Source organism: Pseudophryne corroboree, chromosome 6 (assembly GCF_028390025.1).
Source record: "Pseudophryne corroboree isolate aPseCor3 chromosome 6, aPseCor3.hap2, whole genome shotgun sequence".
Taxonomy (NCBI): domain Eukaryota; kingdom Metazoa; phylum Chordata; class Amphibia; order Anura; family Myobatrachidae; genus Pseudophryne; species Pseudophryne corroboree.
Window position 1 is genome coordinate 565,713,833 of NC_086449.1, and position 72,089 is coordinate 565,785,921.

A 72,089-nucleotide genomic window follows, 5' to 3' on the forward strand; every position below is an offset into this window, starting at 1 on the left:
CACGCTACTCATGCAGGAGCTGCCAGGTTTAAGGAAGTCCTGCTGCTGGGAGCCGGGGTTGAGTGTGTGTGTGTGTGTGTGTGTGTAGCGTTCAATTTGTGTATATATATATATATATATATATATATATATATATATAAAAATAGCAAAAAGACAGCACTCAGTATAAGAAATAAAAATGATTGAGTGGTGCAGGGTCATGGCAATTGATATGAACACTCACCTTTCCCAAAAGTAAAAGAAAATAGACAGGGGCTCTGACGAAAACCATCAAGCGTTGAAACAGCTGTCAGGCTGTAGTACCAGGACTATACTCAGAAGGATGGTCTGTAAGGAATAAACCTTTTTTTTTTTTTTTCTTTCATCAAAAACGTGAGTGCTGGTCAATTTTCTTTTTCTTTTGGGAAAAGTGAGTGTTCATATATATATATATATATATATATATATATACACATTATATCTGTAATGGGCAGGCTATAATGATGCTGCACTATATACATCAGTACTGACACGTGTAAGCTCACCAGTCCCTGCATAGCTCCCGGCCAGTCCTGGGGGGTAGAGGACACCAGCAGCTGGCCGGAGGGGTCTATGCATGGCCTGTCCAGGGTGTGGAAGGGGCGAGTACAGGACCCTGCCTCTCTGTTGGCGCACAGTAAATATAAAGCAGCTGAGCCGGTTATCTGCCTCCTCCTCACCTGCATCATCTGCAGCCCCAGCACCGACCTCCTCCTCCTCCCGGGCACCGCACTACTCACCCAACACAGGATCTCACCTCTTGCTGCCAGACTAAGTCACCTTTTCCCTCCGCCGGTAAGTGGCCACCGCCTCAGGTCTGAGCATTGGGGGACCTTCTGGTGGTTCCTGCATCTGTTTCCTGGTTACTGCTGCTACTTGTTGCTGAGTCTCGGGATGGCAAGTAACCTGGGGTTGCAGTATAGTATATGGAGAAGGGGGTGCAGAGTATGGTGTATATCGCGGGAGCAATATATGGAGGAGTTGCCATGTATATACCAGCACGATCCCCATCCATCAACAGCCTCCCTAGTCTCACCACAGCACATTTCAGAGTGTACTGGCCTGGGAAGAGAGGCAGCTGCCACTTACAGGTAAGAAGAGGGGAGCTGCGGAACCAGGCAAACCAGGACCCGGGAATTAGTAGCTACCCCACTTTCCTCTCAGCGCCAATTATTCTATTCCTACATCTGATTGCTATTTCCTTATGAGCAGTTTGTCTCTATTCTTAACCATCTTCGACATAGAACTCATCTACTGTAACCTGCAATTAATTCATTAATTAGACAGTCATGTGTCAAGCTATCAGTGCACTATAAATTTCCACCTTAAACCAACTTCTCTTTGCTGAGTGGACTGTTGAAATTGAAATACTGTAGCTTATGGGCACCCCTCCACAACCAGCAACAATAGGGCAACATCCAACAAGGTCCAAAGGGCCTTGCTGCCATTGCAAGAACAGCACATACTGCTCAGCACCAGCAAAGTTACCTTATAAGACACCTCCTTGTCCTGGGCTCCCTCTCACCTTTCGTTGCTCCCAGCCCCCTTCCTAGGACGGCCCTTTCAGGCTCTGCCATTCCTGGGAATGTCACAAAGAAGAGTTCTGCAAGTGTTGGGAATTGTAGTTTAAAACAGATATACATTTCATGCTTTTTACAGAGTGCAAATCACAGATCTAGACCGCAACTCCTGGCAGCTCCCGCTGTAATAAGCAACGCAGATCCAAACTGTAACAGCAGCTATAACCATACAGTCAGGGGCGGATTGGGATGGTAAACCAGCCCAGGAAATTTATGGAAGCAGCCTTAATGGGGACGGGGTCTGTTGTGGATGTGGGGTCTGTTGAGGGGAAGGATCTGATTCTGAGTTTTGCTGAGTTGCTCCTGTGACTTTATGCTAATAGCGCTACTTTGCCCTTCCCTGGTGTACATGAGTGCCCCCACCTTACTGATTGTAGCAGCCTAGTAGGTCCCCCACCCCTTATAATGCCCATTATTACACCCCTCAGTCAGTGTGACTGTATTGATTACAGTTCCCCACTGATTGTAACAGGCATACACGGTATTATTTAAAATAGAGTATTATAGCAGGAGGATGTTAGACACTGTACTTAAAATAACACTGTCCACCCCCCATCCCCCACTCTTGCCTCATTGGAATTTGAAGTAGGTGGATGTTATATAACATTTTAAAAATACTGTAATAAAGTACACTGGGTTTTTTTGTGTGCACATCCCGGCTCCTCTCTGTAAGCATCTGACGTCATACAAACGTGTGTTATGACTGGTCACACGTACAGTGCTGCAGGACTGGAGACATAGGCATGCACTGGTGCCAGCACCCAACAGCTGTCTAATTACTGACAGCCTGCTGGGAGTATTCAGCCAGTCCAGCTCTCGGACAATTTCAGTGAAGCTTGTGGTCTATCAGAAATGCCCTTTATACAGCCTTGTCGGTGGGCCCCCTGGGACCAGTAGGGCCCTAAGCAGCTGCTTTGGTTGCTTTGTGGTTAATCCTCCTCTGATATCTGGATGTATACAGTTTTGTTACATATATGCATGGTTTGTACAGTACAGTTTGCTTTTTTGTAATTGTCTGTTTTTGCACCTGCAGGTCTAATCCTGGGAACATTTTAGTGCACTCACTGGCTTATGTTCTGTACCGCCCAAGCCTTGAAGTTACCTTACAGTACATATTAGAAAAAAGAGAAGAAATCTTTTGCTGCGCCTGTGTCTAACAATTATTCAATGAATCAATCTTAATAACACGAACCTGGAATTAATGGTGTAAAAAGCACGTTCGCCACTATAAGGAGTTGTGTGATACTCCTACCAACATAACCAGAGAGAGAAATTAATAGAGGCGCTCATGGCATTTAAACACCATAACTTCCCAGGTACTATTACAACCAAAGAGTCAAATGAATTTATAAAATATATATTTAATATTCACAATGATTCAATAAAAATACCACTTAATTGAAACAAATTCATAGGTAATATTAATCGTATCTTACTGATTTACCACATGTATACATATAAAAACACATGAATTGTATAAGCTGTTACGATGATTGCTGTATCAATAGAACTCACTGAAATGGCTGATAAAAAGTTCAAATGTAACAATGTGTTACAATCCTTAGGAAACACTGTTGCCACAGCTGCTGAATGAGATTCATAAATAAGACACAGTTACTGCACGTATAGCCACAGTCGGCTCTGTATTATGGAAACAGTTGAAATGAGCGACTTCAAAAAGGATGACCGGCATATAAATAACAGTTGTGTAGCAGATTACCTCTCCATATGGGCTGGTGAACCCGAGCGTCCCTGGGTGAGTCCAAGACTTGCCCAGTAAAGTGTAGAACTGGAGGGTGCGTAGCGTGTACGGATATACGGAACCATACTGATTCGAGCTCAATTGCCCTGAGGGTGCTTCACCCAATTAGTGCTGCAGGGATTTGTAGAGAAGGCAGGTGTACGGCTGTTTGAGGGAAAGCCGCCACGCAAATCCAGCTGTATTTATGTGCCTCTTCCGAGACTCCCTGGACGTGCACCGTCCGCCGGTAGTCAGCGGGAGGGAGGATGATGAAAACTGGCAACAGTTGCCGCACAGAGCTCACGGCTTGGTTCCGTATGAAATGCTGGCTGCTTGCTACTGAAGCCGGTAAATTTCAGGCAGAGATGGCTGTGTCCTTGAATGTACAGGTGTTCAGTGAGAAAAAGGGGAGGAGTCCTGACGCGTTTCGTCACGTGACCCGTGACTTTTTCAAAGAGGTACATATTAGTCGTCATTCCGACCTGATCGCAGGCTGCCATTTTTTGCAGCGCAGTGATCAGGTCACTACTGCGAATGCGTATGCATCGCAATGCGCAGGCGCATCGTATGGGTACAAAGCAGATCGTTGCTGTGCGATGGATGTAACGAAGAATCCATTTGCACAGCCGATCGCAAGGAGATTGACAGGAAGAGGGCATTTGTGGGTGGCAACTGACCGTTTCTGGGAGTGTTTGGAAAAATGCAGGCGTGTCCAAGCGTTTGCAGGGCGGGTGTCTGACGTCAATTCCGGGACCGGACAGGCTGAAGTTATCGCAAGGGCTGAGTAAGTTCTGAGCTACTCAGAAACTGCACAAACTATTTTTGTACCGCTCGGCTGCACATGCGATCGCACCTTTGCACAGCAAATATACACTCCCCAGTGGGCGGCGACTATGCGTTTGCACGGCTGCAAACAGTAGCTAGTGAGCGATCAACTCGGAATGACCCCCATTGAACGTTGCTGAGTTTGGAGGAACATTTAATAGACTTTACCTTTATGTTTTTATGGGAATGGTTCGGTTATCGGTGGTCATTCCAAGTTCATTCCGAGTTGATCGCTAGCTGCATTCGTTCACTGTGCAGCGATGAGGCAAATAAATGGCACTTCTGTGCATGCGTATGTGGCACAATGCGCACGCGCGTCGTACTATTACAACGGCCGATGTAGTTTCACACAGGGTCTAGCGAAGCTTTTCATTTGCACTGCTGACCGCAGAGTGATTGACATGAAGTGGGCGTTACTTTCTGGGTGTCAACTGACCGTTTTCAGGGAGTGAACGTAAAAATGCAGGCGTGCCAGGAAAAACGCAGGCGTGGCTGGGCGAACGCAGGGCGTGTTTGTGACATCAAAACAGGAACTGGACAGTCTGAAGTGATCGCAAGCGCTGAGTAGGTTTAGAGCTACTCAAAAACTGCACATAAAAACTTTGTAGCCGCTCTGCGATCCTTTCGTTCGCACTTCTGCTAAGCTAAAATACACTCCCAGCGGGCCGTGGCATAGCGTTTGCACAGCTGCTAAAAACTGCTAGCAAGCGATCAACTCGGAATGACCCCACTCACCAATATAATTGGAAATACAATGTGGATTATGAAAAAGCAAAAATAGTTCTTAAAAGTGAATGAAACATTTTAGATGTGACAGATATATTGATTTATGTTTTATCTTCAGTTCCCGTCTAAGAAGTTTAGTTTATCATTTACAAAATCTCTCTTTTGGTCCTGGGAATCTTTGCCTTTACAAATCTTCTGACCATTACTGAATCAGTGACCTAAAGCCGAGTTTGTGGAGCATAACTAACTGATCTTTTGGTATTTCATTTCTCAAATAGCGTTTTTTACTGATTGGTCACTTGTTGTCTTGGCTACTGCTGTTGTGTGGAGTCACCTATAAATAAGGCATATCATCAGAAATGTTAAAATGAAGAGAACACCAGCAATGCTGACACCCCAGGTACAGCAGTCTTCTCCGCCATGTAATGTGCTGCAAGTCAGGACACAAGACAAGAGTCAAAGACTGTTTTATAGTCGTGGACACCATACGCTTCCACAATATACAGCATGGATACCATACAAACTATCAGTTGGTTTAGCAAAGGTGAGTCAGCTGATTTATGTTATAGATTTTTATGATCAGGAGTGTTATGCTAGGCACACACTATACAATTATCTGGCGGATAATCTGCCAGATCTACCTGGTTGGAATGAAGATTTGGTAATGGATGAGAGCAAATTACAATCAACCATTTGCTCACAAACACTGAAAAACAGACAACAACAGTCGTTCATCCAAGTTGGTTAAATTTGTGTTTAACCAATTTGTATGAACGGCAGGGTTTGCTGGTTTTCCACTGTTTGGGAGCAAATGATAGATTGTAATTTGCTCTAATCCATTACCAGATTTTCATTCCAACCAGCCAGATTGGGCAGATTATCTGCCAGATAATTGTATAGTGTGTGCCTATCTTAAGTATAGACCTTATGGATGTCAATGTCAGACTTACAATATGGTCCAATAAAACACACTTCTAACTGCCCGCTTTAGGATTTGATGTATGATTTACTTCCCTAAACTCAGCAATGAGGCACTTATTTTTGTATTGACTAAATCCTTTTAGACACATGTGTCTATGTACTAAGCCTTGGAGAGAGATAAGGGCCCTCATTCCGAGTTGTTCGCTCGGAGTTTTTCATCGCATCGCAGTGAGAATTCTCTTAGTGCGCATGCGCAATGTTCGCACTGCGACTGCGCCAAGTAACTTTACTATGAAGAAAGTAAGTTTACTCACGGCATTTTCATCGCTCCGACGTTCGCATTGTGATTGACAGGAAATGGGTGTTACTGGGCGGATGCACGGCGTTTTAGAGGCGTGTGGCAGGAAACGCTACCGTTTCCGGAAAAAACGCAGGAGTGCCCGGAGAAACGGTGGGAGTGCCTGGGCGAACGCTGGGTGTGTTTATGACGTCAGCCAGGAACGAAAAGCACTGAACTGATCGCACAGGCAGAGTAAGTCTGAAGCTACTCAGAAACTGCTATCTCGTTTGTAATCGCAATATTGCGCCTACGTCGGTCGCAATTTTAAGAAGCTAAGATTCACTCCCAGTAGGCGGCGGCTTAGCGTGTGTAACTCTGCTACATTCGCCTTGCGAGCGAACAACTCGGAATGAGGGCCAAAGTTCTGTGAGATAAAGTACTAACCAAGCAGCTACTGTCATTTTTCAAACACAGCCTGTAATGTAACATGTCAGTTAGGAGCTGGTTGGCTGGTACTTTATCTCTTTTTACTTTATCTTTCTTTAAAGCTCAGTAAATAGACCCCTTACACCTTGGCAAAACCATGCTGCACTGCAGGTGGGGCTAATTTCAAATGTGCAAAGATGTTAAGGCATACTTGCCTACTCTCCCGGAAGCTGCGGGAGGCTCCCATTTTTTGGGGTAGCCCCCCGCACCCCCGGAAGAGTAGGCAGGTCTCCCGCATCCTGCTCGAATCCTAGTGATGCGGGCAGGATGGAGAGATACGCTTCTGAGTTCACGGGTCCTTGGAGTGGGTTAAAATGACGCAAATCATGTCATTTTAGCCCCACCCCCTTCCCGCGGACACGCGAATCGCAGTATTTTCCGGATGTGAGGGCAGGGCTTGATGATGTCACATGTCTTCTCCCAGAGAGGAGACATTAAAAGTAGGTAAGTATGTGTTAAGGGGTCTATTCATGAAGCAGTGAAAAGAGTGGAGAAGTGAGCCTGTGGAGAAGTTGCCCATGGCAACCAATCAGCTGCTCCGTACAAATGTATAGTATGCAAATTATAAATGTCACTTCAAAGCTGATTGGTTGCCATGGGCAACTTCTCCACTGGCTCACTTCTCCACACTTTTCACTACTCCATGAATAGACCTCTTAGTCTCCAGGAGGGGATGGGGGTGTGTGTGCAGGGCCGAAACTAGGGTCTCTGTCACCCGGGGCAAGACAGTCATTTGGCGCCCCCACCCCCACCCCACCGCCCCGTTATACAGAAATACATCCTCCCATACATGTACACACCATCAATAATACACAGTACGGTACATATCTACAACACAGCCCCTGAATATACACATACTACCAAAATTAACATATATACGTGCCCCTGTATATACACATACCCCAATATACTGTGATTAAATACACCCCTCCTATACATACAAATGAAGTACGCACCCCGGGTACTCCAGCATACACACACAACCCCGGGTTACGCTGCACTGCTCCAGTACACACACACACACACACACACACACACACACACACACACACACACACACACACACACACAGGGTTACACTGCACTGCTCCAACACATGCGCGCACACACACACACACACACACACACACACACACACACAAAGGGTTACACTGCACTGCTCCAACACACGCACACACACACACACACACACACACACACACACACACACACACACACACACACACACACAGTTACACTTCACTGCTCCAACACACATACACACAGGGTTACACTGCACTGCTTCAACACACACACACACACACACACACACACACACACACACACACACACAGTTACACTGCACTGCTCCAACACACATACACACACAGGGTTACACTGCACTGCTCCAACACACATACACACAGGGTTACACTGAACTGCTCCAGCACACACACTCACACACAGGGTTACACTTCACTGCTCCAACACACATACACACAGGGTTACACTGCACTACTTCAACACACACACACACACACACACACACACACACACACACACACACACACGGTTACACTGCACTGCTCCAACACACACACACACACACACACACACACACACACACACACACACACACACAGTTACACTGCACTGCTCCAACACACATACACACACAGGGTTACACTGCACTGCTCCAACACACACACACTCACACACAGAGTTACACTTCACTGCTCCAACACACATACACACATGGTTACACTGCACTGCTTCAACATACACACATAGGGTTACACTGCACTGCTCCAACACATGCACACACACATAGGGTTACACTGCACTGCTCCAACACACATACACACACAGGGTTACACTGCACTGCTCCAACACACATACACACATGGTTACACTGAACTGTTCAAGCACACATACACACAGGGTTACACTACACTGCTTAACACACACACACACACACACACACACACACACACACACACACACACACACACACACACACACTCAGGGTTACGCTGCACTGCTCACACACATTAGGTTAAAGTACACTGCACACACACATATTGTACATATATAGCTGGCCGCCTCTCCCTACCTACTTTTAGTGCTGATCTGCTGTGTCCGTCAGGGCCCCCTCCTCTCCATTTCCGAAGCGTGCTGTCAGTCACACACACAGCGCTGGCAGAGGCGACGGCTTTGTTACTTTCCGTGAAGCTGCTCTAGCCTCTACGCCGGGAAGCGTCCTAGCGCAGCTGAGCGGGACGGCGCCTCTTCAACCCTGCGCCGTCCTGCACTGCCAGTGGTAGTTCCCGCTTGCTGCCTCGCGCCGGTGCCCTCTCCTTTTCCGCGCCCAGGTCGCGTGCCCCCCTAGCCCCCCCCTAGTTGCGGCTCTGGTGTGTGGGAGAGGTGGCGGAGTGAGTTCTGGTGATTTTTTCTAAAATAAGGAAAAATCAGACTTGCTCTAGGTGCGAGTGAAAAAAAGATGCAGTGATTTCCACAGAAATCCATAGAAATCACTGCGTCTCATTTTCAGTCCTGCAATTGAAAAACACAAAACTTTGCAGCTGGGGGAAAATACAACGCGACAAGTTTTATTTACATTTCCAACTGTAGAACCAGGAAATTTAGTTCGCCCCATAGACCAGGAGGTACAGCAGTAGAGAGACAGAGCTCTAGTTAGTGAGCTACAGTATTTCCATAGCTATCATGTAATTACTGGACCATTTCCTGGGTGTACTAATGGGTAGAGCAAACTATTTTTCATGTTAATATTCTGTATATATCATAACATATACACAATCTATAAAAGCCCGTTCTTTCATTGTTTGTTATCTGTCTCTGCACCACCATGTGCGGAACATGTTTAGAGCATTACAGGAAAGGTATCCATTGGTAGGGTCAGAGTGTACAGGGCCCCATACACTACAATGATGTGTCTGAGGCTGAAGTCAGAGGAGATTTCCCTTGAACTCTCCCGGGAGTAGTTCCATACCATTTGGTACATTTTGCATGCGATATATCTTATGCGATCCCAGCCATGCCTGCGAGAACCGACATATCACAAGTGCAGCACTAGCGATCTAGGGGAGCCAATCCGACCCTCACGGGAACGCGCATCGGATCGAATTGGAAACACCTCCAAAATGCCCGATTTCACCCGATATATCAGCCCGAATGCCCGAAATTGGGTGAAATCGGGCATTATCGTTCTAGTGTATGGGGCCCTTAAGACTTGCTTTCATATTGAGACATTTGGACAGCCACAAATCTGTCTATCTGCACTGGCAGACAGAGAGGTTTATTGTAACCTTGGCAACAAATCCAGATGTGATGCTTCGCTGTGTGGGACAAGCTGAAGGCAAGCATAATATGGTCTGCTAAATATACTTGGTCACCCAGGGAGTTGCTTCGGACAAAGCAAATCATGGCTCCCCTTGTCTGTGAGATCTGGCTGTAGCTGAAACCAGAAGATGTTTGAATGTGTTTGAAAGACTATCTGTTTTTTTTCTCATCTTAAGCCCTTTTACAATGTCTTACTAAAGCAGTGTGTTAATTACCTCAGTTATGTGTGATTTATATTTTAACAATATGATTATAGCTTCAGGTTTTAAATGTGTACATTGTTTACTCTGACCAGTGTTGTTAAACATGTGGCGCTTACATTAAGTTGTTGACCTTCAATGCTTATACTAGGAATGGCAGTTTTAGCAGCAGTTTATGCATAGAGCTATGGTGATATTCCTCAGATGTTGTTGAGCAGCAATGCAAGAATGTGGAAGGAAGTAGTAAATATATTAGTATATGCCCAATGACATCCCTCTCTGCCTTGCCCCCCTCTCTCTTTCTCTATCTCTCCCTGACACCCTCTTTTTCTCTCTGTCACTCCCCTCACTCTCTCTCCTGCTCCATTATGGGGCATAGTAGTGACAGCGGTGGGGGGCAGAGTCATTTTTTATTGGTGGGGGCCCCCACACCTTCGCAGCCCAGAGCCCTAACTAATAAAAAAAAAAAATAACTAGTACCTCCTAGCGCCAACTGATAAAAAAGCTCAGTATCATATATATTCAATAATCTGCTTGCAGCTCTCTACCATCAAAGAGACCACTCAACCCCTCACTTCTATACAAACAAACAGAATATAGATAGCGCCAGCAGACTATATAAAATATATATTTTTATTTTTTATTATTACATTTAAATCTCCTTTCAAACATAAAAATAATGTACTGTAGCTGATTTCCACACAGATATAAAAAAAAAATATTATCACCTTAGCTGCACATTACACATAAAACATTTATTACTCTCACATAAGGATAAACACATGGATATTTCCTTGACGATTAAATAAAGAAACTGTAGCTACAGTATGTTTAGCTTGATACTTTATGTCCACATGTGGATGTTTGCCGGGTGTTACTAATTCAGCAAATTGTTGCCACAAAGTTTCTTATATCCAATACTATATTAGTATTCCAGCCAAAGCAGAAGTTAAGTGGTGTTGTTATCAGAAAATATTATAGCATATTTGTTTGCCAAGCAGTTATGTTAAAAACATGCAAAGCCAGTTACAGTTTTTTCGGCAAAGTTTTCATGCAAAGCAGTTACTGTGTATCATGGCCATTTTACTAGGTATTAGTGTGCACACATTACCAAATCCTCCCTCTGGGTCAGTGTCTCCCAGCTCTGGTGCTTCAAACCTTTTTCAACGAGCCGTATCCGGAGAAATGGAGGTGTTCCCAGTGTTTTGCAACAGGAGGCTCCCGTGTAGTTTTAGCAGCTACAGATCACCAAATGCTCTCCAAAGACGCGTTTCCCCACCTGAGCAATAGATTGGCGGCTTCCTCATTTGGTAATGTGTGCACACTAGAGATGTGCGGTGGGCACTTTTCGTGTTTTGCGTTTTGGTTTTGGTCCTGAATCCATGTTGGTGTTTTGGATCTGGATTGGTTTTGCCAAAACCACCCTTTTGTGTTTTGGTTTTGGATCTGGATGATTTTTGATAAAAACAGCTAAAATCACATAATTTGGGGGTAATTTTGAGCCTACGGTATTATTAACCTCAATAACATTCATTTCCACTCATTTCCAGTCTATTCTGAACACCTCACACCTCACAATATTGTTTTTAGGCCAAAGGTTGCACCGAGGTGGCTGGATGACTAAGCTAAGCGACACAAGTGTGCGGCACAAGCACCTGGCCCATCTAGGAGTGGCACTGCATGGGCAGACAGGATGGCAGATTTTTTTTTGTTAACTTTACTATTTATTGAACATTTTTCACAAATAAATTGCCTCTGATTTCCAAAGCTGAGCAATTGCCACTTTAGTGGCAATCAAGATATGTCCCATAACATATTGATCCCCAGCAGACAGATGACCTACATAAAAATGAAACATTGCTGTAGCTGGATCTACCGGAATAGATATTCCAAGTACATTACTTATCATTTGAAACACCTCACTCCACAGTGAATATAACCTCAGGCAAGCAAAGAAAATATGATAAATATCGCCTATTCCCCCACAATTCCTCCAACAGTACGGTGACGTAGAAAGCTAGATGTGATGTTGCCTCTTCAGGGTGAAATATGGTCAAAGATTGAATCCCACTCTGCATCAGAAAATTGGTACCACCAAGAAATTCCCCCTTTATGAGAAGTCCAATTTGGCTTTAAGAAAGCCCGGGAACACTGGTCTTCCATGGGATTTAAACAAGAAAGTTCGAAGCCAACATCTTATTTGTAAAAACTTTAAAAAATATTGCTTCTGAATATTATATTGAACCTGCAGCTGCGAAAAAGATAAACTATCCCCCTCAAATAAATCTCCTAAAGTGGTTAGCCAGCTACTAATCCAAGTATCCAACACCAGGTTCGGATAAATAACATCAGAGCATGCAGTGATAGAAATGGGGATGGTAAAGTAGCCTCCTCACAGTTAAAAAAATGTGATTTTAATTACCTACCGGTAAATCCTTTTTTCGTAGTCCATAGAGGATGCTGGGGTCCACATTAGTATCAAGGGGTATATATGGGTCCACTAGGAGCCACCGGCACTTTAAGAGTTTAATAGTGTGGGCTGGCTCCTACTTCTATGCCCCTCCTACCAGACTCAGTTTAGAAACTGTGCCCGAGGAGGCGGACAACTTCGAGAGAAGGATTTTACACAGATAGTGGCGAGATTCACACCAGCTCACACAAACAAGACAAACCAATCTAACTAGCTTGAATACTCAGCAACAGCTGAATAACATTACTGAACCAAGTAATAACGCAGTACTTAACTAAGAACAAAGCAGTACTGAATCAATGAACCACTGCAGGATCACGGACTACGAGAAAAGGATTTACCGGTAGGTAATTAAAATCCTATTTTCTCTTACGTCCTAGAGGATGCTGGGGTTCCATTTAGTACCATGGGGATGTACCAAAGCTCCCAGAATGGAAGGGAGAGCGCGGAGGTTCCTGCAGAACTGATTGACCAAACTTAAGGTCCTCAGAGGCCAAAGTATCAAACTTGTAGAATTTTGCAAGCGTGTTCGACCTAGACCAAGTAGCTGCTCGGCAAAGCTGTGAAGCCGAGACACCCCGGGCAGCCGCCCAGGAAGAACCCACCTTACGAGTAGAGTGGGCCTTAACCGATTTAGGGTATGGCAATCTTGCCGTAGAATACGCATGCTGGATGGTGGACCTAATCCAGTGAGAGATCGTCTGCTTAGAAGCCGGACACCCAAGTTTCTTGGGATTATACAGGACAAACAGAGAGTCTGATTTTCTGTGACAAGCAGTCCTCTTCACATAAATTTTAAGCGCCCTTACAACATCCAAGGACTTTGATAGAATTGAGGAGTCAGTAGCAACTGGCACCACAATAGGTTGGTTGATATGAAAAGCCGACACAACCTTTGGAAGGAACTGCTGACGTGTCCGAAGCTCAGCTCTATCTTCATGGAAGACCAAGTAGGGGCATTTACAAGACAAAGCCCCCAACTCCGACACACGTCTAGCAGAAGCTAAGGCCAACTGAGTGACAGCCTTCCACGTGAGAAACTTGACCTCAACCTCCTGGAGAGGTTCGAACCAATCCGATTGGAGGAACCTCAACACCACATCAAAGATCCCAGGGCGCCGTAGGTGGCACAAAGGGAGGCTGGATGTGCGGAACCCCTTTCAAAAAAGTATGAACCTCAGGGAGGGAAGCTAGCTGTTTCTGAAATAAAATGGATAAGGCCGAAATTTACGGATCCCAACCTCAGGCCCATATCAACAGGAAGAGGAGAAACCGTCCCAGTTGAAACTCCACCGTAGGAAATTTCTTGGATTCACACCAAGATACATACTTCTTCCAAATGTGATGGTAATGTTTAGACGTTACTCCTTTCCTAGCCTGTATCACAGTAGGAATTACCTTATTCAGAATGCCCTTCCAAGCTAACATCTGGCGTTCAACCTCCATGCTGTCAAATGTAGCTGCGGTAATTCTTGATAAGCGAACAGCCCCTGTTGTAGCAGGTCCTCCTGAAGAGGAAAAGGCCTCGGATCTTCCAGCAGTAGACCCAGAAGATCCACGTATCAAGCCCTTCTTGGCCAGTCCGGAGCAATGAGGATTGCCTGATCTCTTGTTCTCCTTATGAGCCTTAGAATCCTTGGAATGAGTAGAAGTGGAGGAAATACGTACACCGATTGGAACACCCATGGAGTCACCGCCCTGCTTGCGGGTCTCTTGACCTGGAACAATACCTCCAAAGCTTCTTGTTGAGGTGGGAGGCCATCATGTCTATTTGAGGAACCCCCCAAAGATTTGTCACCTCTGTGCACACCTCTGGATGGAGGCCCTACTCTCTTGGATGGAGATCGTGTCTGCTGAGGAAGTCCGCTTCCCAGTTGTCCACCCCCGGAATGAAAATTGCTGACAGCACCAGCACGTGTTTTTCCGCCCAGAGGATAATTCTTGTTACCTCTGACATTGCAGCTCTGATCTTTGTTCCGCCCTGTTGGTTTATGTAGGCCACCGTCATTACATTGTCCAACTGTACTTGAATGGCTCAATCTCGCAGAAGATGTGCCACTTGTTGTACACGGCTTAGTTACAGAATGTTTATTGGAAGACTGGATTCCAGACTTGACCACCTTCCTTGGAAGGTTTCCCCTTGAGTGACTGCGCCCCAACCCCGGAGACTTGCATCCGTGGTTAGAAGGATCCAGTCCTGAATCCTGAACCTGTGGCCCTCCAGAAGGTGAGGTATATGCAGCCACCAGAGGAGTGAAACCCTTGCTTTTGGTGACAGACGTATCCTCAGGTGCATATGCAGTTGAGAACCCGACCACTTGTCTAGGAGATCCAGTTGGAAGGATCAAGCATTAAATTTTCCGTATTGTAGAGCCTCGTAGGAGGCAACCATCTTCCACAGAAGGCGAATGCACTGATGAACCAAAACCCGGGCTGGCTTCAGGACATCCCGGACCATTGTTTGTATCACCAATGCTTTCTCCTCCGGTAGAAACACCCTCTGCATTTCCGTGTCGAGGATCATCCCCAGGAAAGACAATCTCCTTGTTGGCACCAAATATGACTTTGGAATGTTCAGGATCCAGCCATGTTTCCTGAGCAGACGAGTCGTGAGAGCAATGGACTGCAACAACGTCTCCCTGGTCGATACCTTTATCAGCAGATCATCCAGATATGGAATGATATTCACTCCCTGTCTGCGGAGGAGAACCATCATCTCTGCCATCACCTTGGTGAACACCCTCGTGCCGTGGAGAGACCGAATGGCAGTGCCTGAAACTGATAGTGACTTCCTAACAGTGCAAATCTGAGATAAGCCTGGTGCGTCAGCCAAATCGGAATGTGGAGGTACGCATCCTTGATATCCAGGGATACCAGAAACTCTCCCTCCTCCAGACCTGAGATCAGCGCTCTAAGAGACTCCATTTTGAACTTGAACTCCCTCAGATAAGGGTTTAACGATTTCAAGTTCAAAATCGGTCTGACCGAACCATCCGGTTTTGGTACCACGAAATGGTTTGAATAGTAACCTTTGTTTTGCATATGAGGTGGAACTGGAACAATGACTGCCGACCTTTCCAATTTTTGGATGACTTCCTGTAGGATAGCCCTGTCTGTCAGTAAAGCTGGCAAGCCTGATTTGAAGAACCGGTGAAGCGGGAGTTGTTGAAACTCCAGTCTGCACCCCTGGGATACAATATCCTGTACCCAGGGATCAAGGCCGGATGACACCCAGACGTGGCTGAAACGTCTGAGCCTCGCACCCACCAGTCCATCCTCCAGGCTGTGCGGTCCACCGTCATGCTGAGGATTTTGAGGCACCAGAAGCAGGCTTCTGGTCCTGGGAGCATGCAGGTGCAGGCTTTTTGGATTTTGCACGCCCACCTCTAAAGAAAGTGGTAGGAGGCTTGGACTTTTTGTCTTAGCGGTCCGAAAGGACTGTGACGCAGATGAAGAAAAGGGTTTCTTCGTAGAAGGTGTAGCTGAGGGAAGAAAAGGTGACTTACCCGCGGTTGCCATGGAAATCCACGCATCCAACTCCTCCCCAAATAGAGCCTGCCCTGTGTAGGGTAGGTTCTCCTCACTTCTCCTGGATTCCGCTTCGGCAGACCATTGGCGATGCCAGAGTCCCCTCTGAGCTGAGACATACATGGAAGATATCCTTGCATTCAGCGTTCCCAGGTCCTCCATGGATTGCACCATGAATCCCGCAGAATCCTGTATGTTACGTAAAAACAGTTCAATGTCACTTCTATCCATTGTATCTAGGTCTTCTAGTAACGTGCCTGACCACTTTACTATAGCTTTTGAGATCCATGCACAGGCAATAGTAGGCCTCAATGCCACCTCTGAAGCAGTGTATATGGATTTCAGCGTAGTGTCAATCTTACGATCAGCCGGTTCTTTTAACGCGGTAGATCCAGGGTCCGGTAAAACCACCTTTTTTGACAGTCTGGAGACAGATGCGTCAACTATGGGTGGGTTTTCCCATCTTTTTCTATCCTCAGGGAAAGGAAAAGCAACCAGAACCCATTTGGGGATCTGGAATTTTTTCTCTGGGGTTTCCCAGGATTTTTCAAATAAAGCATTTAATTCTTTAGGAAAGGTTAGCGAGCCTTTCTTATTGTCTGTGAAGTAAGCCTCCTCAACCTGCTCAGGTGGTGTGTCAGTAATGTTTAACACATCTCTAATGGCCTCAATCATGAGCTGCACCCCCTTAGCCAGGGATGCCGCCCTCCTCAGCACATCCCCGTCACCGTCTGCCGTGTCAGAGTCGTTATCCGTGTCATCTTGCATAATCTGGGCAAGTGCACGTTTCTTTGGGAAGATGCTAGGGGATTTAGAAGGAATAGGGACAGAAACTGACCAAACAGCCATAGAATTCTTTAAAACCTGAGTCTCCGTCTCAGTATGAGCTACTCTAGTAGAGATCATTACCTTAATAGAAGTCAGCCATTCTGGCTCATTAATAGAAATCCGAGACAATACATTATATTCCTGGGTACATGGAATGGATTCCTCTGGGGAAGAAGCATCCTCTGCAGCATAATACACAGAGTCCCTGGACATGGCTATGTGAGAAAACATACACCACACTCACACAGGAAAAATGTCAGACACAGTTTCCCCCCCAAGTACTTCAGAGAAACACAGAGCTTGGAGCCAGTACATAAACAGCGCTCAATTAGGTAGTAAAACTAACCTGGCGCTGACTGTGTACCTTAATAGACTACACAGATAATACACAGCCTTCCCCCCCTTCTACAACCCCCTGGTACCGCACAGGATAGCTGGAGTCATGTGGAGGGACAGCACTCTCTGTCAGCATCTCTGTAGCTGCATCTGCAGGGAGAAAATGGCGCTGAACGCTGCTGGGTCTGCTCTGAGGAGAAGCTCCGCCCCCCTGGAGATAGCGCCTCTTCCCGCATTTTCAGTGGATTATACTGGCCTGAGGATTTAGCTAGCAGCGTTACCGAGGTCCCTGATAGCCCTGAGTGACCAGTGTAGGGTATTTGCGCTGGCTCAGGGTGCCCCTCATAGCGCCACACTGTGTATCACTGAGCTCTCTGGAGCGCAGTTAGTACTGCGCTCCTACCCTGTTGCCGCCTTTCACACCGGCTGCCCGCTTGTCAGGGGTGCTGGTGACTCACTCGCCACTGGAATCTTCTGGCTCTGTTAGGGTGTGGCGGCATGCTGCGGGAGTGAGCGGTCGCCTCGGGCGGCTAACGATCATCACCATCAGGAGCTCAGTGTCCTGTCAGCGGAGATAGTGGCCATTAACCTCTCAGTGTTGGACACTACTCCCACCCTAAGTCCCACGTAGCAGGGAGGCTGTTGCCAGCAGCCTCCCTGTGCCTAAACTCTAATGAAAAAAATAAAACTAGAAAAACTCCTATGGAGCTCCCCTAGCTGTGACCGGCTCCTCCGGGCACATTTTCTAAACTGAGTCTGGTAGGAGGGGCATAGAGGGAGGAGCCAGCTCACGCTATTAAACTCTTAAAGTGCCAGTGGCCCCTAGTGGACCCGTCTATACCCCATGGTACTAATGTAGAACCCAGCATCCTCTAGGACGTAAGAGAAATAAGTTTATGCCACACTACTATGGTGTGCTAGATTGATTTACAAGGGCCCACCCATTTGCTGGTAATGGAAGGTGGCATCCATAGCAGATCAGGGAGAGTTACCGGATGACAACTACTACCTTCTAAAGTAACCCACGGCTTCGGTAATACCAGATCAAACCAATCTCTGGTCTGATTAAGCAGACACGAGAAATGATATTTCTCGACATCGGGAAAAGCGAGCCCTCCTGCTGACTTAGGCAAAACTAGAATATATTTCGCAATTTTAGGTTTAGATCCCTTCCAAATATATTTAATAAATATCTGATTGAGTTTAACATATAAAGGTTTACGAAGAAGCCGAGGAATAGCGCGAAACAAATACATAAGCTTTGCAAAAGAACCATTTTGGCAGCCGCTATCCTACCCAACCAAGAAACCTCTTGTAGCATCCAGTCTCCAGTCAACCCCTCAAACGCCCTCAACAGAGGACCATAGTTACAATCAATAATATTGTCATCATTTGCCAAATTAATTCCAAGGTATTTCAAATAGCGCCCCTCCCAGGCATATTTATATGTATGTTTGAGACGAACTAAAATGTCAGCAGGGATATTAAAGGAAAGCGCTTCTGTTTTATTGGTGTTCAGTCTATAGTACAAAATGTCTGAATATTCCTGCAATACCCTATAAAGTTCTGGTAAGGAGAACAGCAAAATGTTATCAGCAAACAGACTAATTTTGTGGGAGTGACCACTTATCATAGGACCCTTAATTAAGGCCTGTGATCTAATCAGTTCAGCCAAGGGTTCAATGGCCAGTGCAAAAATAAGAGGGGTCATCGGGCAGCCATGTCGAGTGCCATTAGGGACATGAAATCTCGAGGAAAGACAACCATTCACAAATACTTTAGCAGATGGATTTGAATAAAGCGTCAGGATAGAATCTAAAATCGTTCCAGCAAAGCCAAATGTTTCCAGCGTTGCTTGTAAAAAACCCCAATGCAACCTATCAAACGCCTTTTCGGCATCAAGCGACAATACTAAAAGGGGCTTCCTTTTAGACATGCAATGCTCTATAACATTGATCACTCTTCTCGTGTTGTCTGGGGCCTGCCTGTTCAGCGCAAATCCCACTTGGTCAGGTTTAATAAGGGACGGGAGGAGGGGTGAAAGGCGATTGGCTATTAATTTAGCAAATATTTTTACATCAGAATTAAGAAGAGCTATCGGCCTGTAGTTTTGAACTGACGATTGAAGTATCAAGATCAGTGGCGGAAATAGCGAGCGGTGGGCCCAGGTGCGACAAAATGCTTTGCCCCCCCCCCCCCTCATCCTATCCAAGTCCACCCCTTCACCCCTGGAGAGGATCTGGTGAGGGGGACCTGCTCAGGGCCAGAGAAATGGATATCTAGCAACAGTGCCGTAACTAGACATTTTAACACTGTGTGCAAGAAACGGCATCGGAGCCCAACCCCTGCATGCAAAACAGGGGCAGTGCATGCCGTAGGCGCGTGCAAAAATATATAGGGGCGTGGCTTCGTGGGGAAGGGGTGTGGCCACAAAATAATACCAATTCATATAACGGTGCACAGTAGTCTCCATTATTCAAATTACGCCGCACAGTAGCACCACTACACCAGGTAGAGACCCTTTTACACCTTACAGCGGACAGATTCCCCTTTTTACACATTACGGCAGACAGCGTCCCCTTTTTACACATTACGGCAGACAGCGTCCCCTTTTTACACATTAAGGCAGACAGCGTCCCCTTTTTACACATTAAGGCAGACAGCGTCCCCCTTTTTACACATAACGGCAGACAGCGTCCCCTTTTTACACATAATGGCAGACAGCGTCCCCTTTTTACACATTACGGCAGACAGCGTCCCCCTTTTTACACATTACGGCAGACAGCGTGCCCTTTTTACACATTACGGCAGACAGAATCCCCTTTTTACACATTAAGGAAGAAAGAAAGAAAGAAAGAAAGAAAGAAAGAGAATTATACCTACACTCTCCGCTGGCAGTCAGGCTCCTCGGTGCAGCTTCTGGCAGAGATCCCAGCAGGACAGAAGGAGGAGGAGGGAGCCGCAGCAGCGCTGTGTTATTGGTGGAGGCGCTGCTGCTGCTGTCCCTGTCCTTCACCATAGGCTGTTCTCCGCCGCTGTGAATGCTGGGATGCGCTTCCCAGCATTCACAACGTCATGTGAAGCTGAACCACTAGTCACGAACATAGGCCAGGGCCTTCGCCGTTCCTTACCACTCCGTGTTGTAAATGGCATACTGCCAATTTTCGTTTCTCCTCAGACCAATTAAAAAAATGTGGGTTTTTATTTACTGAACTTTTGCTTTTTGGATGGGGGTCATTCCGAGTTGACCGCACGTCAGGGGCAAACGCAGGATATATCAATGGGGGTTTCCATAACACATACATACATACATACATATATATATATATATATATATATATACACACTGCTCAAAAAAATAAAGGGAACACTAAAATAACACATCCTAGATCTGAATGAATGTAATATTCTTATTAAATACTTTGTTCTTTACATAGTTGAATGTGCTGACAACAAAATCACACAAAAAATAGCAATGGAGATCAAATTTATTAACCCATGGAGGTCTGGATTTGGAGTCACACTCAAAATTAAAGTGGAAAAACACACTACAGGCTGATCCAACTTTGATGTAATGTCCATAAAACAAGTCAAAATGAGGCTCAGTAGTGTGTGTGGCCTCCACGTGCCTGTATGACCTCCCTACAATGCCTAGGCATGCTCCTCATGAGGTGGCGGATGGTCTCCTGAGGGATCTCCTCCCAGACCTGGACTAAAGCATCCGCCAACTCCTGGACAGTCTGTGGTGCAACGTGGCGGTGGTGGATGGAGCGAGACAAGATGTCCCAGATGTGCTCAATTGGATTCAGGTTTGGGGAACTGGCTGGTCCATAGCTTCAATGCCTTCGTCTTGCAGGAACTGCTGACACACTCCAGCCACATGAGGTCTAGCATTGTCTTGCATTAGGAGGAACCCAGGGCCAACCGCACCAGCATATGGTCTCACAAGGGGTGTGAGGATCTCATCTCGGTACCTAATGGCAGTCAGGCTACCTCTGGCGAGCACATGGAGTGCTGTGCGGCCCCCCAAAGAAATGCCACCCCACACCATTACTGACCCACTGTCAAACCGGTCATGCTGGAGGATGTTGCAGGCAGCAGAACGTTCTCCTTGGCGTCTCCAGTCTCTGTCACGTCTGTCACATGTGCTCAGTGAGAACCTGCTTTCATCTGTGAAGAGCACAGGGCGCCAGTGGCGAATTTGACAATCTTGGTGTTCTCAGGCAAATGCCAAACGTCCTGCACGGTGTTGGGCTGTAAGCACAACCCCCACCTGTGGACGTTGGGCCCTCATACCACCCTCATGGAGTCTGTTTCTGATCGTTTGAGTAGACACATGCACATTTGTGGCTTGCTGGAGGTCATCTTGCAGGGCTCTGGCAGTGCTCCTCCTGTTCCTCGTTGCACAAAGGCGGAGGTAGCGGTCCTGCTGCTGGGTTGTTACCCTCCTACAGCCTCCTCCACGTCTCCTGATGTACTGGCCTGTCTCCTGGTAGCGCCTCCATGCTCTGGACACTACGCTGACAGACACAGCAAACCTTCTTGCCACAGCTCGCATTGATGTGCCATCCTGGATGAGCTGCACTACCTGAGCCACTTGTGTGGGTCGTAGGGAGGTCATACATGCACGTGGAGGCCACACACACTACTGAGCCTCATTTTGACTTGTTTTAAGGACATTACATCAAAGTTGGATCAGCCTGTAGTGTGTTTTTCCCACTTTAATTTTGAGTGTCACTCCAAATCCAGACCTCGATGGGTTAATAAATTTGATTTCCATTGATAATTTTTGTGTGATTTTGTTGTCAGCACATTCAACTATGTAAAGAACAAAGTATTTAATAAGAATATTTCATTCATTCAGATCTAGGATGTGTTATTTTAGTGTTCCCTTTATTTTTTTGAGCAGTGTATATAAATATATATATATAAAACTGGCGGTGTGGGACGGCACTCTTCATTGAATATGGAAGTGTAGGTGCTCCGTTGCCATCCTCAAAATTAGTATATCAGCAATACCCCAATACGAAGGAATAGGCGGCACTCGGAGACTCAAAATCAATGGTCAGACTTTATTGCATCTACTTTTCAAGGGTCACCGCCCTTTTCGTCAGGAAGAGATTCGCACACACACATACATACACATGTACTGTATGTCACTAGCGCGCACACACACACACACACACACACACACACATTATATATATATAAATATATATATATATATTTATATATACACACACACACACACACACACACACACATACACATATATATATACACACATACACACACAGCTATACACATGTACTGTATGTCACAAGCACACATATATATATATATATATATATGTATATATATTATACTGTATAGCACACATGTATGTCACAAACACATAGTTACACACACACACACACACACACACACACACACATATACGCACACACTCTATAGCACACATGTACAGTGTGTCAGACACACACACACACACACACACACACACACACACACACACACACACACACACACACACACACACACACACACACACACCTCTTTCACATTAAAATAAAACACAGCTAGTGTCATTGTTTACATCAAGTAAAGCAAATAAGCCATCATCATTAAACCCTCCCCACTCCACCCCTTATGCAAATCAGACACACACCAGTACAGACAGTAAGTGCTGACCCAGCCACCATCATTTATAAAAGGTACCCTGCTCCCCAAACCCACCTGACACACACCTGCTCGCTGTTGCAGTCACTGGAGACAAGACAGTCACTGCCTCACCCGTCGCTGTCACAAAGCCACATGGAGAGTAGACTGCCTGAGAGGAGCTGCGCTCTCCAGCTCACCCTACTGTACATACAGCCAGCCTCTCGGTTAATATAAAACGACGGAGGCTGCTGCCGAGGAGCGTCTTAACAAAAAAAATATGACACATTGGTCAGTTGCACTGATGGATCGGCGGGCAGGGGGGGTTCCCAGGTACTCGGAACCCCCCCCCCCTTATGCGTGCGCATATGCACATAGCTGCTTTTTGCAGCCCTTTGCGATCAACTATACTCCGCCTATGAAGGTGGGTTTTTTCCCATAGCAAGGCTGCGTTCGCTTGTGCAGCCTTGCTATGGGGGTAAAATTTGTGCAGTTTCTAAGTAGGTCTAGACATACTTACCAGCTGCGACATTTTCAGCCTGTTCAGTCCTGGCTCTGACGTCAAACACCCGTCCTGGATACGCCTGCGTTTCTTCAAACAGACCTGCGTTTTTCTTACCACTCCCAGAAAACAGGTCCGAAAACTGTGTTGCTGCCCAGGAACGCCCACCGCCTGTCTATCTTCAAGTGATCACCGCTGCAGTCACTTTCTTTGTTCCCTTCGTAATTGCATGGTGACATTGCGTCTGCGCATTACGGCCCCCGCGCATGCGCAGCAGTGACCCGGTCGCAGCTGTGTGAGCAAAAGTACGCTGCGATCAGGTTGGAATGACCCCCAATATGCGGTACAGGAGAGGGTAACCTCTACACCACACAGGGCAAACCCTGTGAAGATTATTTGGATTAAGTATTAATAACCCCTTTATTTGGAGTAAATAATATACAGCACAGGAAAGCACCACTGAATTTATATGGCAGCACCACTGGACTGGATTTATACAGCAGTACCACTGGATTTATACGCCAGTACCACTGGAATTATACGGCAGTATCACTGGAATTATACAGCAGTTTCACTGGAATTATACGGCAGTACCACTGGATTTATACGGCAGTACCACTGGACTAGATTTATACGACAGTAGCACTAGATTTATATGCCAGTACCACTGGAATTATACGGCAGTATCACTGGAATTATACAGCAGTACCACTGGAATTATACGGTAGTACCACTGGACTGGATTTATACACCAGTACCACTGGATTTATACGGCAGTACCAATGGACATATCCTGTAGTTCACTGAACTGGATTTATACGCCAGTACCACTGGATTTATATGCCAGTACCACTGGACATATACGGCAGTATCACTGGATTTATACGGCAGTACCACTGGATTTATACGGCAGTATCACTGGACTGGATTTATACGGCAGTACCACCGGATTTATACGGCAGTACCATTGGACATATACGGCAGTATCACTGGACATATACAGCAGTATCACTGGATTTATATGGCAGTACCGCAGGACATATATGGCAGTATCACTGGACTGGATTTATACACCAGTACCACTGGATATATATGCGGCAGTACCACTGGACCTATATGGCAGTATCACTGGAATTATATGGCAGTATCACAGGACATATACGGCAGTATCACTGGACTGGATTTATACGCCAGTACCACTGGACTTATACGCCAGTACCACTGGAATTATACGGCAGTATCACTGGAATTATATGGCAGTACCACTGGACATATACGGCAGTATCACTGGACTGGATTTATACGAAAGTACCACTGGATTTATACGACAGTACCACTGGATTTATACGGCAGTACCACTGGACATATACGGAAGTATCACTGGATTTATACGGCAGTACTACTGGACATATACAGCAGTATCACTGGACTGGATTTATACGCCAGTACCACTGGATTTATACGCCAGTACCACTGGACATATACGGCAGTGTCACTGGATTTATACGGCAGTACCACTGGATTTATACGTCAGTTTCACTGGACTGGATTTATACGGCAGTACCACTGGATTTATACGGCAGTACCACTGGACATATATGGCAGTATCACTGGCTTTATATGGCAGTACCGCAGGACATATATGGCAGTATCACTGGACATATACAGCAGTATCACTGGACTGGATTTATACGCCAGTACCACTGGATATATATGGCAGTACCACTGGACCTATACGGCAGTATCACTGGAATTATATGGCAGTATCACTGGATATATACGGCAGTATCACTGGACTGGATTTATACGCCAGTATCACTGGATTTATACGCCCGTTCCACTGGAATTATACGGCAGTATCACTGGAATTATATGGCAGTACCACTCGACATATACGGCAGTATCACTGGACTGGATTTATATGCCAGTACCGCTGTAATTGTACGCTAGTACTGCGTGAATTATACGACAGTATCACTGGAATTATACGGCAGTACCACTGGACATATACGGCAGTACCACTGGACATATACGGCAGTACCACTGGACTGGATTTATACGCCAGTACCACTGGAATTATATGGCAGTACCACTGGACATATACGGCAGTGTCACTGGACATATACGGCAGTTTCACTTGACACATACAGCAGTTTTGCTGGACACATACTGCCGTTTCACTGGACACATACAGCAGCACAGGGACACCATCACTGGACTGCTGCAAGATAATACAGCACCACCTCAATGGACTGGACATATACAGCAGCACTGGACATATGGCAGCAGAGGACACCACCACTGTGACTGGACTGATGCAGCACAATACACCACCACTGAACTGATGCAGCACAACACAGCACCACTGGACTGGACTTATACAGCAGCACTGGACATATGGCAGCAGAGGACACCACCACTGTGACTGGACTGATGCAGCACAAGACACTACCACTGAACTGATGCAGGACACTGAGGATGGAGAGAGACACGTATTCTCTCTACACTCTTCAATGCCGTAGTGAAAATGGCGGCAACGCTCCGCTCCTTATGTGGAATCCAAACCCTGCGAGAATCCGACAGTGGGATGATGACGTTTTGCCTCTTTCTGGTTTCCGAGTCAGGTGGGAAACCCCGAGCCTGACTCGGTTCCGGGTTCGGGTAGTGAAGTTCAGGGGGGGGGGGTTCAGTTCTCTAGTGCAGACTAAAACCTAGTAAAATGACCATGATACACAGTAACTGCTTTGCATGAGAACTTTTCTAAAAAAAAACCTGTTACTGGCTTTGCATGTTTTTATTATTATTAGTATTACTATCCTTTATGTATATGGCGCCACAAGGGATCTGCAGCGCCCATTACACAGTACATAATAAAATGAGCAAACAAGAAAACAGCACTTACAGTACAAGAGAATATAGGACAGGTATAGAAAACCCGGGGTTAGGTGCCATCAAAGGGAGTATGGAGTAGTGATGTGCACCGGACATTTTTCGGGTTTTGTGTTTTGGTTTTGGATTCGGTTCCGCGGCCGTGTTTTGGATTCGGACGCGTTTTGGCAAAACCTCACTGAAATTTTTTGGGCGGATTCGGGTGTGTTTTGGATTCGGGTGTTTTTTTCAAAAAACCCTAAAAAACAGCTTAAATCATAGAATTTGGGGGTCATTTTGATCCCATAGTATTATTAACCTCAATAACCATAATTTCCACTCATTTCCAGTCTATTCTGAACACCTCACACCTCACAATATTATTTTTAGTCCTAAAATTTGCACCTAGGTCGCTGGATGGCTAAGCTAAGCGACACAAGTGGCCGACACAAACACCTGGCCCATCTAGGAGTGGCACTGCAGTGTCAGGCATGATGGCACTTAAAAAAAATAGTCCCCAAACAGCACATGATGCAAAGAAAAAAAGAGGCGCACCAAGGTCGCTGTGTGACTAAGCTAAGCGACACAAGTGGCCGACACAAACACCTGGCCCATCTAGGAGAGGCACTGCAGTGTCAGGCAGGATGGCACTTCAAAAAAATTGTCCCCAAACAGCACATGATGCAAAGAAAAAATGAGGCGTACCAAGGTCGCTGTGTGACTAAGCTAAGCGACACAAGTGGCCGACACAAACACCTGGCCCATCTAGGAGTGGCACTGCAGTGTCAATCAAGACAGGATGGCACTTCCAAAAAATTGTCCCCAAACAGCACATGATGCAAAGAAAAATAAAAGAAAAAAGAGGCGCAAGATGGAATTGTCCTTGGGCCCTCCCACCCACCCTTATGTTGTATAAACAGGACATGCACACTTTAACGAACCCATCATTTCAGCGACAGGGTCTGCCACACGACTGTGACTGAAATGACTGGTTGGTTTGTGCCCCCACCAAAAAAGAAGCAATCAATCTCTCCTTGCACAAACTGGCTCTACAGAGGCAAGATATCCACCTCATCATCATCCTCCGATTCCTCACCCCTTTCACTGTGTACATCCCCCTCCTCACAGATTATTAATTCGTCCCCACTGGAATCCACCATCTCAGGTCCCCTTGTACTTTCTGGAGGCAATTGCTGCTGGTGAATGTCTCCGCGGAGGAATTGATTATAATTCATTTTGATGAACATCATCTTCTCCACATTTTCTGGAAGTAACCTCGTACGCCGATTGCTGACAAGGTGAGCGGCTGCACTAAACACTCTTTCGGAGTACACACTTGTGGGAGGGCAACTTAGGTAGAATAAAGCCAGTTTGTGCAAGGGCCTCCAAATTGCCCTTTTTTTCCTGCCAGTATACGTACGGACTGTCTGACATGCCTACTTGGATGCGGTCACTCATATAATCCTCCACCATTCTTTCCATGGTGAGAGAATCATATGCAGTGACAGTAGACGACATGTCAGTAATCATTGGCAGGTCCTTCAGTCCGGACCAGATGTCAGCACTCGCTCCAGACTGCCCTGCATCACCGCCAGCGGGTGGGCTAGGAATTCTTAGCCTTTTCCTCGCACCCCCAGTTGCGGGAGAATGTGAAGGAGGAGATGTTGACGGGTCACGTTCCGCTTGACTTGACAATTTTCTCACCAGCAGGTCTTTGAACCTCTGCAGACTTGTGTCTGCCGGAAAGAGAGATACAACGTAGGTTTTAAATCTAGGATCGAGCACGGTGGCCAAAATGTAGTGCTCTGATTTCAACAGATTGACCACCCGTGAATCCTGGTTAAGCGAATTAAGGGCTCCATCCACAAGTCCCACATGCCTAACGGAATCGCTCTGTTTTAGCTCCTCCTTCAATGTCTCCAGCTTCTTCTACAAAAGCCTGATGAGGGGAATGACCTGACTCAGGCTGGCAGTGTCTGAACTGACTTCACGTGTGGCAAGTTCAAAGGGTTGCAGAACCTTGCACAATGTTGAAATCATTCTCCACTGCGCTTGAGTCAGGTGCATTCCCCCTCCTTTGCCTATATCGTGGGCAGATGTATAGGCTTGAATGGCCTTTTGCTGCTCCTCCATCCTCTGAAGCATATAGAGGGTTGAATTCCACCTCGTTACCACCTCTTGCTTCAGATGATGGCAGGGCAGGTTCAGGAATGTTTGGTGGTGCTCCAGTCTTCTGTACGCGGTGCCTGAATGCCGAAAGTGGCCCGCAATTCTTCGGGCCACCGACAGCATCTCTTGCACGCCCCTGTCGTTTTTTAAATAATTCTGCACCACCAAATTCAATGTATGTGCAAAACATGGGACGTGCTGGAATTTGCCCAGATGTAATGCACGCACAATATTGCTGGCGTTGTCCGATGTCACAAATCCCCAGGAGAGTCCAATTGGGGTAAGCCATTCTGCGATGATCTTCCTCAGTTGCCGTAAGAGGTTGTCAGCTGTGTGCCTATTCTGGAAAGCGGTGATACAAAGCGTAGCCTGCCTAGGAACGAGTTGGCGTTTGCGAGATGCTGCTACTGGTGCCGCCGCTGCTGTTCTTGCTGCGGAAGCAATACATCTACCCAGTGGGCTGTCACAGTCATATAGTCCTGAGTCTGCCCTGCTCTACTTGTCCACATGTCCGTGGTTAAGTGGACATTGGGTACAACTGCATTTTTTAGGACACTGGTGAGTCTTTTTCTGAGGTCTGTGTACATTTTCTGTATCGCCTGCCTAGAGAAATGGAACCTAGATGGTATTTGGTACCGGGGACACAGTACCTCAATCAAGTCTATAGTTGCCTCTGAATTAACGATGGATACCGGAACCACGTTTCTCACCGCCCAGGCTACCAAGGCCTGAGTTATCTGCTTTGCAGCAGGATGACTGCTGTGATATTTCATCTTCCTCGCAAAGGACTGTTGGACAGTCAATTGCTTACTGGAAGTAGTACAAGTGGTCTTCCGACTTCCCCTCTTGGATGACGATCGACTTCCAGCAGCAACAACAGCAGCGCCAGCAGCAGTAGGCGTTACACTCAAGGATGCATTGGAGCAGTGGCGTAACTACTGCCCCCGCAGTCCTCGCGGTGGCTTGGGGGCGAGGGGCTGCGGGGGCGCCACTGATTTAGAACAGATTGACATGCAGACGAGCGTCCGCATGCCAATCTGCGATCTCCTCTCCCTCCTTGCTGCGGTGCCTGCTCCCCCGGCTCCCCCCCCCCCCATGTGTTGGAGGGACACGAGCGCATCGCGCGTCTCTCCTGTGTCCCTCCTGGCTCTCCCCCGGCCGGTCTAAGGAAGCAAGTGCCGTTCGTGAGCTCTGATTGGCTCACGAACGGCACTTCCTTTATTAGACAGCTGGGGGAGAGCCAGGAGGGACACAGGAGAGACGCGCGATGCGCTCGTGTCCCTCCAACACATAGGGGGGGGCCGGAGGAGCAGGCACTGGGGCATATACCCGGCACTGGGGACATATACCTGGCACTGGGGGGGCATATACCTGGCACTGAGGGCATGTACTTGGCACTGGGGGCATATACCTGGCACTGGGGGCACTGGGGGCATATACCTGGCACTGGGGGGGCATATACCCGGCACTGGGGGCATATACCTGGCACTGGGGGGGAAGCAGGCACTGGGGGGGATATCTGGCACTGAGGGCATATACCTGGCACTGGGGGCATATAACTGGCACTGGGGGGCATGTACCTGGCACTGGGGGCATATACCTGGCACTGGGGGCATATACCTGGCACTGGGGGGGAATATCTGGCACTGGGAGAATATCTGGCACTGGGGGGGGGCATATACCTGGCACTGGGGGCATATACCTGGCACTGGGGGGGCATATACCTGGCACTGGGGGAATATACCTGGCACTGGGGGGGCATATACCCGGCACTGGGGGCATATACCCGTGACTGGGGGGCATATACCTGGCACTGGGGGGGGAAGCAGGCACTGGGAGGGAATATCTGGCACTGGGGGCATATGCCTGGCACTGTGGGGGAATATCTGGCACTGGGGGCATATACCTGGCACTGGGGGGGGGGATATCTGGCACTGGGGGGTCATATACCTGGCACTGGGGGCATATACCTGGCACTGGAGGGGGGGGATATCTGGCACTGGGGCATATACCTGGCACTGGGGGGGAATATCTGGCACTGGGGGGGAAGCAGGCACTGTGGGGGAATATCTGGCACTGGGGGGGGGGGGGGGGGCATATACCTGGCACTGTGGGGGAATATCTGGCACTGGGTGCATATACCTGGCACTGTGGGGGAATATCTGGCACTGGGTGCATATACCTGGCACTGTGGGGGAATATCTGGCACTGGGAGCATATGTGGCACTGGGAGCATGGCCCTAGCAACAAGCACTACCCCCTAGCAACGAGCAGGACACCCAGTGCATGAAACCCCTGGCAACGAGCATGACACCCTGAGCATGAAAACCCCTGGCACCGTGCATGGAACCAAGAGCATGAAACCCCTGGCAACGAGGAGGTAATTTAAAAGTAATTGGAAGCCTTACTGTAGAACTTAATGTGTAATGGGCATTACGGTGTGTGGCATAATGTATCACGGACATTGCGGTGTGTGTCATAATGTATCAGGCATTACGGTGTGTTGTATACTATATCACGGGCATTGTGGTATGTGGTATAATGTCTCAGGATCATTGTGGTGTGTGTCATACTGTGTCACAGACATTGTGTGTGCTATAATGTATCAGGGGCATTGCAGTGTGTAGCATAATGTATAACTGGCATTGCGATTCCTGTCATAATGTGTCACAGGCATTACGGTGTGTGGCATAATGTGTCCGGGGCATTACGGTGTGTGGCATAATGTGTCGGGGGCATTACGGTGTGTGGCATGTGTAGGGGGCATTACGGTGTGTGCATATTGTGTCATGTGCATTATTGTCAGTGATCGCAAAAACGCGCTATGGCGCGTATTTTACCCAGAAACAGCCGCCTTGGACTCACATTTAGAAGATGAGCGGGTCCCACAGGACGCGCTCATCTGAATATGTGTTTGCATGTGTTAAGCCTGTCAGCGGAATGCAGGAGGTGACTGGCTGTTTCCTCGGCCAATCACCTCCTGTAGTCTCCATCCAATCACAGCCTGCAGCATCTCCCGCTTTGAATCCTGCTCCCCGCCAGCACATGAATCTGTGCTGCAGGGCTGACAGACTGGCCCCGCTCATCCGGCTCCACTGCCGCTCTGCCGCCAGCACCCTCCTCTGCGACTGGGAGTACAGCTCCGGATCTGCCCGCCGCCACCCCCCTACCCGGGACCCGCTCAACGCCCCACCGAGACCCGACAACTACCTTCCAGCAGGAGCCGTCCGGGCTGCGCAGCTCCCGCTGTAGGTAAGCAGTAGACAGTGCTGCATCGCCCCGCTTCACCTGGAGTAGCTGGTGCAGATGCGGGATGTCCGGGGGCTGCAAGCTCCGTGTGTGCAATGTGAGGCCGCTCAGAGTGTCAGGGCCTCACTGACACCATTTTTCTGACAGCACAGTGCAGTGAGTGCACTGGCACAAGTAGCCAGCCGGCGCCGCAGCATGAAGGAGCTATCTGTGAAATCGCAAGCAGAGGCTGGCAAGAAGGAGCTCCTCCGATCGCTTCCCCTGACGGGCTGGCCACTGCTAAATATACCAGTATATCAGTACAACTGTGCAGTGACACTGACTTTCCCATTGCACCTGGGGCTCCACTACTTTGACACAGTTGGAACTGATTATCGGTATATTTAGCAGTGGCCAGCCCGTCAGGGGAAGCGATTGGACGAGCTCCTTCTTGCCAGAGAACAGCCTCTGCTTGCGATTTCACATAGAGCTCCTCCAGGCTGCGGCTACTACAGGCGCAGGCTGGCTACTTGTGCCAGTGCACTCACTGCACTGTGCTGTCAGAAAAAATGGTGAGTGTCAGTGAGTTGCTGCTGGGGGCGGAACCACTTGTGTCAAACGGCCCCTTCGTGCAACTGGAGGTGATAAGTGAGTGGTTACTGCAATGTGCCTCAGTGCTCTACCAGGCGCATTGTGTATAATAACGTGTTCTACCTGGCGCAATGTGTATAATAACGTGTTCTACCTGGCGCAATGTGTATAATAACGTGTTCTACCTGGCGCAATGTGTATGATAACGTGCTCTACCTGGCGCAATGTGTATGATAACGTATTCTACCTGGCGCAATGTGTATGATAACGTGTTCTACCTGGCGCAATGTGTATGATAACGTGTTCTACCTGGCGCAATGTGTATGATAACGTGCTCTACCTGGTGCAATGTGTATAATAACGTGCTCTACTAGGCGCAATGTGTATGATAACGTGCTCTACCTAGTGCAATGTGTATAATAACGTGCTCTACCAGGCGCATTGTGTATAATAACGTGTTCTACCTAGTGCAATGTGTATTATAACGTGCTCTACCAGGCGCATTGTGTATAATAACGTGTTCTACCTGGCGCAATGTGTATGATAACGTGCTCTACCTGGCGCAATGTGTATGATAACGTGTTCTACCTGGCGCAATGTGTATGATAACGTGTTCTACCTGGCGCAATGTGTATGATAACGTGCTCTACCTAGTGCAATGTGTATTATAACGTGCTCTACCAGGCGCATTGTGTATAATAACGTGTTCTACCTGGCGCAATGTGTATGATAATGTGCTCTACCAGGCGCATTGTGTATAATAACGTGTTCTACCTGGCGCAATGTGGCTGATAACGTGCTCTACCAGGCGCATTGTGTATAATAACGTGCTCTACCTGGCGCAATGTGTATAATAACGTGTTCTACCTGACGCAATGTGTATGATAACTTGCTCTACCTAGCGGCAATGTGTATGATAACATGCTCTACCTGATGCAATGTGTATGATAACTTGCTCTACCTAGCGGCAATGTGTATGATAACATGCTCTACCTGGCGCAATGTGTATGATAACGTGCTCTACCTGGCGCAGTGTGTATAACGTGTTCTACCTGGCGCACTGTGTATGATAACGTGCTCTACCTAGCGGCAATGTGTATGATAACGTGCTGTACCTGGTGCAAAGTGTATGACGTGCTGTACCTGGTGCAAAGTGTATGACGTGCTGTACCTGGTGCAAAGTGTATGACGTGCTGTACCTGGAGCAAAGTGTATGACGTGATCTACCTGGATCAGTGTGCATAGGAGGTTCTACCTGGTGCAATGTGTATAAGCGCCACTACTGTGTGGTGTAATGTGAATTGACACTATTATGTGGCCACGCCCCTTCCCTATGAAGCAACGCCCCTAAAATTTTGAGGCGCGCCTACGTCGCGCACTACCTGTACTTTGTGGTCTAAGTGGTCTAACACCAATTCACTTTCTGCCTAAGGGCACCAAAATGTCTAGTTACAGCTCTGGTGCAGGGTGTCCTGCATGCTACACAGCCCAGCAGCATTGTCACCCCATCCCCCCCATCTTGCAACACTTTTGTAGTGTCCAAACAAGATTAAAATTAATAAGAACCTTCATTCCGATGGGACCAAGAAAAAGACCGGTAGGACCCCAATTTTCAAAAGTGAAGGGTCCCTGGGACCCACTTTTTTTTGGGCTCAGCGCGATCACTGATTGTGTGTGGAATAATGTCTAAGGGCCATTGCAGTATGTGGAATAATGTATACTGGGCATTACTATAAGGAGGAAAAATGACAAATAATGTAAGGGGCACGAATCAGGATTATTTTTCTTTCCTGTGGTGGCCAACGTCTGGGCGTGCAGGTTGCAAAACTGGGGTATAAGGTAGTCTTTTCCTGCAATGCCACGCCCTCCACGCAAAGCCACGCCAATTTCGACAAAGCCACACACCCTTTTTGCCAGCGCGCGCCGCAGGCAATTACGGGGTGTATGGGGGGGATTTTTTGGCTTGGGGGAGAAAAATTTCTAGTTACGCCACTGCATTGGAGGAATCCCAGGCAGGAGAGGACTCGTCAGACTTGACAGTGACATGGCCTGCAGGACTATTGGCTTTCCTGGGTAAGGAGGAAATTGACACTGAGGGAGTTGGTGGTGTGGTTTGCAGGAGCTTGGTTACAAAAGGAAGGGATTTAGTGGTCAGTGGACTGCTTCCGCTGTCACCCAAAGTTTTTGAACTTGTCACTGACTTATGATGAATGCGCTGCAGGTGACGTATAAGGGAGGATGTTCCGAGGTGGTTAACGTCCTTACCCCTACTAATTACAGCTTGACAAAGGCAACACACGGCTTGACACCTGTTGTCCGCATTTGTGTTGAAATAATTCCACACCGAAGAGCTGATTTTTTTTGTATTTTGACCAGGCATGTCAATGGCCATATTCCTCCCATGGACAACAGGTGTCTCCCCGGGTGCCTAACTTAAACAAACCACCTCACCATCAGAATCCTCCTTGTCAATTTACTCCCCAGCGCTAGCAACACCCATATCCTCATCCTGGTGTACTTCAACAGTGACATCTTCAATTTGACTATCAGGAACTGGACTGCGGGTGCTCCTTCCAGCACTTGCAGGGGGCGTGCAAATGGTGGAAGGTGCAAGCTCTTCCAGTCCAGTGTTGGGAAGGTCAGGCATCGCAACCGACACAATTGGACTCTCCTTGGGGATTTGTGATTTAGAAGAACGCACAGTTCTTTGCTGTGTTTTTGCCAGCTTAAGTCTTTTCTTTTTTCTAGCGAGAGGATGAGTGCTTCCATCCTCATGTGAAGCTGAACCACTAGCCATGAACATAGGCCAGGGCCTCAGCCGTTCCTTGCCACTCCGTGTCGTAAATGGCATATTGGCAAGTTTACGCTTCTCCTCAGACGCTTTTAATTTTGATTTTTGGGTCATTTTACTGAACTTTTGTGTTTTGGATTTTACATGCTCTCTACTATGACATTGGGCATCGGCCTTGGCAGACGACGTTGATAGCATTTCATCGTCTCGGCCATGACTAGTGGCAGCAGCTTCAGCACGAGGTGGAAGTGGATCTTGATCTTTCCCTATTTTAACCTCCACATTTTTGTTCTCCATTTTTTAATGTGTGGAATTATATGCCAGTATCAATAGCAATGGCCTACTACTATATTTACTGCGCACAACTGAAATGCACCACAGGTATAGAATGTAGATGGATAGTATACTTAATGGATGATGAGTGACGACACAGAGGTAGGTACAGCAGTGGCCTACCGTACTGCTATATATAGTATACTGGTGGACACTGTGTCAGCAAACTGCAAAACTAAAATGCACCACAGGTATAGAATGTAGATGGATAGTATACTTAATGGATGACGACACAGAGGTAGGTACAGCAGTGGCCTACCGTACTGCTATATATCGTATACTGGTGGACACTGTGTCAGCAAACTGCAAAACTAAAATGCACCACAGGTATAGAATGTAGATGGATAGTATACTTAATGGATGACGACACAGAGGTAGGTACAGCAGTGGCCTACCGTACTGCTATATATAGTATACTGGTGGACACTGTCAGCAAACTGCAAAACTAAAATGCACCACAGGTATAGAATGTAGATGGATAGTATACTTAATGGATGATGAGTGACGACACAGAGGTAGGTACAGCAGTGGCCTACCGTACTGCTATATATAGTATACTGGTGGACACTGTCAGCAAACTGTAAAACTAAAATGCACCACAGGTATAGAATGTAGATGGATAGTATACTTAATGGATGACGACACAGAGGTAGGTACAGCAGTGCACTCTGCACTGTACTCCTCCTATATAATATTAATTATACTGGTGGTCCCCAGTCCCCACAATAAAGCAGCACACTGAGCACAGATATGGAGTGTTTTTCAGGCAGACAACGTATACTGGTGAAATTTATACAGAAAAAACAAAGATAATAGACCACTGCGCTCACTGCGGCTGCAGTTGTATAGAACCCTGGTGTCACTCAACACCATATACCGTGAACATAAACAAACAAAGGGGACTACCCAACTGCGCACAGCTAAGGATGATTAATTAAAATGTCAAAAGTTTTTTTTGAAAAAATACGTCTGTTTGGATAATGAAGAGGGGAATGTTGTTGAATCTTCTCCTTCTCTTCCTTTTTTCTTTTTCTAACTCCGATGGATCTCTTTCAATTTCGTCAAATGTCCCTCAAAAACAGTGAAAAGAGCAATATTGTGTAGTAGGTCCTAAATTTCAAGGGATTCTAGATTGTATAGCTCAACAAGATGATTCGTACCGTACTCACGTCTAGTACGGAGGATTTCACACGTATAAAGGTTTCTTTATGGACCCGAAACCTCTCCCAGCTGGATGGTTTGTTGTTCGTGTGCTTTCAAATTCTCACCAAATGGTGTCACAGCGTGGGAGATACCGGGGGAAAGAATATCCCAATTAATGAATATATCACAGTTGATTTTATCCAATTAATTATACTGGTAGCCAGTGGGAATAAACTGGCATACCGTACTCACACTCCAAGAATGTTTAGTACACCCATAAAGGTATCTTTTACAAGTATTCCAAACTTCAGACAGATTAAACGAGTATAGGAAAGTGGAGGGTAAGCGTACCCCACTTACAATCTTCAATGATGTTAACAAGCACGTAGCGGTTTCTTTCTCCAATCTCTTCCCATGAAGTGGAACTCCACTCACAAGTACTTCCAATCTCGGTATAATGAGATATAAATCAAGAGTGGAAGTTTGGTAAAAAGTTATTTTATTCACTACAAACAGCAAAATAGCAGCAATGGGGCGAAAAAACTCCTAACAAAACGACCAGAAGATGTTTTTGGCACTATCAAAAAAAAGATGAAATAGATCCGGATTATCTCACCTCAGTCAATAGTGGTCTGGATAGTTTGTAGGTAGTGTATGGCCCTCACACCAACGCGTTTCGACCGGGAGGTCTTTTTTTTTAAAAACACCAAAAACATCTTCTGGTCGTTTTGTTAGGAGTTTTTTCGCCCCATTGCTGCTATTTTGCTGTTTGTATTGAATAAAATAACTTTTTACCAAACTTCCACTCTTGATTTATATCTCATTATACCGAGATTGGAAGTACTTGTGAGTGGAGTTCCACTTCATGGGAAGAGATTGGAGAAAGAAACCGCTACGTGCTTGTTAACATCATTGAAGATTGTAAGTGGGGTACGCTTACCCTCCACTTTCCTATACTCGTTTAATCTGTCTGAAGTTTGGAATACTTGTAAAAGATACCTTTATGGGTGTACTAAACATTCTTGGAGTGTGAGTACGGTATGCCAGTTTATTCCCACTGGCTACCAGTATAATTAATTGGATAAAATCAACTGTGATATATTCATTAATTGGGATATTCTTTCCCCCGGTATCTCCCACGCTGTGACACCATTTGGTGAGAATTTGAAAGCACACGAACAACAAACCATCCAGCTGGGAGAAGTTTCGGGTCCATAAAGAAACCTTTATACGTGTGAAATCCTCCGTACTAGACGTGAGTACGGTACGAATCATCTTGTTGAGCTATACAATCTAGAATCCCTTGAAATTTAGGACCTACTACACAATATTGCTCTTTTCACTGTTTTTGAGGGACATTTGACGAAATTGAAAGAGATCCATCGGAGTTAGAAAAAGAAAAAAGGAAGAGAAGGAGAAGATTCAACAACATTCCCCTCTTCATTATCCAAACAGACGTATTTTTAAAAAAAAAACTTTTGACATTTTAATTAATCATCCTTAGCTGTGCGCAGTTGGGTAGTCCCCTTTGTTTGTTTATGTTCAACGTATACTGGTGGTCACTGTCAGCAAAACTCTGCACTGTACTCCTGCTATAGCTGCTCCCCAGTCCCCACAATTAAGCAGTGTGAGCACTCAGCACAGATATATTATGCAGCACACTGAGCACAGATATGGTATGGAGCGTTTTTTTCAGGCAGAGAACGGATAAAAACTGGTGGTCACTTATCAGCAAAACTCTGCACTGTACTCCTCCTAACAGCTGCTCCCCAGTCCTCCCCACAATTAAGCAATAAACCAATCAACTTCAACAATAAACGGATATCATCTCCAATGCACGAGTGAAAATGGCGGCGACGCGCGGCTGCTTATATAGAATCCGAATCTCGCGAGAATCCGACAGCGGGATGATGACGTTCGGGCGCGCTCGGGTTAGCCGAGCAAGGCGGGAAGGTTCGAACCTGCCTCGGACCCGTGTAAAAAGGGAGAAGTTCGGGGGGGTTCGGTTTCCGAGAAACCGAACCCGCTCATCACTAGTATGGAGTATAAGATAGTGTAAGTAAGAAAAGGAAAGGCACATGAGGAAAAAAGTCCCTGCTCTTGCGAGCTTACAATCTAAAAGGTGAAGGGCTAACAGACCGGAGTGACACAGAAGGGGTAGACAGTGAGCATAGACAAGAGGGTTAGGAGGAGAGTTGGCTGGGTTTGGTGAAGAAGTGGGTTTTGAGAGCCCGTTTGAAGTTTTGGAGAGAGGTGGAGAGTCGGATGGGGAGAAGTAGAGAATTCCAGAGATAGGGAGCAGCACGTGCAATATCTTGTAGGTAGGAGTGGGAGGAGGTAATCAGTTGGCAGGAGAGATGGCGTGCATTAGCAAAGTGAAGAGGACAGGTGGAAATGTAAAGAGAGATAAGGTCAGAGATGTAAGAGGGAGAAGAGTGGGTGAGGGCTTTGTAGGTGAGTGTGAGAAGCTTGAATTGGATTCTGAATAGGAAGGGTACCCAGTGAAGGTCCTGCAAGAGAGGGGATATGGATGTAGTACGTTTGGTGAGGAAGATGAGACGGGCTGCAGCACTGAGGATAGAATGAAGTGGAGAGAGGCATTTTTGAGGGAGGCCAGATAGGAGGAAATTGTAGTAGTCCAATCTGAAGATGACCAGTGAGTGGAAGAGGCTCTTAGTAACATTCTGGGTGAGAAAGGGTCTGATCCTGGAGATGTTTTTGAGATGGAAATGGCAGGTTTTTAAGAGGTACTGAATGTGTGGTTTGAAGGAGAGGGCGGAGTCAAGGATTACTCCAAGACTATGCACTTGGGGGCTAGAGGAGATAGTTGTGCCATCAGTGGATAATGAAATTGTGGGAGGTGAGGTTATGCTGGAGGGAGGGAAGATGATCAGCTCAGTCTTAGACATGTTAAGTTTAAGAAAGCGCTGGGACATCCAGGAGGAGATAGCAGAAAGACAGTTGGAGATACAAGTGAGGAGAGCAGGGGAGAGGTCAGGGGAGGATAGGTAGATTTGAGTATTGTCAGCGTAGAGATGATATTTTAAGTCAAAAGAGCTAATGAGCTCACCTAATGAGGATGTGTAGAGAGAGAAAAGGAGAGGCCCAAGAACAGAACTTTGGGGGACACCTACTAGTAGAAGAAGTGGGGGGGAGGTGGAGTCATGAGAGGAGACAGAGAAGGAACGGACATAAAGGTAGGAGGACAGCCAGGAGAGAGCAGTATCACGCAAACCAAGGGAGTAAAGGATTTGCAGGAGGAGAGGGTGGTCAAAAGCAGCAGAAAGGTCAAGGAGAATAAGCAGAGAGTAGTGGCCCCTGGATTTAGCAGCAAGGAGGTCATTGCAGACTTTCGTGAGGGCAGTTTCAGTAGAGTGCTGAGGACGAAAACCAGACTGGAAAGGGTAAAGCAGTGAGTGGGAAGAAAGACAGTGAGGCGGTTGTAGACAATACGCTCAAGGAGTTTGGAGGCAAAAGGGAGAAGAAAGATGGGTTGGTAGTTGGAGAGATTGGTTGGATCAAGGGTAGGTTTTTTAAGAATAGGGGAGACAAGCGCATGCTTGAAGGCAGAAGGGACTGTGACTGATGAGAGTGAGAGTTTTTAACATCTAACTGCTTGGCAAACAAATATGCTATAATATTTTCTGAAAACAACACAGCTACTAGACACTTAACTTCTGCTTTGGCTGAGCCCTTACTAGCCTTACTCTGACCCTGCACACAGAGGATGAGCAGAGACACCAAAGATGAGAAACTCAAAAGGGAGGAATGTGGTCAGGGTAGGGCAGGAGAGGAGAAGCTACCAGATGCTTTGCCAAATACCATGACTTGCGACAGGAACACCTGCCTGCTGCAGTGACCCTGCCTGCTCCGACACCCATGGGAACTATTAACTTAATCTATATAGCTTAATTCTACTGTATATTGTTTATTTTAGGGCACATAGAGATTTCCATTGATAGAACATAAGTGTGTGTGTACACATATATACACACACACGTATACCTTTCCTCTGGTCGGCACTCCATGGACTTAGTAATTATACAAATAGATCAATAATTAATCCAACGTTTTGTTTATTTAAAACTGTCATCAGGGATGAATTTCACGTAAGAGCAAATCTTACCTTAAGCAGGGAAACACACAGGTGTACTGTTTCAGTGGACATCCGCATGGTAGCAGGGGAAAGACATCACCAACCGGCATGCGCTGTACTCCTCTCACCGTCCACAAGGGAGCCGGTTGATTGTGCAGTACTTCGCTGCAGCCCGTCATCTCCCACCAATCCATTCTGAGCAAATGTGGGCCAGTGACCTATTTCTATTTGTCACAATATCTAGGTAAAAGGGTGTTACTAGTGCCTAGGTTGTCTATTTCCTGGCACTTATTCATCCTTTATAAAGTGAATAAGATTCATGTTTGGAAGATTAGCCTCCTCTTTCTCTTCTACAATATTTTTTTCTATTTTATAATTTGGGGTCCAATTTTATTGCATTTCTTGCTAATTCAAATGGGGAAGGACGATACATGCAACTTATCAACCCATGGACAATGTCTGTTTCCAAAACAAATCAGATTATTAACATAGTGGTAAATATTGTCATGGACTCTTATTCTGTATATAGGACACAAAACAGTAATAGTAATAATAATATAACACAATACTACAATAAGAATGTAGCTAGTTTCAAATTGTGGTGCACTGTGGTGCAGTTTTCCACAGGAATTCACCACGGGGACTCTCACTGGAGTGTAAAAATGTTTTTGTGCTTAGTGCATCCATAATGTTCTTTTCATCTTAAAATAACCTGTTCTCTCATTGTGCATCAGCTATATGCCAAACAGTGACTACACATTAGGGTAAAAGATGGGAGTTCTATTTAAGATGGGATGTTGCCTATAGCAACCAATCAGATTCCAGGTATTATCTTCTAGAAGGTGCTAGATAAATGAGAAGTTGAATCTGATTTGTTGTTATGGGCAACATCCCATCTTAAATAGAACTCCAATTTTAGTAAATTTACCCCATTGTTTACAGTGGTAGGAGGTTGAATGGGTGATGTGCAAAAAGCATGAAGGAATAGTTTGTGTAATGAGGATGTAGTTTTACGCAGTCACTGAAATATATGAAAAATGATCAAAGATCAATAATTATATACAGCATACAGTAGCCCTGCCTGGTAACTAGAATAGAAGACCCTACACTAGTTACCAATATACAATACTATTATAATCTTAATGGCTTTGGGGGTTATTCAGAGTTGGTCACAGGTTTTTCTAAAAAAAACACTGAAATTGCATGCATTGCAAAAACCTCAAATCGAGGATATCACCTGCCTACGCATGGATGCTCCCATGTTTCTAATCACAGGAAATGCAGGCGACATCATCAGCCATCCCCGAAAACCACCATAATATGCCTGCGTTTCCCGATCCACTGCCCCCAACGCTGTATCGCTGCCCCCAGATGCTCGCCACCTGTAACTCATGATGCGATTGCATCCTTCCTGTTTGCTGTGTGTATGGATCTGAGTCCTCAATCAGTGCACTGGACCAGAGAGTAGTTACCAGGACGAAGAGACAGGAGCCTTACCATGAGGTGGGTGTATGTGTGCTTAAAAAGTGCAGTTCTGCCTCCTAAATTGTTCTATTATGTTTGTGTATTTATTTATTTATTTATCATGGGATCTTTAACCTTTTCCTGACCACTTATTTATATTATTTCAATGTTTTATACAGCCTATACTATAGACCATCTATAGCGTAAAATATTAATACTGTATTCCATACAGTATCCAGTGTATAAAAAGACCAATGTTTACATTAATTTCCAGGGTCATTACTAGGTTCTTCTACTGCTCGCCCAGACTCCTGCACTTGCTCCAATGTTACACAGAGCAGGAGATTGTGGATTGCATTTGGAACTCCCCCTATAGAAATCCTGCGTTTGCCACTGTCCTAGAAATGCCTACTAGAAATGACACTTGCTGCTTCTAAATTTGTTCTGCATCTCAGCGCAGTAAGAATTGGGATGCATATACATAATACGCAAACACTGGCCAACTGGACAGAAACACTATAGCAGCAAATCAGAATGCAGAGTCTCATCCCCACTTGCTATGAGAAATGAAAAGTCCTGGTAAGGTCTATACCAATCTAGAAAATAAAGGAAGTTCTAGTTTTTGGTCAAAGTAGAAGCAAAGTTAGTAGCAGGGCAGCATAGTACGGCCTCTGTACTTCCTGCCTACTGAATGAGTGGTGGATAGGAGAAAGGGCCCGTCTGAAACTGAAGCCCATCTGGTCCTCCAGTGGGCCAGGCCAACACTGCATGTGATCACCAGAAACATTTCCCTAAAATGTGTCAACCGATTAGTAATGTTAGTATAGCCTGCTGCACAAGTTATACTGTACATCACTGTGAACTGAAGCGTACCTGTAGCAGAGATAATTAGGCTAAGAGATATTTAATCTAGAAATGTCTCAGTCAGAATATTGCTATAAGTTTTTTAAAAACCTTTCTTCCTTCATTAAACCTGAATATAAAGAGACGTATACACATAGTCTTATGGTATTTGTGGAGTGGTTAAAAAGTGCCAGAAGGGAAGCCCAACTTAAAGCTACGAATGCACATCTGTCTATGTTTGCCAACAATCCACTGAGAGTAGATTTGCAAACTGCTGTTCAGTATCAAAGTAACAGTTTCATTGTAGTTGTAACAACACCATAGTGAGCTGTAAATGTAGCTTCTGCCCATTTCTTTGTGCACATCAATACAACCATATTGTGCTGATTGCTATTAAATTAAGGCATAAAGGGGGAAAAACAAATGTGACAGGCAGTCTTACCAGCAGGGACACTAGCTACCTTTTCTTAGGCGTTTTAAGAGTCAGAAAGTCATTGCAACCATCTGACCCTGGATAACCTCAATGTTCAGCTTCCTTCTAAGGACGCCATTAAATACAATTGAATGTAACTTTTAGTCCTAGAAAATGAAAGGATTTCATTTTGATTGCTCTGTGGTTGGTGGTCGTAGACCCAGACAAAACAATTCTATTGTGAATGAAAGTTATGTTAAGTTAGTTAGGAATTTGTCATATATACTGTTGTGCTCATAAGTTTACATACCCTAGCAGAATTTGTGATTTTCTGGCCATTTGTCAGAGAATATGAATTATAACTCACAAACTTTTCTTTCAATCATGGTTAGTGGTTGGGTGAAGCAATTTATTGTCAAACAACTATGTTTACTCTTTTTAAATCATAATGACAACAGAAACTACCCAAATGACCCTGATCAAAAGTTTACATACCCCAGTTCTTAATACCGTGTATTGCCCCCTTTAACATCAATGACAGCTTGAAGTCTTTTGTGGTAGTTGTGGATGAGGCTCTTTATTTTCTCAGATGGTAAAGCTGCCCATTCTTCTTGGCAAAAAGCCTCCAGTTCCTGTAAATTCTTGGGCTGTCTTGCATGAACTGCACGTTTGAGATCTCCCCAGAGTGGCTCAATGATATTGAGATCAGGAGACTGAGATGGCCACTCCAGAACCTTCACTTTATTCTGCTGTAGCCAATAACAGGTCGACTTGGCCTTGTGTTTTGGATCATTGTCATGTTGGAACGTCCAAGTACGTCCCATGCGCAGCTTCCGGGCTGATGAGTGCAAATTTTCCTCCAGTATTTTCTGATAACATGCTGCATTCATCTTGCCATCAATTTTGACCAAGTGTGCCTTTGTAGCTCACACATCCCCAAAACATCAGCGATCCACCTCCGTGTTTCACAGTAGGAATGGTGTACCTTTCATCATATACCTTGTTGACTCCTCTCCAAATGTAACGTTTATGGTTGTGGCCAAAAAGTTAAATTTTGGTCTCATCACTCCAAATGACTTTGTTCCAAAAGTTTTGAGGCTTGTTACTGTGCTGTTTGGAGTATTGTAAGCAGGATGATTTGTGGCATTTGCGTAGTAATGGCTTTCTTCTGGTGACTCAACCATGCAGCCCATTTTTCTTCAAATGCCTCCTTATTGTGCATCTTGAAACAACCACACCACTTTTTTTCAGAGAGTCCTGTATTTCAGCTGAAGTTATTTGTGGATTTTTCTTTGCAACCCAAACAATTTTCCTGGCAGTTTTGGCTGAAATTTTTGTTGGTCTACCTGACCGTGATTTGGTTTCCACAGAATGCCTCATTTTCCACTTCTTAATTAGAGTTTGAACACTGCTGATTGGCATTCTCAATTGCTTGGATATCTTTTTATATCGCTTTCCTGTTTTATACAGTTCAATTACCTTTTCCCGCAGATCCTTTGACAATTCTTTTGCTTTCCCCATGACTCAGAATCCAGACACGTCAGTGCAGCACTGGATGAAAGATGCAAGGGTCTTTCAGGAGTCCAGAAACTCACTGACCTTTTATACACACACATTGATTACAAGCAAACAGATCACAGGTGAGGATGGTTACCTTTAGTAGCCATTCAAACCCGTTTGAGTCAACTTGTGTGCATGTTATCAGGCCAAAATCTCCAGGGTATGTTAACTTTTGATCAGGGTCATTTGGGTAGTTTCTGTTGTCATTATGATTTAAAAAGAGTAAACACAGTTGTTTGACAATAAATGGCTTCACCCAACCACTAACCATGAGGGAAAGAAAAGTTTGTGAGTTATCATTCATATTCTCTGACAAATGGGCAGAAAATCACAAATTCTGCTAGGGTATGTAAACTTATGAGCACAACTTGTATATATATATATATATATATATGTGTGTGTGGTGTGTGTGTGTGTGTGTGTGTGTGTGTGTATGTATATATATAAATATATATATATATATATATATATTAGAGATGTGCACCGAAAATTTTTCAGATTTTGTGTTTTGGTTTTGGATTCGGTTCCGCAGGCGTGTTTTGGATTCGGATGCGTTTTGGCAAAACCTCACCGAAAATTTTTTGTCGGATTCGGGTGTGTTTTGGATTCGGGTGTTTTTTTTTCAAAAACCCCTCAAAAATAGCTTAAATCATAGAATTTGGGGGTCATTTTGATCCCATAGTATTATTAACCTAAATAACCATAATTTCCACTCATTTCCAGTCTATTCTGAACACCTCACACCTCACAATATTATTTTTAGTCCTAAAATTTGCACTGAGGTCGCTGGATGACTAAGCTAAGCGACCCAAGTGGCCAGCACAAACACCTGGCCCATCTAGGAGTGGTACTGCAGTGTCAGACAGGATGGCACTTAAAAAAATTGTCCCCAAACAGCACATGATGCAAATAAAAAAAGAGATGCACCTAGGTCGCTGGATGGCTAAGCTAAGCGACGCAAGTGGCCAGCACAAACACCTGGCCCATCTAGGAGTGGCACTGCAGTGTCAGACAGGATGGCACTTAAAAAAATTGTCCCCGGCCTGACTGAGAGGAAGTGTCCCTGGAGAGCTCCTGCTGGATCAAGCCCCTATAGCCCCATAAACCAGCCTTTATCCTGCCTATCCCTCCCCTATATCACCCCACAATAGCCCCTATTACCTAGGGCATTCAGGGAAGGAGCTGCGGAGCCGGAGCACAGGCCTGTCCTGTGCTAGCAGGTTGCGGCCTTCCCTGTGAAGTGAAGCCGGGGCCTCAATTTGTTTTCACCCCCGCCCGAGAACGGACGTCTTCCGGCCGCTTGAAGATTACCCCACACCTAACCCCACTGCCCCGCTGAGTGCCCCTCACCTGGAGAAACCTGCTTGTGAGGCCAGGGAGAGATCAGGTGCCCCTGGAGCCGCAGAGCCGAGGCCGAACAGAGTGGCAGAAATCCGGTGGCGGCGGCCATATTGGATGTGGCGTCTGACGGAGTTCAGACGCTACACCGCTGTAAACGGCCTGCTGACCGCGGAGACTGGCGGGGGGAACAGGCGGAGGGCGTTGGAGGGACAGGGGGCCCCTATATACCTGTAGTTCCCTGGAATCAGCGCTAAGAAAGCCCATGGGAAGACAGGCCACGTTTTGCTGACGGCGGCCATCTTGGAGGTGGCAGGACAGGCCTCTTTTCTGCAGTGTGCTGCCCCTGCTGGAGCTGTGAGGAATTGTGCTCTCTGCTTCAACAGGAAAATAATTCAGAGCCTCAACCCTGCAGCTGCTGCCCTTTATTTCTTGTAACACATCTCATACACTCACGGAAAAGAGTGTAGAAAATCAGGACGCTCTCCGGTGGATCCCTCTCACTGTTTTAATAGATTAATGGGATCTAGGTCCTATAAATGATGTAATTTCACGGATGCCTGACTTCCCCCTCACCCGGACCTATTGTTGAACACGTAACATCCCGGTGGACCATTCCTGTTACCGCTCCTTCAACGGACGTTTTGATCTCACCAGATATTATGAGCAGAGCGAACACCAGAGCCAAAAAATCAGGAGCTTCACAAGATATTTCACATCACTTCTCACGTCGGGAAAAACCGACTGAAGCTTCATCTCCATCCTCACCGATGCCCACCCCCATCATGGATCAGACGGATGCACCCTCAACCAAGGCGGACATTCAATCCCTCCAGAATATGATATTAGACCTTAAGAGTTCCTTCACGACAGCTCTTCAGTCAGCGATCGGGGAATTAAAATCTGATATGGCGGCTCTGGACTCCCGCACAACCGCACTGGAATCACGGGAAGACCATCAACAAAATTTCCGCAAGCAAGTGGGCGAGGACATGAGCTACCTATCCAGCGAGTTGGAACTCCTTAAGGATAAAGTTGAGGATAGCGAAAATCGCGAGAGGCGGAATAATCTACGCATCCGCAATGTCCCAGAATCGGTCACAGCTTCCGAACTGGAACCATACCTTCAACGTTTGTTTCTTTACTTGGCTCCGTCGCTCTCAGATTCTGCCATTTTGATAGAGAGAGCTCACCGTGCCCTGAGACCTAAACCGAAGGACTCGGAACCTCCCCGCGATGTTATCCTCCGATTTCTGTCCTTCAAGATTAAAAATAGTATTACACTGGCGTGCAGAAATTCAACCTCAATTTTATTCGAGGACTCCCGGATACAGATCTACCAAGACTTGTCACCGGTGACCATTGCTAAGCGACGCGACCTACGCTCTGTTACCTCTACATTGCGCGACAATGGCTACAAATATCGCTCGGGATTTCCTTTTCGCCTCATTGTGGAGATTGATGGCAAAATTCACATCATTCGCTCTCCTGACGAAGGGGACAAGCTGCTCCGAAAGTTGCAGCTGTCTCCAGCCGCTACCTCATAGAAGTGAAGCTCCTTCCGTTTAATTTATGTTTTTGTAACATTTAACCTACTTGATTTTGTTCTCAACCCTGCTCAATTGCTATGTAATTCCTGTTTTAGGTGCCGTTTCATACACAAATGCCCACCTACTTTCTTCTCGCAATAATCTTGTTAGCGGACCTTTATACCTCACGCATTGCTATGTTTTTATTTCGCTGTCCTGGTCGGTAGCTCGGGGACACTGCCTTATTGATAGTGTACTGGATTGAATCCTTTCCCGATACCGTAGGGCCTGTCTCTAGCCGCCGACCAGCTCAGCGACTTTACCACTTGCTCTATTGTTTTTAATCAGTTGATACTATTTGTTATATAATCACTCTTTCTTTCATGTTCTGTATCTAGGATTGTCCCGCTCCTGAGGTTGGCCATAGTTTGCTACACGACGGTCCATCCGTTTAGTTTATTATTGGTATCGGGTGGGGGGTGTCAGTGCTCTGCCTTGATACTTCCTCCCCCGAATCTTAGGGATTAAAGTTATTTTCAAACATAGTGGGTCAATACCCTCTTTTGATATATTGCATTTGTATCCCGCCAACGAGCTCTTTCTTTTTTATTTAGAGCTCAAACTTGGCAGCCGAGTATCCTGCCTACTGGATACTACGCCTGCTTTTTTCTTTTTTGTTTCTCTTTCTCCTGTTCTCCTCCTCTCTTAGATCCCGGGTACGGTACATCTGTAAATTGACATCCCTGTATCCACAGATAGATAGATTCATTTATCTAATATTGTTCGAATACAGAATTATACACTTCTATTTTTCTCTTTTTATTTTTCCTCTCTGTCTCTCTCGCCCATATTAGCAGAGTCCGGGACCCTAGGGATTTTCAGCGAATTACTCCCTCTTTTGCTTCAATCATGCCGCTAACATGCCTGTCCATTAATGTCAAGGGACTGAACACTCCCCAGAAGCGCTCTCATCTCCACAGATCTCTTAAAACATTGAAAGGTGACGTGATTTTCTTACAAGAGACACACTTGAAATCGGACTCCCATCCCTCCCTGACATCTAAACAATTTCCCATGGCTTGGTACTCTAATCATACAGCTAAAAGACATGGGGTGGCCATCCTAATAAGGGGTTCCGTCCCTTTCCAATTCCTAGACTGTAAACGCGACAATGAAGGTCGTTACGTAATGGTGAGAGGAAAAATTGGACACGAGGAGGTTACCTTGGCTAATCTGTACTCTCCAAACACTGCCCAATCCAAATTCTTTCGCAAGTTTTTTCACGACCTTTACTCATATAGACGAGGTAAGACACTTGTCGGTGGTGATTTCAATATGGCTCTCACGGGCATGGACAGATCCGGCCCCTTACGTAGTAGTCAAACCCCGAACTCCTCCGTATTACGCAGGTGCATGGCCGAGGCTGGTTTGTTCGACGTATGGCGTTTCCTTAATCCGACCACCAGGGACTATACTTTTTATTCAAATCCGCATGATGTGTACTCTCGCATCGATATGTTCTTGAGTTGCGCACCCCTCTCCCGAACCGCTCGCTTTTCCTCGATAATCCCACTTACCTGGACTCACCACGCAGCTTTAGCTGCGAAGTTTGACATTTTTGATATCCCTGACGGTAGACCGACATGGAGACTTAACGAGACGTTATTGAAGATCCCTAAGTTTCAGGACTTAATTAAAACTGAGCTTCAGGAATATTTTGCGGTTAATGTGGAAGGCGACTGCAATATAGCCACTATATGGGAAGCCCATAAGGCGGTAATCAGGGGATCCATTATCCAATTTGCATCCCGCCGTAAGAGAAACCGAGAAAACCAAATTGCTCTGTTAACGGACAACATTGCCACATTGGATCAGGAGCACAAACGCACAAGCTCTAAAAAAACCCTAGCCAAACTTTCTAAAGCACGTGATGACCTACAAACGCTTTTGGCGGAGAATATTGAGCGCTCGCTTCGATGGGCTAACCAATCGTTTTACGACAAAAGTAACAAAGCACATACTTTATTGGCTAATCACTTACGTGCTAAAAAGGCTAACCAATGCATCCATACTATTAGACAACCCTCAGGTAACATTACCTACGACCCCAAAAAAATTAATAGTATCTTTTTTGACTATTATAGGACGCTATATAACCTTGACCCCCCGTCCGACCCTTTAGCACAAGCCGATCAGACGCAACAATATCTAGACTCATGCGCTCTTCCTCGTCTAGACGAGGAAACTAACTCTACTCTCAATGCTGATATCTCTGCTGAGGAAATTGAAGCTGCACTAAAAACCCAGAAGCCTTCTAAAGCACCTGGCCCGGATGGCTATCCGATGGTGTACTATAAAACCTTCGCCCCTCAACTTATTCCTCACATGGTTTCTTTGTTTAATAAAATATTACAGGGCACGCCTTTTCACACGGACTCTACGACGTCCCGCATTATTGTAATCCCGAAGCCCGGAAAGGATCCCTCGCATTGCTCAAATTACAGACCCATATCTTTGATAAACACCGATCTCAAACTTTTTGCCAAAATACTGGCATCTCGCTTGAACGCTGTGTTGCCATCATTAATAGACCCTGATCAAGTGGGATTTGTTCCTGGCCGCCAGGCCTCAGACAACACCAGACGTACTATTAATTTGATTCATCAAATAAACTTGACGAAAACACCAGCGATTGCTTTGGCGCTAGACGCCGAAAAGGCATTTGATCGCATTTCTTGGCCCTTTTTGTTTTCTACCCTATCTACGTTTGGCCTCCACGGTCATTTCATCACTGCAATAGCGGCCCTCTACTCCAACCCCTCATCGATTTAGTTTGAAGAATGGTACTCGTCAGGGCTGCCCTCTTTCGCCTCTACTTTTTGCTTTATGCATTGAACCTCTTGCGGCCCGTATTAGACTTAACAACGACATTGGGGGGATTACAGTGGGGCAGAGCTCATACAAAATATCTTTGTTTGCGGATGACGTGCTCTTGACTCTTTCTAACCCTTTGATTTCTCTTCCTAATCTACAGAAAGAATTACTCATGTATGGCTCCCTCTCTGGTTACAAAATAAACCACACCAAATCTGAGGCCCTCACATTTAATGTTCCATCCCATACCTATTTGATTTTAACCTCCTCTTTCCCTTTTCTTTGGAGACCCTCGGCTATCAAATACCTTGGCATATTTATCACTAAATCCTACACCACCCTATACCAGGCTAATTATGTTCCTATGATTAAAACTCTCACTCAAGACCTAGATAAATGGGACCGGCTATTCATTTCGTGGATTGGACGGATCAACGCCCTGAAAATGAATTTCCTTCCCCGTATTCTTTACCTATTCCAGACCATTCCGATAATGGTGCCCCGAGTGACTTTGGCTTCCTTGCAATCATTGTGCAACAAATTTATTTGGGCTCACCGTAAATCTCGACTAAGACGAACACTGTTGACTAAGAGTGCTACCTTAGGCGGCTTGGGATACCCTAACCTTCAGGCTTATTTTAACGCCTGTCACCTTAACCACATAGTGTCCTGGCATTCCCCCCAAGGGAGCAGAAAATGGGTCGATATTGAGAATTCAATATACCAGGGTATCCCCCTCGACTCTCTTCTATGGCTCCCCAGGTCCTACAGGCCAGCCTCGGCCTATTCAGTTCCCACGATTAAATTCACCCTTGGACTGTGGGACAAACTTCGCAGCGCCCACAGTCTATCTTCATACCCCTCACCTTTAACACCCATTTGGGGTCACCCCGCCTTCCCCCCAGGCTGCGAGCGTAAAACAGCGGCCCCATGGCAATCTCAAGGAGTCACGAGATTTATCCATGTTAAAGGCCACTCAGCACCGACCTCTTTTGGAGATTTTCAAGAGCGCCTTGGTATTCCATCCTCGTATCATTACCATTACATCCAAATTCTTAGCTTTCTCAAATCCCAGCTTAAAAATACCCCTTTGAAACCACCCACCTCCTTTGAACATATGTGTTTACTTTCAATTGGCAAAAAGGGGAATATCTCAACAATATATAATTCTATCTTGACTCCAGATCCTCCTGCCCGTGAACCACATGAACTAGCCTGGGAATCAGATCTCTCCCATCCATTGGAAGATGATCAATGGGAGGAAATCAGATTGCGCATCGCTAAAGCTTCTATTAGTGTGGCACTTAGGGAAACATGTTATAAGGTCTATACCAGGTGGTATTTAGTTCCCTCCAGACTTCATTCCATTTACCCCATGACATCAAATCTTTGTTGGAGACTCTGTGGAGAGGAGGGCACCTTTTTTCATATATGGTGGACTTGCCCCTCTATACGCCCCTTTTGGAACATGGTTGGAGCACTTATTGCTCAAACCTGTGGACACAATCTGGTTCTTTCCCCTGAAACTGCTTTACTTCATGCCCCCATACCGTCACTTCCCAAAACCCAAGACAAGCTTACCATGCAACTCTGCATGGCGGCTAAATCTCTGATCGCTAAATGTTGGAAAGACCATAAACCACCCTCTAAGGCTTTACTGATGTCCAAGATTAACTATATAGCCAATATGGAATACATTACAAGCCTGAGGAATAACACTGTGGCCCAGTACCACAACATTTGGTCTCCTTGGTACCTCGCACGATCTTTATTGATGCCCGGACTCTGCTGATGCGGCTAATTCCTCTAACACTTTAGTTATCTCCCCCTCTGTTGTTAATACAGTGGACTGTTCCCAACCTCTTGCTTCCTTATATGTAAGCTTCTCAACGCTCCCCCTCTATTAATATATATTTTCTTGCCTCTTCTCTCCTTTCCTCTTCTTTCTCTATATTGCTTTAACTCTTCACGGGATTATACTCTGTATTGGTATAGTTTCTATACTATAACTGAAAAATAAAATGAGAATGGTCATGTACACGTATGGATATACACAGGGCGCATAGTGCTGATACTTAATGGCCTATATTATCATAGAACTGTCTCTACTGTTCTGACTTGGTATGTAAACTTTTTGTATTCATGTTCAATATCCCTAACCTGTACAATTTTGTTACTGTTAATGTCCTGGTTACTGATCACTCTCAATAAAAATTCTAACTTTAAAAAAAAAAAAAAAAATTGTCCCCAAACAGCACATGATGCAAATAAAAAAAGAGATGCACCAAGGTCGCTGGATGGCTAAGCTAAGTGACCCAAGTGGCCGGCACAAACACCTGGCCCATCTAGGAGTGGCACTGCAGTGTCAGACAGGATGGCACTTAAAAAAATTGTCCCCAAACAGCACATGATGCAAATAAAAAAAGAGATGCACCAAGGTCGCTGGATGGCTAAGCTAAGCGACCCAAGTGGCCGGCACAAACACCTGGCCCATCTAGGAGTGGCACTGCAGTATCAGACAGGATGGCACTTAAAAAAACTGTCCCCAAACAGCACATGATGCAAATAAAAAAAGAGATGCACCAAGGTCGCTGGATGGCTAAGCTAAGCGACCCAAGTGGCCGGCACAAACACCTGGCCCATCTAGGAGTGGCACTGCAGTGTCAGACAGGATGGCACTTAAAAAAATTGTCCCCAAACAGTACATGATGCAAATAAAAAAAGAGATGCACCAAGGTCGCTGGATGGCTAAGCTAAGCGACCCAAGTGGCCGGCCTCCCTCCACATTTTTGTTCTCCATCTTTTAATGTGTGGAATTATATGCCAGTAATATATCAATAGCAATGGCCTACTGTACCGTACTGCTATATATATACTGGTGGTCAGCAAAATGCTGCACTGTCCTCCTACTATATACTGCGCACAACTACAATGCAGCACAGATATGGATAGTATACTTGACGACACAGAGGTAGAGCAATGGACTACTGTACCGTACTGCTATATATATATACTGGTGGTCATCAAAATTCTGCACTGTCCTCCTACTATATACTGCGCACAACTACAATGCAGCACAGATATGGATAGTATACTTGACGACACAGAGGTAGAGCAATGGACTACTGTACCGTACTGCTATATATATATATATATATATATACTGGTGGTCAGCAAAATTCTGCACTGTCCTCCTACTATATACTGCGCACAACTACAATGCAGCACAGATATGGATAGTATACTTGATGACACAGAGGTGGAGCAATGGACTACTGTACCGTACTGCTATATATATATACTGGTGGTCATCAAAATTCTGCACTGTCCTCCTACTATATACTGCGCACAACTACAATGCAGCACAGATATGGATAGTATACTTGACGACACAGAGGTAGAGCAATGGACTACTGTACCGTACTGCTATATATATATACTGGTGGTCATCAAAATTCTGCACTGTCCTCCTACTATATACTGCGCACAACTACAATGCAGCACAGATATGGATAGTATACTTGACAACACAGAGGTAGAGCAATGGACTACTGTACCGTACTGCTATATATATATATATATATATATACTGGTGGTCAGCAAAATTCTGCACTGTCCTCCTACTATATACTGCGCACAACTACAATGCAGCACAGATATGGATAGTATACTTGATGACACAGAGGTGGAGCAATGGACTACTGTACCGTACTGCTATATATATATACTGGTGGTCAGCAAAATTCTGCACTGTCCTCCTACTATATACTGCGCACAACTACAATGCAGCACAGATATGGATAGTACACTTGACGACACAGAGGTAGAGCAATGGCCTACTGTACCGTACTGCTATATATATATATATATACTGGTGGTCAGCAAAATTCTGCACTGTCCTCCTACAATGCAGCACAGATATGGAGCGTTTTCAGGCAGAGAACGTAGATATTTGCAGCACACTGAGCACAGATATTTGCAGCACACTGAACAGTGAACACAGAAACTGAGAGAACGCAGCCACGTCCTCTCGCTATCATCTCCAAAGCACGAGTGAAAATGGCGGTGACGCGCGGCTCCTTATATAGAATACGAATCTCGCGAGAATATGACAGCGGGATATTCGGGCGCGCTCGGGTTAACCGAGCAAGGCGGGAAGATCCGAGGCTGCCTCGGAACCGTGTAAAATAGGTGAAGTTCGGGGGGGTTCGGATCTCGAGGAACCGAACCCACTCATCTCTAATATATATATATATTGTCAAAGTCAGAAAAATATCTCTATGCACACTGCCATATTTGCACCTCACACTGGTCTGCGCTGCGAATGCGTGCGCTCTCCCGTGAGTGCGCATACTCGCTGTTGCGGGCACCCGCGGGCGCGCGGTATGTGCATTTACGGTAGAGTTCATGTGTTCGTAGCGTGCGACTCAATCGTTACACATTTTCACTATATAATGTATTTTGTAGATCATGGTCCCTTTAATAGATTCTGAAAATTTGGTTAATGTAGAATGTTCATGAACAGAGAAATCCCCCTTTGTTTGATACGAAGGGTCAGACAGGAGTAATACAGTGGTGTTTAGTATCCATCGGAAGAGTATCTAATTAGCAATATTCCGGTGTTGGTTTGAAGCGGATTAATCGCTCGTGCGAATAATTATGGACATAAGAAGTTTATGTCCATTTACTATTATTTGCACTTAATTATCCATGCGGCGGGAAACCCAGTTTCCCTCCCACCTGAGCTGTTGGAAATAGTCACAGCCCACCTGTATGAATCAACCTATGACCTTTGGTTATAATGCGAAGCCGAATTCCTGTGTCCAATGAACAATGAGATTGTAGGGACCATTGAATTGTATTGTGTGTGGGGCATAAATAGACAAGCCGATCACATCCAGCTCACTCTTCAACGGTTATCATTGCTGAAAATCGGGAGCTGGATGTCCAGAGGCGCATGCGATCGTTTCCTTTGTACGTAAGTTTTCTCCGCAATCATATTGTCTTTCCTTGTTGTTATGGGCCATATCTCTCTCTCTCTCTCTCTTCTCCTTTTACTCTCGTAATCCTTTGAACGTAATAGTATTGTATTGTATTTCATGTATAGTTATCTGGTTAGGTAGTCTATGTTATATTGTAGTGTATGATTTGTATTGTGTTAATTCTTTTGCAAGTATATCATTCATAATATATATATATTAGGCGTTGGACCCTAAGCACGGTATCTGTGTATTTCTTATAGTGCTAAGTATTCTCAGAGCGTCGGTGATGCTCAAACAGCTTTTAAGTTAATAAGGTTACACTAGGTTGCATCTACACCCTATCTCTACACAAAGGTTTTACAGCATATTACATTGTTTATGGTTTAGATATAAAGGTTTAACATTGTGAGCGTCTGCGCCGTTCGTGATCTCCTCGTGGTCTCGAGCGTCCGCTACGCTGATAGCGTAGCATAACGGTAGTCGCTCACCTGTAAGTGTGCCCGATACCAACAGCGTATTTTCGTGAGCGTCTGTATCGCTCGAGCAGCCCGCTCCCGATACAGCGTCCGTTACGCTATAGTGAACCATTACGTTAGTCGGCAGCCAATAGCGTGCCTGCCTGTGATCTCTTTGCCGTGAGCGAACGTGACGCTTGAGCGTCTCGACCACGGCTAAGCGATTGTTACGTAACGAGCGTACCCTTACGGTACTCCATACATAAATAGCGTACAGTGTTCTTAGACCTCATAAAGGGTTTTATATAAGATAAATATTTAGCTTTATCAATTGGCGGCTCGCCCGTCCTTCACATATCTGCACTAGGTAATTTCAGCAGACATTATCCAGCAGCAAAGGGCGGGAGGTCATATTCCTCGTAGTGCTGTTTGGATAAGCGTCTGCTTCGCTTAGTAAAGGGTGCTGAAGGAATCCAGGACCGGAGGTAAGAACAAAACGATAGTGTCTTTTTAAAACTGTTTATTTCTGTCTTGCGCACACACGCACGCATATCTGCATTTCTTTTCATTCGTGTATTTTCATATATCACTCTCCTGTTTGCCATTGTATAATTGATAAACGTACTAAGAGAGATTTGCCGCTATTTCACAGTTAAGGTAAAGGTAATACAGTTAAGGTATAGAAATACACACAGCTCTACCTAAAGGTAAAAGGAGAGATTGGTGTGGTGTGCGGTAGATGATCGAGGATCATCTACATTGATAAAACGTGTTAGTTGTGTTACGGTGGACAAAGACTGGTGTACACGTGTCTCTAACAAAGGGAGAGACTCGCGTGCGCAAAGGCCGACGCACGCAGCGTAAATTACGCAACGGAGCATCTGAGTACGCCCACGTAACTCAAGTCACACGACATTGTTGATTTTTAAGTAGCGCAACAGGCGATAAGTAGCGCAACAGGCGATAAATAGCGCAACAGGCGATAAGTAGCGCAACAGGCGATAAGTAGCGCAAATCTATTTTAAATTCGAAATTTAAATTAATAGATCCTTCTCCTAATTTGTAACACATCTGGTCTAAAGAGAAATTTCTGCGCAGAAATAGAAATAGAAACAAAAGTGTATATGTGGTGAGTGAGTGTTTGTTTTTACAATTTTGAGGATTGAACCAAAAGAAATCATCGAGTTCTCGTGAAGGTACATACGTGTAAGTGACATGCACGGTGGCTAGGGAGGCATCCTTGGTTAAACATAAAATTTGAGCATTAGAGCATAACAGACCAGGAGGTCTAGGTACAGCAGACAAGGAAGTCCGCTATAGAGTCCACAGGCACAACACCAAAAAAAAGGGTTGGTGCAACACCCATATAGGCCATACAAGCTCTTGCTGAAGGAATTCGCAGCCGCAATTTTCGATTCCGCTGGTCGCTCCGTACATAAGATTAGTTGCTTATGTGCTGAACGATTGTACCGCACGTAATTGTGTGCATTAGTAAACCTGACCGGTACTATTTGTGTACGAAGGTCATAAACGCTATTTGTACATTCTAACGTGATTTGTGTAATTTTTTATTTTTTCAAAAAGGGAAGTTCGCTGGTCACTCAGGAACTATCTGACAACCACACCTTTACTGGAAAGGGTTAATGCTCTTCGGATCACACCCACATGTTCCAGTAAACAAAGGTTAATAGGGGCCCTGGGTCGAGTACGCCAGCACTATATCAGTGTGATCAGGTCGTATTGGTCGGCGTGGGCGAGTGAGTGAGGTGCTCGGTAAACTTCACCGCCAACCTATCGTGAATATCTTGGTTTTTTGTAAGGTTCCGTAACACCTGCAAATTATGGGGGCCAGTTGTTCAGGAAGGGGGCGATCAACCTCGGTTCGGGTTGATTCTATAAACCGACCAATCGGGTCGGCAAGGTACGTAATGTGTGAAAAATACGGAAGGCACACAGAAATTTTATGTGATGAATGGGAGAGAATGACAATGCATGACGGGGAGAAATTCCCAAGAATAGGTAGCTTCAGCCCAGAAGTGTTAACGAATTTAAGGAGAAGGATATGTCTCATTAAATCGGCAAAGAGACGAATCAAGCATTATGATTATTTGCAGTTGTGGCAACAGGAGGGTGACATACAGAGAGGATTGGCTCAGGCGGCGGGATCTGGCTCTATCAAGAAACTGATAGCCACGGCCCCACCGCCACCATACATACCAGGAGAGAAATTGGTTGCGGAGAATGACGCACTAAGGTGTAACAAACAAACACTTAGCAACTGTGTAAATGTTAAAGATAATGTTAACCAATTAACCAATGCAAGTATTAACCCATGCAAGTTGTACCCTGTTTTGAACTTTCCCCAGGAGTGTGATCAAGAGGACGAATCGGCAACAATATCAGCGCTCTCTCTAGCAGCCACCATATCAGAAACAACAGTAGGCACGGCCCAACCCATAAGATTAGTAACAAAGCCCCCTAGCGGAGGGACAGGTGAGGTCGTATCAACGGGTAAGTACGGCACCATACACTATGTTGAAACTATTTCACCACAAACTGCAGAATCTACACAGAATGATGTTGTTAGAATTAATCCTGTTAAGGTAATAGTAGTGCCAAATGGGAAAACGGACACTTCAGGAGTCACTCCTGTTAGGAACATCGCCATGTATAGCCCGTTTACCCGAATGGAATTAAGGACCATAGTGTCTGAATTCCCTGACCCTAGAAAAGATTTAGTTGCTAGCCAAAAATACATCAGAGACCTAGGAAACACTTTAGAGCCCAATAATAAAGATTGGCAAGTACTGCTAAGAGCTTGTTTACCCTCCAACGTCGACGCAACTCAATTTTTAGTTGACTGTGGATTAGATCAGGATGTACCTCTTACAGATGTGTACAACAAAGATAATGTAAAAAGAATAAGCTTACAGTTAAAGGAGTATTTCCCAGCGGTAGTTAAATGGAACAAGATATTCTCCATTAAACAAAAGGAGTCAGAAACAGCTGCAGAGTATTTTCACAGAGCATTATCAGAAATGGCAAAATACACAGGCATAGAGGACATTAGAACAAACATAAACCATCGAGAAGTAGCAGTATCGGTACTGATGGATGGTTTAAAAGAGTCATTAAAAACTAGGGTACAGACCACACAACCATGTTGGCGAGGTCTGTCTGTGGCTACTTTGAGAGAGGCTGCTATTGATCACGACCGGAATATCACCAGACACAGGGAGTCACAAGGTGATAAGTTAATGTCAGTAAGTATACAGGCCCTGACCACAAAACAGCCTGTGTTAATATCACCAAACCCTGTGGGTAAGTCTAATGTGGTAACATGTTATTTTTGTCACAAACAGGGACACTTTGCACGAGACTGTAGATCGAGAAATGTACAAAAATCTTATCAACCCCCTAGACAACGACACGACACACGACATTGGGATCAGGGTCCACAGAGATGGAGTTATGAGCCACATACAGGGGAAACAAAAAGATACCCCCGAACAGAGACTGGCACGCCTCTGGTAGTTCCCAGCTAACTCCCTCACAAGTAGTTGCTGCCAGCGGGATTCAGGGAGGTCACCATACCCAATAGGGGTGTGGCCATACCTGTAATCTGCAGCCAGTAAAATTGATTGCAAGCCTTGGAAGTGAACCCGAAGTTGCAATCAATGTAGCTGGTAAATCATTAAACTTTCTTGTAGACACAGGGGCGGCCAAATCAGTGATAAATTCGACAGTGGGCATGAGAACCACTGGTAAGACAATTCCAGCCATAGGAGTAACAGGAGTAGTCCAGCACTACCCTGTTAGCAAGCCAGCCGAGATTACAATAGGGCCTTTACATACCAAGCATTCCTTTTTGCTGGCTGCATCGGCACCGACTAATCTCCTGGGAAGAGACTTGTTGTGCAAAATGGGGTGCGTCATTTATTGTACTCCTGAAGGTGTATTCTTGGACATACCTGAGAATCACGCTCAGGAAGTGCGAGACATGTTAGACTCCCCGTCAAAATTAATGTCACATACCATTATGACAAATAGGACTCCATCCCAAGTAGAGGAAATGACATCCCAGATACCAGAGTCACTTTGGACTAAAGATGGACAGGACACTGGATTAATGGCAAACGTAGCTCCGGTAGTTGTACAAGTAAAAGATGGTAGGATAGCTCCAAAAATCCCACAGTACCCTCTGAAGCCAGAGGTGGAGTTAGGAGTGTATCCCGTAATAGAGCGCTTGCTACAACAGGGCATTCTGGTAAGAACGTCCAGCACTGCCAATAGTCCCATCTTCCCTGTGAAAAAGAGTGGGGGGAGGGGTTACAGGCTAGTGCAGGATCTAAGGGGGATTAACAAAATAGTTGAGAGTCAGTTCCCCGTAGTGCCAAATCCAGCTGTCATCCTAATGCAAATCCCTCCCACTGCGAAATTTTTCACTGTTATTGACCTCTGCTCCGCTTTCTTTTCGGTACCTCTGCACCCTGACAGCTAATATTTGTTTGCATTCACATACAGAGGAGTCCAATACACATGGACTCGATTACCACAAGGATTCATAGATAGTCCAAGTATATTTTCTCAGGCTTTGCATGATTGTTTACAGTCTTTCCAACCAGTGAGTGGATCAGTATTAATACAGTACGTGGATGATCTACTACTGTGTTCTGATTCATTGGAAGCATCCCTGAAGGATACGAAACAGCTCCTGTTTCATCTTTCAGACACAGGACACAAGGTTTCCAAAGACAAGTTGCAATTATGCCAAACTAAGGTAAAATATTTGGGACACTGTCTAACACAAGGACTGAGACACCTGACCGCTGATAGAATTCAAGCAATTAGAGACATGACTCTGCCACAAACCCAGCAACAGATCAGAACATTTTTAGGAATGTGTGGGTATTGCCGTAATTGGATCCCAGGGTTTTCCATTCTAGCGTTACCCTTGCAGGAGATGGTCTCCTCAAACAAACCTGATCGGATTTCGCATACAGACGAGTCTGAGACGGCATTTGAGAGACTTAAACAGTGCCTAACGCAGGCACCAGCATTAGGTATGCCAGACTATGGGAAACCCTTTGAACTATACGGAACAGAAAGTGCTGGTTGCGCGGCAGGCGTCCTAACCCAAAAGCACGGTGATGCCAGCAGGCCAGTAGCATACTACAGCGCTCAGCTAGACACGGTAGCGCGATCCCTCCCCACATGCTTGCGAAGCGTTGCTGCGATAGCATTGCTAGTAACGAAAAGCGAAGACGTAGTGCTAGGTCACAACCTCACAATTCATACACCACATGCAGTGTCAGCCTTGCTAAATTCTGCCCAAACCAGGCACGTCTCATCAGCGCGGTTTACAAGATGGGAATTGGCACTAATGGCCCCCGTAAACATCACCATAAGGAGATGCAGTGCATTAAATCCTGCAACATATCTCCCAGGTGTGCCTGGACAGGCACAAAGGGTGGAGGATGAGAGTGGTGGGGAAGGAGAATTTAACACAAAGGAAGACACACATGATTGTATGGAATATTTGACCCAAAATTTTACCGCAAGGCCTGACATCAGTGACAATCCACTGGAAGATGTAGATCTAACTTTCTACACGGACGGTAGTTGTCACAGACAGTCAGACTCGGGAGACTTGTGTACTGGATACGCAGTCGTAGATGACCAAGGCACCATAGAAGCGGAACCGCTAGGCCCACCTCACTCAGCCCAGGTTGCTGAACTGGTCGCCCTAACCAGAGCATGTGAATTGGCTAAGGGCAAATCAGCCAATATCTACACCGATTCTAGATACGCATTCGGGGTAGTCCATGATTTCGGAGCCCTATGGCGCCTCAGAAATTTCATGACGGCAGCTGGTACACCGGTAGCGCATGCAGCTCACATAAAAAGGCTTCTAACAGCGATACAGGAACCCGACAGAGTGGCTGTTATCAAGTGTAAAGCACACACATATAGCCAGGACCCAGTATCACTTGGTAACAGCCGAGCAGACGAAGCTGCTAAGTTAGCAGCCGCTACCCCCAGACAGACAGACACCACACAACTGATGGTATTTAATACCATCAACACACAGAAGTTGTGTGAGATGCAAAATTTGTGTTCCACACAGGAAAAGGCAGTCTGGAAGGCAAAAGGATATGGCCAGGAGTCCTCAGGACTCTGGACGGATGGACACGGTAAACCAGTGGCCCCCAGAGCATACCTTCCATGTTTAGCTGAGGCAGCTCATGGGCTGACTCATCTGGGCAAGGAAGGGATGTGCAAGTTGGTAAGAGCATATTGGTGTGCCCCAGGATTTTCATCTCATGCGAGTAAAAGAGCAATGTCATGCCTTACCTGTTTGAGAAAGAACATCGGAAAGGCAATACCTACAGAACCATCTCATATCCCACCTGCCGGCGGCCCTTTCCAGGTAATACAGATTGACTTTATACAATTACCCCCTTGTCGGAATTTGAAATATGTACTTGTTTGTATAGATGTTTTCTCAAATTGGGTTGAAGCATTTCCTGCGGCTACAAATACCGCTACGTTTACTGCTAAGAAAATTGTGCAGGAATTTGTATGTAGATATGGTATCCCTAGAATTATCGAAAGTGATAGGGGTACCCATTTTACAGGTGATGTCTTTCAAGGAATGTGTAAGTTGATGGGAATTGATAGCAAGCTGCACACTCCATACCGTCCACAGGCGAGTGCGAAAGTGGAAAGAGTGAACAGCACTATTAAAAATAAACTGAGTAAAGTGATGGCAGAGACAGGATTGACATGGCCAGAAGCTTTACCCATTGTACTGTACAGCATCAGAACCACTCCCAGGTCCCCTCTTAATCTGTCTCCCTTTGAAATCTTGTTTGGTCGACAACCGCATGTTATGATTAACCCTCAGGATGATTTGAAGTGTAACAATGAAGTGACTGTAAAATACTTGATTAACATGAGTAAACAGTTAAGGAATCAAAATGATAATCTGAAGTTAGTGATTCCTGATTTACCAGATAGTAATTGTCATGACATTGAACCTGGGGATTATGTAATGATACGGAATTTTCTACACTCAGGTTGCCTTATTGACAGATGGGAAGGACCATACCAGGTCTTATTGACTAGCACTACAGCATTGAAGGTTGCTGAGAGAGAGACTTGGGTTCATTCGTCCCACTGTAAGAAGGTTGCTGATCCAGAGAGGTCCCGTGATAAGGAACAGACGGTAGAGGTTGTATCACTGGAGTGTCTGTTCCAGGAGGATTGAGGCGGCACCTGAGCATTGAAAATCACAAGACCAAAAGCAGTTGTCGATCCCCTGTTCCCTTTTATTGTTTTTCTCCAACTTCCCATTCCCTCTCCCTCAAATTATTTTTCCCCCCTTCTCATTCTTCTCCGTTTCCTCCTACAAGATGGACTTGCCCCAAGAGACTGTGATCCGGATTTTCCTGTTGACCATGATGTTGATCAGAGCAGTACCATGGAGGTCGAGAGAGGTTCTGGAATGGGTTCTGATGATAAAAATGGAGGCGTAGTTTTCCAAGAACAACTTAACCAACAAGTAAAGGCGAGTATCAGAAAACGATCCGATAGCATTGACAATAGAAGGAATTGTGAAGGATTGTTAGCTGAAGAAAACTGTATCTGTAGGCTCTGTGACAACGTAGTGGAGGATGGGTGCATTAAGAAATGCCAATCCAGTTTTAATATCCACATGGACCGGCATCCATTGAGTGACTATCACTCCTTAGTGGGTAGTGTGTTAAATCAAACAGATTGTTGGGTATGCTCTCAAGTACCTCAAGGTCATAGCAAAACAGGACTAGTACCATTTCCTTTAACGATAGGGGAGGTACTTGAGCTGAGTGGTGGGAGACCGGTGGACAGGAGGTTTAATATCTCCAGCCCTCCTAGTTTGAAGCTCCACCAATACCATGTGGATAGGTCCCTATTATGTTTTAACATCTCCAATCCCCGAAAGCCGGGAAATTGGGAAGTGTCATGGAGTAACCAAACCATGACCTTTTCGCATAGAGCAGATAGAATGCCTACAGATACAGAGCTTATACGCCACATAGCCAGTAGAGGAAAATCTTTCCGGTATAGGTATACCTTAGGAAATAGGATTACGAGAGTTGGAGAGGTATCACCAGGATACTGTGCACATATCGTACAACCTGATACGTGTACTAAGCAGATGGAAGAATTAGGGTTAGGAGATTTCACATGGAAGGTGTGTAATATGGTTATGTCCTACTCCGTCCCATATGTTCTCCCCGATGATGCATATTTCATATGCGGGAGGAAGGCGTATAAGTGGCTTGCCCCAAACTCTGAAGGATTGTGTTATATTGGAAAAGTACTGCCTGAAGTAATGACTGTATCACATGACAAAATGAAAGACATACACCGTGTTGCCCAAACTCCTTATACTCACACCCATTACGAGCACGTAGTTAAACGGCACCTGATAGAAAGAACAGAGCATCCGGCCTCTGACATGATCCATGAATCCACCGGGATTCAGTTTCTAATCGCGTTAGACATCACTCGCACCGCCAGAGGAGTGTTGAATTATAAATACATATCCGCGCTTGCAAATTTGTTAGATAATATCACTGAAATGTATGATGACACGTTTAGGTATACTGGAAGAGAACTTCAAGCTTATAAAACAGAACTGGTACAGCATAGAATGGTTCTTAATTACCTCACAGCAGTGACAGGCGGATATTGTGTCACACTGGCAACACAATACGGCATGAAATGTTGCACATATATTACGAAGACCAAAAGATGGACGATATTCTCCAACTGAAGTGGGAATTTCGCAGGAGACACAATCTCACTCTTGCTGCTGTAGGTAATGAGCTGACTGGTTGGGTGTCATGGTTGAACCCGCGAAATTGGTTTTCTGGTTTAGGAGAATGGGCTCAAGGAGTCATAATGGATGTTGGGAAGTTTCTCCTATGTATCTTAGGTGTTGTCATATCAATTGGTTTGATATTTAGATGCGGTCAGGCTTTAATGAAGTGCAATCGTCGTACTAGGGTAATGAGTTTAAGGAGTGAGGAAACTGTAATTCCCATGGATTTGATTTATGACCCAAATGTAGAAACAATGATGTGATGAAAATGCGATTTCTACGGTCCGTTTCTTTCACCTGTTTTTCCGTTTCCTCCAAGGTAAAAAGACCCACTTGGACGAGGAATTTGATGAGCCGATATACAGACAACAGATGGATTAAAGAAGAAGTTTTGACAACCTTATACACAGAGATTTGATGAACTTTGCCATAGATCCCCAGTTTCCCTAGAAATTTTAAAATTACGCTAGCCCAACATTTTTTTTTTGTAAATCTATGGACATTGACAAAGCTTTTTGCTCGCACCTAATGGGCAAAAGCACAAAGAAGACTGCATTCAACAGACACCAAACAAGACCTCAATCGACGAATGTACTAACCTGACATAGAATACCACTGCATTTACCGTAATTATGTCTTTTCTTCATCTCTACAACCCTCAGGTAATTACACACATAGTATAGGGAATACAGGCACAGATATCAGCAATCACATATTCCCCCCATTCATGTATCATCAACTAAAATGTGCTCCCCATTTTTGTTACAACCAAAATCCGAAAAGAGCTCGGTAAAGTTTGACAGCCCATCCACAGACCCGTACCACGGGATAAGAAGGAATTCAAATGTATACTTCGCAATACCTCGAAGCTTGATTTAAAACACGTACGGCACGATGATACATGACCCCCAAGCACGGATTCATACACACATGCTTCTGCTATCTCACTAGGTCATACCCTTTTCCTACCTTCTCCTCTCCTCCCCTACCCAACCATGTAAATGTATTAACCCCTGACATATATTTTTCTCTTTTTGAAATGTTTTAGGAAGTGGCAGTTATTGTTGACTGCCAAAGGGTGGACTGTCAAAGTCAGAAAAATATCTCTATGCACACTGCCATATTTGCACCTCACACAGGTCTGCGCTGCGAATGCGTGCGCTCTCCCGTGAGTGCGCATACTCGCTGTTGCGGGAACCCGCAGGCGCGCGGTATGTGCATTTACGGTAGAGTTCATGTGTTCGTAGCGTGCGACTCAATCGTTACACATTTTCACTATATAATGTATTTTGTAGATCATGGTCCCTTTGATAGATTCTGAAAGTTTGGTTAATGTAGAATGTTCATGAACAGAGAAATCCCCCTTTGTTTGATACGAAGGGTCAGACAGGAGTAATACAGTGGTGTTTAGTATCCATCGGAAGAGTATCTAATTAGCAATATTCCGGTGTTGGTTTGAAGCGGATTAATCGCTCGTGCGAATAATTATGGACATAAGAAGTTTATGTCCATTTACTATTATTTGCACTTAATTATCCATGCGGCGGGAAACCCAGTTTCCCTCCCACCTGAGCTGTTGGAAATAGTCACAGCCCACCTGTATGAATCAACCTATGACCTTTGGTTATAATGCGAAGCCGAATTCCTGTGTCCAATGAACAATGAGATTGTAGGGACCATTGAATTGTATTGTGTGTGGGGCATAAATAGACAAGCCGATCACATCCAGCTCACTCTTCAACGGTTATCATTGCTGAAAATCGGGAGCTGGATGTCCAGAGGCGCATGCGATCGTTTCCTTTGTGCGTAAGTTTTCTCCGCAATCATATTGTCTTTCCTTGTTGTTATGGGCCATATCTCTCTCTCTCTCTCTCTCTCTTCTCCTTTTACTCTCGTAATCCTTTGAACGTAATAGTATTGTATTGTATTTCATGTATAGTTATCTGGTTAGGTAGTCTATGTTATATTGTAGTGTATGATTTGTATTGTGTTAATTCTTTTGCAAGTATATCATTCATAATATATATATATATTAGGCGTTGGACCCTAAGCACGGTATCTGTGTATTTCTTATAGTGCTAAGTATTCTCAGAGCGTCGGTGACGCTCAAACAGCTTTTAAGTTAATAAGGTTACACTAGGTTGCATCTACACCCTATCTCTACACAAAGGTTTTACAGCATATTACATTGTTTATGGTTTAGATATAAAGGTTTAACATTGTGAGCGTCTGCGCCGTTCGTGATCTCCTCGTGGTCTCGAGCGTCCGCTACGCTGATAGCGTAGCATAACGGTAGTCGCTCACCTGTAAGTGTGCCCGATACCAACAGCGTATTTTCGTGAGCGTCTGTATCGCTCGAGCAGCCCGCTCCCGATACAGCGTCCGTTACGCTATAGTGAACCATTACGTTAGTCGGCAGCCAATAGCGTGCCTGCCTGTGATCTCTTTGCCGTGAGCGAACGTGACGCTTGAGCGTCTCGACCACGGCTAAGCGATTGTTACGTAACGAGCGTACCCTTACGGTACTCCATACATAAATAGCGTACAGTGTTCTTAGACCTCATAAAGGGTTTTATATAAGATAAATATTTAGCTTTATCAATATATATATATATATATATATATATATACATATATATATACACACAGCACACGATTTTTCAAAATTCCACCCACAAAGGGATTTAACCACCCAACTGACGATTTTCTTCCCCAAAACCGCTTTGAAATTGTAGGGTTTTTTTTTTTTTTAATATTAGTGAATTAGGTGAAGAACATGAATTTAATCTTATCCAAAATGATTTTAGTTAAAAAAAGGAAACATTTTTTTTTTTAAATAATTTTTCTCAAACATCGTGTCAAAGTCGAAAAATATTGAAGCACACACACCAAGTACAAACCACACACACATGGCCCCTGCGCGCGCACTTTTTCTGCTGTGTGTGCACATATCCGCAATTTGCGTAAGGTCGCTCCCCGCAGTCATGCGCCTTAGCGAGTGGTATGCGTATTTACGGTAGGGTTTGTGTGCACATGGAGAGCTATCAAAACATTACATATTTAATCCAAATAGTGCACAATGTACACATAGCCTCCCTGCACCACATCAGAAAGAAATAGCTGTTTAAAATGATAACAGAACAAAGGGATTCACCTTTACAGGATAGGAGGGGACAGAACAAGGTTACAAGGTGGTGTTTGGTATCCAGCTGTAGGGTATTTTAAGGGAAACAGTCTGGTGTTGGTTTGAGAAAGATCACTTGTTCCTGCGTGTAGTTATGTGCAAAAGTAGAATATAGGTTTAAACTGTGTTTACTGTATATTATGTGTGCGGGGGGAATCCAGAGGAGACCACCCGCGGGAGCAGTTGGGGAGAGACATTGCCCACCTATTCAGGTCCACCTATGGCCTCTCCTGTAATGTAAATGACCATCCCTGTGTCCAATGGACAAAGAGATTACAGTATCCATTGTGTTATGTTTTGGATGAAGTGAATAAAGAGAGCCTACAGCAGGCTTAGTCAGACAGAAGGCTCACAACGCTATCTATTAGATGGCGGAGGACCGGACCGGGTTGCGTTTGCGAAACATTCTCACGTATGTACATTCTCTGTAGCCATTATTCTGTTTAGATTTACTTGTTAGCCTGTAGTGTATAAATTGTATTGTTTACCTTTTTGGAACAAATCCACGGTGGCCTTAGAACCCTGTGGTTTCAACTACAGAAACAGTGTTGTGTTTTCACTTTCCTGCATGGGCTTTAAAGTAGATTTATCTGTATAAGGTGTATAAGCATTGATAAGGTGTACGCACTGCGGGAACTTTGTATCGTCAGCGCTACTTAAGGTTTAAAGGTATAACATCATTGCAGTACTTTGCTATTAAGGGTTTAAAGTGTAAGCATATCATTACATTGTATCGTTAACAAGGTTTAAAGGTTATCAATTGTGTGTGCGCACGCTGAGCGTACTCCATACACTCAGCGCGGCGTGTGTACGCCAAATGCGTACCACGTGCAGGGCTCTGTACGCAAATAGCGTACAAAGTGCGTAGCACGTGCATTCAGTCTAGCGGCCATAGCGGCTCAACGGTAAAAGTGTATTTAGAGGTATAGCTTTGCGGTCTAAGATAATACCGACATTATCAATCGGAACATCGGTCCCTTTGAGAGCAGCAGTGGAGAGAAGTTTCTCTTCCCTGCCGCTGCAAACACTGTTTGTCTGAATGGTCACATCCTGTGCGACCATGTCAGATAAGACACTTGCTGGTGTGGTTGCATCTGATGCGACCATGCCAGGCAAGTAATTAAAGGGGTGAGATGAGTATTGGGAATTCCCCCTCACAGGGGAGAGTTAATACAGCCCACCCAGCAAGTTCTATAAAGAATGCATGGTGCCGTCAATACCAAGTCGTGGAGGTGGGAGGACACAATGCTCTGTTCCTGGACTTCCTTGCCAGTACCAGTTGCACAGCAGTCCTTTATTCAAATCAGGGAGCCACACTAACTGCCACCTCTAAACATTGTCAAACATTGCTGGGTGTGGCTCTCCTATTTGAATAATGGACTGCTTTGCAACTGCCACTGGCAAGAAAGTCCAGCTTTATGGTTCAGGAAAGTTTGTGATGAGTCAGTGGTATTTGCCTTTTAAGAGGTAAATGTATTATAGCGGCACGGATCATGCCGCCATAACACTTCATGCTTTGCCTCATTATCAAGGCGAAGCAGGAAGGGACATCGACAAGATGTGTTAACATCTTGTCTGCCGAAGCACTCCCCCCTTAGGCGATGTCCCCCGAGCACACAGCGCTTCAGATCAGTGCGGAAGCACTGTTTCCCTGTCCCAGCCAGCTCCAGTATGCCCGCACGGGATCTCACTACTCACACGAGATCCCTTACGCACCCTGGAGCTGGCATCTGCCACAGCCAGGGACAGCTCTGTCCCTGCTGTGGTCTACGGGCATCGCCACCTGCAGTTGTCAAAATCTTTTATATAGCAGCGCCAATATGAACACTCACTGTGCACTCTCCGCAGCCTTCTTACATAGGGGAGAAGTGCTGATACCACTTCTCCCCCATAACAAGGCATTAGTACATTTACCGCTAAGTACCTAACCAACCTATTTCCAGTCTCTATTGACTCTTAAATACATAAAGGAAAGCTTGATAGTCGACAACTGCTTTCCTGCTGTGTAAAGGGTACCGACAGCTCTCCCAGCGACCGTAAGTGTTGTGCGAAAATCTTTACCTTTTTACCTCAAAGTAGGAGCCCTAAGGAGAGTGTGAAGCTAAGCAAGGAGACCTAGGGCCCTTTGGAATAGAGTCAGCCTATCCATGCAAACCTTACATATTTAACATACAGCGGACGGAGCTTGGCCTGTCGTCCCAGCACTTACAGCACTGTGCAGGGCTGCATCAGAGGTGGGACAGGGCAGAGAAGGACGCGGATTATTCTCCTCGGCGCCAGCCTTTAGACAGCATAAATCCGGGGAAGGTCCACCCAGAGGTACGGCCTGACAAAGACTGGCATTATACTTGATATTCTGTAGCGAAGCATGGGTATTTGGCTAATATATATATATATATATATATATACACAGTATATATACACATTATTTAGAATGCATTTAAATTGTTGCATAGTTACCTTGTTTCTTGTTTTGCACAGACTGCTTTGGATTACTCTGATAGTGAAGTAAGTTTATATATCCTTTTAAAATGAAAACTGAGGTAAATTCATCCACATACATTATATGGAAAGTAGTAAGTTAGCAGATCAGACTTGGGGCCTGATGCAAACTGCCCATAATGGTGATGTTCACATAGTTGAACAATTATTTGCGCTGCACATAAAATGCTGAAACCCCCTACATTTCATTACCCTGAGTGTACGCACAAAGATGCTGTTGCAGGCAATTCAGATAGGTGGCAGAAAAGTGATGGGTGTATTGTGGTGGTGACTGGGAAGTGGCCTGCAGTTCACAGAAAATAGCTGTTGCATTGCCATGTCATGGGAATGTCGCGGGCATGACAGTGACAGCGGATGCATTCTCAGGCACACAGCAGCTTCCACACTGACATGTTCAGATGGAGAAACTGCACCTGCTCTAGGGCTGGTACAAGTGTCCGTGATGCACCGATGGTGGAGTGTCTAGAACCACCGGCAGTGCGTGCAGGGGGGCAGAAAGTGGGCATCTCAGTACTTGCACATGCAGGTGCAGGCATCTACATGAGGGGGACGCTGAAACTAATATTAACATAGATATTGGGGGTAATTCCAAGTTGATCGCAGCAGGAAATTTTTTAGCAGTTGGGCAAAACCATGTGCACTGCAGGAGGGCAGATATAACATGTGCAGAAAGAGTTAGATTTGGGTGGGTTATTTTGTTTCTGTGCAGGGTAAATACTGGCTGCTTTATTTTTACACTGCAATTTAGATTGCAGATTGAACACACCACACCCAAATCTATCTCTCTCTGCACATGTTATATCTTCCTCCCCTGCAGTGCACATGGTTTTGCCCAACTGCTAACAGAATTCCTGCTGCGATCAACTTGGAATTACCCTAATTATCGCTCACATGTCAACATACGCAAATGCAGATGCAGCAGCATCCTCCTCTGAATCAGGACTAGCAAATTTGTTAGCAGTTGGGCAAAACCATGTGCACTGCAGGGGGGCAGATATAACATGTGCAGAGAGAGTTAGACTTGGGTGGGGTGTGTTCAAACTGAAATCTAAATTGCAGTGTAAAAATAAAGCAGCCAGTATTTACCCTGCACAGAAACAAAATAACCCACCCAAATCTAACTCTTTCTGCACATGTTATATCTGCACCCCCCCACCACCACCACCACCACCACCACACACTCCCCTTTCCCTGCAGCGCACATGGGCCCTCATTCCGAGTTGATCACTCGCTGCCAATTTTCGCAGCACCGCGATCAGGTAAAAAAAAGGCAAAACTGCGCATTCGTACGAGCCGCAGGGCGCACGTGCAACGTACTTTCCCATAAAACTATGCAGTTTTACACAAGGTCTAGCGACTCTTTTTCATCGCTCTGCTGATCGGTGAGCGATTGACAGGAAGTGGGTGTTTCTGGGAGGTA